At 38.9% G+C, this 61,066-nt stretch overlaps 6 protein-coding genes across 6 annotated transcripts in view; 2 read left to right on the plus strand and 4 right to left on the minus strand.

The window, feature by feature from the left end:
- Nucleotides 1-2,023, minus strand: part of LOC131936215 (zinc finger protein 493-like) — an 11,865-nt gene extending 9,842 nt beyond the window's left edge. Inside the window, exon 1 of the mRNA XM_059293126.1 lies at nt 2,015-2,023. The gene's annotated coding sequence lies outside the window, so the exon portion shown is untranslated. The remainder of the gene's footprint in view (nt 1-2,014) is intronic.
- Nucleotides 2,024-11,819: 9,796 nt separating this feature from the next.
- LOC131936216 (zinc finger protein 62) lies at nt 11,820-17,060 on the minus strand. Its single transcript, XM_059293128.1, has 2 exons — nt 17,006-17,060; nt 11,820-14,918 (listed from the first exon to the last, which is right to left on the minus strand). Exon 2 carries the CDS (start codon nt 14,907-14,909, stop codon nt 13,620-13,622), a length of 1,290 nt encoding a protein of 429 aa, XP_059149111.1. The 5' UTR covers nt 14,910-14,918; nt 17,006-17,060; the 3' UTR covers nt 11,820-13,619.
- A 3,512-nt stretch (nt 17,061-20,572) lies between these two features.
- Nucleotides 20,573-34,504, plus strand: LOC131936183 (uncharacterized). Its single transcript, XM_059293096.1, has 11 exons — nt 20,573-20,660; nt 21,505-21,695; nt 24,540-24,587; nt 25,204-25,291; nt 27,778-28,027; nt 28,468-28,663; nt 29,390-29,681; nt 30,161-30,192; nt 31,226-31,286; nt 32,397-32,525; nt 34,174-34,504. The coding sequence occupies exons 2-11, from the start codon at nt 21,555-21,557 to the stop codon at nt 34,248-34,250; spliced, it is 1,314 nt and encodes a 437-aa protein (XP_059149079.1). The 5' UTR covers nt 20,573-20,660; nt 21,505-21,554; the 3' UTR covers nt 34,251-34,504.
- Nucleotides 34,505-37,555: 3,051 nt separating this feature from the next.
- Nucleotides 37,556-45,699, minus strand: LOC131936219 (uncharacterized). Its single transcript, XM_059293134.1, has 7 exons — nt 45,594-45,699; nt 44,892-44,995; nt 44,014-44,167; nt 41,719-41,795; nt 40,991-41,080; nt 38,683-38,780; nt 37,556-37,920 (listed from the first exon to the last, which is right to left on the minus strand). The coding sequence occupies exons 2-7, from the start codon at nt 44,967-44,969 to the stop codon at nt 37,854-37,856; spliced, it is 564 nt and encodes a 187-aa protein (XP_059149117.1). The 5' UTR covers nt 44,970-44,995; nt 45,594-45,699; the 3' UTR covers nt 37,556-37,853.
- Nucleotides 45,700-46,373: 674 nt separating this feature from the next.
- On the minus strand, nt 46,374-50,798 carry LOC131936185 (collagen alpha-1(IV) chain-like). Its single transcript, XM_059293099.1, has 2 exons — nt 50,684-50,798; nt 46,374-47,641 (listed from the first exon to the last, which is right to left on the minus strand). Exons 1-2 carry the CDS (start codon nt 50,796-50,798, stop codon nt 46,374-46,376), a joined length of 1,383 nt encoding a protein of 460 aa, XP_059149082.1.
- Nucleotides 50,799-51,277: 479 nt separating this feature from the next.
- LOC131936212 (uncharacterized) lies at nt 51,278-57,580 on the plus strand. The gene is made up of 3 exons (XM_059293125.1): nt 51,278-51,411; nt 51,608-51,813; nt 57,136-57,580. Exons 1-3 carry the CDS (start codon nt 51,330-51,332, stop codon nt 57,421-57,423), a joined length of 576 nt encoding a protein of 191 aa, XP_059149108.1. The 5' UTR covers nt 51,278-51,329; the 3' UTR covers nt 57,424-57,580.
- Nucleotides 57,581-61,066: the final 3,486 nt, after the last annotated feature.

The following is a 61,066-nucleotide window of genomic DNA, read 5'->3' on the forward strand; positions in this document are numbered from 1 at the left end:
TTTGGATTTGTTTATAGATCTAGGCCCTAATAAAATACGCTCAACCGGAGGTGAACGTGAAGCGGCGAATAAAATACGCTAAAATGGAGTTTTACCTCTAGAACTATTTAACTATTTTCACTTAGGCGCCACTTGCGAGACAAAGAAATTAGGTTAAAAGTACATGTGACAATTCTTAAATATTCCAAGGGATACAACAAAGTAAAATACCTTTACCGGTAATCCCTTAGTTTAGCGTTGGAAATTATCGGGTAATGTTTGTTGAGTCTCGGTAACTAGAGTTATGGTAAACCTCATCATGGTTTATTTGACCATTGAAATATAAATAAATTGAAAGTCGCTTGTAGTAAATTAATGTTTTAATTTTTTAAGTTTAATCGACAAAAGGAAACAAGAATAAATATAATAGTAGATTTAAATTAGTAGATCTAAAAATAAAAAAAAACAACATATATTTATATAAATATAAATAATGAAGTCAAATGTAGGCTAATAATTTAATGTTTTTTGCTTGCAGCGGATTTGCTACCATTAATTAATTAGATCTAGATCTAGCTAGATATCTAGCTGCTAGGCCAAGTAGGCCGTTCGAATTCACAGCTTCCGGGTTTGTTGTTTTGAAGCCATCTCACGGCTCATGCGCTTACCAAAAATGGCGACCAGTTTCGCTTTCACTAATGGGTAGAGCGATAAAACTAATGATTACGAAGCCATCGTTAATTTAAGAAATCGGAACTATCCGTTTCTATTTAAGTCTGTTATTTAAGAATTGTCGGATCTACTTTTGGCCTAATTTCTATGTTTGTCTCGCAAGCGGCGCCTTAGTGAAAGTAGCTCTATATAATTCTTATCTTTCGAATCAAATAACTATAAAATACCGCAGGTATTTTTAACCAGACTATTGCTATTTTTTACTTGAAAGCATTAATTTTACACACGTTACAATAAACTGGTAATAATTTATGGTAGGCATGAGATATGCTCTGTAAGAATAATAATGCCATTTTATTATAATCTTTTTTGGTGAACACGAAGCGCGGGAAAATGTGTGACGCGCAAGAATCCAATCATTCGGCTAGATTTATGACTGTTTTTTATGTCACACCTAAAAATAGAATGTTTACGCTTTCTTCATTGATGATCGTTTTCATTATTTTTTTAAACTGAAAGTATGAATTATTAGTTAGATTTCAGGTTTTGTAACTTGGTATACTTACCCTTTATCAAAATTAAAAGCATAGCATGCTGATTGTGAACAAATATAGTCATAAAACACAAATATAAAGTTACAAACAATGCGATGTCGGGATGTGCCACACCCCCTCAAGAAAACACGTGTTTATTAAGCTGTTTATCTCACTTTACAACAGTAATTAAAATTAATTTTCAAATTTTTATCACTTATTGGGTAAGATTAAGCACATATTTACTAAAAATGAAAAAAAAACAAAAGCAAATTCTGTTTTAATGAAGGTCACGGGTCAAGTTTTTTTTTCCTTCTGTCATGTTCAGTGGAGGGTGCCACAGGCTGACCTGACTTTGGAATTTTTTTCAGTAATAATGACTTTGCACAGAAAGTTAAAATATGCTAAATTGGCTTAGTTTACTAGTGTGCAAGCTATTATTGATACATTTTTAATAAAAAAATCATTCTGTAATTCTCATCAAAAAGCCTAGGCCAAGTAAAAAAATCTAGATTACGAAAATAGTAAAAATAATTACAAAATGTAAATATGATTACAAAAATAAATCTATCTAAATTTTAAACATTCTATTCTGTATAAAAATAAAAGATGACACCAAATAAAGTATAGTTTACAGTACTTCCGGTGAATTCCGGAAGTGTGTGACAGACTTTGGCATTGTTTTACTGTTTTTTACTGCTATACGATTCCGGAATAATAACCGACGCTAAACTAAGGGATTACCCCTTTACCACCTAACCCAACAGCCAGGGTCAAGTATAAATAAACCTTATCACTGGCTTAACACAAGCCCATGCAAGTACACTCACACAGCGAGTGACATCCAAAAATGTCCAGTCAGCAACATCTGCCGGAAACTGATTTCCACACACCTCGGACACTACCCGTAAACAAATAGTCCATAATTCACAGATAACAAGCAACACGCCACGAAACATAAGACAGAAATATACAAAAAAGACACTTAATATAAACATTAACAACAATATAAACAAAATATATACAAACTAGCCGTAGACAGTGATAAAACAATTATTCAGCTGCGCCATAGTACAGAACTACATAAGTAAAAAGCACGAACAGTTTACGACATAATTCAAAAGGATACATTCGCCTTTTTAAGTTACAGATAAAATAATAATAACAACACTTCAGCCGCTCACACATATTTACATAACTGGTCTTGACTATGTATATACACCCTACTCCCATACATACAATACAGTGACCCATGCTCTATTTATATTATATATAATATAATATAAAAGGCCTTCGTGCCTACAATTGTTACCGTTTTTTAATACATTTGAATAAATTTGAATAAATTTAAATTAAATTTAAATAAATTTAAATTAAATTTGAATAAATTTGAAATTTATATTAGTGGCGTGCAGAGCTATTATGATGCCCAAAAACAAGCGAAGATGCCCCCATTCAGAGGCGTAGCGAGAAGGGGGGCGGGGGTGCGGACCGCACCTGGTGACACCATTTAGGGGGGTGACACAAAGGCAAAAAGTAGTAAAATATATAGAGAGAAATTTGAGAGGGGTAGAGGGTGCAAATCGAAAGTTTGAGTGGGGGTGCAAATCGAAAATTGAGCCATCCCACCCCCACCCCACCAACCTTAAGCCTGGTATGTAAATTTGGGAAAACACGTAATGTGATACCCTACTGTATTCGGAACAATGTAGAAGTTTTTATTTTTTTTGATACCTGTACTAGTTACGGACCTCAAAAATGCTAGTCTTGTCTCGTACGTCGAAGTTGTCGGATACGTAGGAATAAAGCGTCTCGTCTTGGTAACAGGAAAACAAAACTCGATACATTGAGAAAATATCGATGCTAGTCATAGAAAACAACGATTTCTGCTTGTGCGCTTTGTCGATGTTTAACCTTGTGATTTTTAACCTGTGAAATATTTTATTGAACTTTTGTACCGCTAAAGACACAACAGGCAAAGATATTTATGTAAGCCCTGCTAGGGGGGGATACCTTAAAATCTATCTAACTGTCCGGGTCAGTGCAACCGTGGTGAAACCCACGGTGATTATATCGTATCCTTAGTCTAAATAAAAAAAAAACTAGTAAAATAAAACAAAACTTTAACAGTTAATAAAATTTATTTATCAAAAATATGGAACCAATAAAAAAATCATAGAAAAAGAATAGATAAAAACTGACACAAACAGACAAAACAAAACCAAACAAAACAGTTTATATACAACAAAACATTACGTTCGACCACTTGCTGGTGTTGCACCGACTTATGGTGTCTAGGATGGTCCAGGCCCTGACACACAGAAACCTCCCTTCATCCATTCTCGACATCCAAAAGTCCACACCAAACAAAACACTACGTAAAACCACTAAGTACAATACGTTACGTACAATACATTACGTAGAAAACAATACGTACACAACAAACTTTTTACACCAAACAAAACAATTCATATATAACAAAACACCCAGCCAAGTTGCACAAGCAACCTCACTGGAAGGGGGGGGGGAAGAGAAAAAGAAAAGGAAAACATAAGAAAAATGCATGGTAATGGCAGATATATACATAAATATATACACAAGTTCAAAATGCTACCTACTACTTCTATCTAGCTAAAGCCTCGAGTAAAACTAATCGATGCTAGTCATAGAAAACAACGATTTCTGCTTGTGCGCTTTGTCGATGTTTAACCTTGTGATTTTTAACCTGTGAAATATTTTATTGAACTTTTGTACCGCTAAAGACACAACAGGCAAAGATATTTATGTAAGCCCTGCTAGGGGGGGATACCTTAAAATCTATCTAACTGTCCGGGTCAGTGCAACCGTGGTGAAACCCACGGTGATTATATCGTATCCTTAGTCTAAATAAAAAAAAAACTAGTAAAATAAAACAAAACTTTAACAGTTAATAAAATTTATTTATCAAAAATATGGAACCAATAAAAAAATCATAGAAAAAGAATAGATAAAAACTGACACAAACAGACAAAACAAAACCAAACAAAACAGTTTATATACAACAAAACATTACGTTCGACCACTTGCTGGTGTTGCACCGACTTATGGTGTCTAGGATGGTCCAGGCCCTGACACACAGAAACCTCCCTTCATCCATTCTCGACATCCAAAAGTCCACACCAAACAAAACACTACGTAAAACCACTAAGTACAATACGTTACGTACAATACATTACGTAGAAAACAATACGTACACAACAAACTTTTTACACCAAACAAAACAATTCATATATAACAAAACACCCAGCCAAGTTGCACAAGCAACCTCACTGGAAGGGGGGGGGGAAGAGAAAAAGAAAAGGAAAACATAAGAAAAATGCATGGTAATGGCAGATATATACATAAATATATACACAAGTTCAAAATGCTACCTACTACTTCTATCTAGCTAAAGCCTCGAGTAAAACTAATCCTTACTATACAATTCTAAAAGCAATTCTCAAAAACACAACTAATCACTGTCTAACCATGAACTAGCAACTTAAAAATAACGTGTAAACAAATTCATCGTAGAACCAATCTTTCCTACACAAGGAAGCCCGAAGCCATTGATCTACCTAAACAACATCCATATTGATAACATTAAGTTAACACACTCAGCTAAGGCCCCAATGAAGGCATACACAAAGCAAGCGATACTCAACATGACGTTGCACGAAACAGCACACACATTAATTTTAAACAACCTAAAACTCGAGGCAACTAAAATATGCTAATCTAATTACTGTCTAAAACAACTGACTATTGACTAAGCCAATCCTAGTCAATAACAACACATCATAAAACAATCAAGTAAATGCACACACGCATTCACACCAGTTTAGGAAACACTCCTAAACACACTGACCTAAACCACGTGGTCCGAAACACACGCCACGGGTTTAGAAAATAAAAAATACATTTTAAATCTTTCAAAATAACACACCACGTGCATACCAGACATGCCGATGCTCACTATCTCGTTTTAGACGAAAATGAAAGAAAACGAAAAACATCGGCAGTCGCATTCATACAAATCACATAAAGATAAAGTAAAAAAAAGCAAATACCTCCACACGTGAGGTGCGCCACGCAAAAACACAGAAACCTGACCCGACCTACATCTCGCCGCGGGTCAAAAAGGAAGAAAATCCTCCGAGCGGTCAATTTATACTGACCGCTTCGGACGGAAGGGGGGGACCCCGTGGCCGTTCCCCATTGGACCACCATGCACTCACAGATTCGCACCAAATAAATTAATACAAAATAATCCATTCACCCGCTCACATTTAGCTTGACTGCCAGCAGTACTCTAGAAATATGGCTTAGAAATTGGTAAATGTCGAGGTCAGATATATGATAATGAAGCTAATATGTAAGGAAAACGATATGATTATATCGTCGTCATAAAATTAATTCGCTTTGAGAAGAAGAAAAAACACTACTTTTCCCAATTGGAGATAAAGGTTTCGAACACTTAGGATACTAAATTCGTACACTATTCCCATGAATTGATACAGCCTTACTGTACCTACATGTTGAAGACATCAATGGTAAACCTTGGTACCCGCGCTATGGTCGGCCCTAGGCTCCTCGTATAACGGTTACCAGGGCCATTATAACTTCCACAATTTATTAAGGCCAGACACAACACATGTTTCGACAGTTTAAATTTTTTTCTACTAGTATGGGTTTAACGCTAATTCTGACAGTAACATCATTTAGCTATCTAACCTGAACGTTTCCAACCTCTACAGCCAACGGTAATCCGTTTATTGCAATGTGAAACATGGTACCCCCCATCAAATTTTCACACTACTACGCGGACAGCGGCTATCTTCGAGCGTATGTTACGTGTACTGTTGCCCACGAGGCAACGTAAAGTATACGTAAAGTATTTTGTTTTACAAATAAGTGGGATAAACGTTGTTTTCTACCAAGTAAAATTTGATATCAAACTCCTTATAAGGGCTTGCGCGTAAAAATAATGACTGGGAAGAGATTCATTGATACGTTTGACAAATCATACAATAGTACAGTAAATCAAAATAATCTACGATAGGTTACAACTAACCACGTGTGCTAAGCAGCCATCTTGTTTCTAGACAAAACAGCCTGTCACGTTTGTTTACTTCATTTGCGTATACTCTTCTATTTGTTGTTTTAAAGTTATACAACAACATTAAGTTTAATAATTGAAACTTTGCCTGGAAATGTACTGTTGATATTGATTGTCAATGGAACACTATTAAACACTGTTTTGCGTTTGGATTTGGTTTGTTTTCGTTTGCTTTTTCGTTTGTGTTTTTTTCTTTGGGTTTGTGTTTGTGGTTGGTTTTGCGTTTGGATTTGGTTTGTTTTCGTTTGCTTTTTCGTTTTTTTTTCTTTATGTTCGTATTGGTGTTTGTGGTTGTGGTTGGGTTTGTTGTTAGGTTTTTGTTTTCGTTTGCTTTTTTGTTTGTTTTTTCTTTGTGTTTGTATTGGTGTTTGTGATTGTGGTTGGGTTTGTTGTTAGGTTTTTGTTTTCGTTTGTTTTTGTAATTGTGTTAGCGTTATGTTTGCGTTTTGTTGTTTTGGTTGATTGTGGTTTGGGTGGGCAATGCCGGGTTTATGATGATTACTAAACACACAGGTAACGGTCTTTAACAGAAAGGTTTTTCACAGAAGCCAGAGCAGGGCCTGGCCGGGACGGCTAGTTAATAAAAATATTTCTAAAAAGATTTTGGTGACTTTTTTTCTGTGACTTTATTTCTGTGACTGTTTTTCCGATAAAATTTTTCCACTGTGACTTTTTTTTCTGTGATTTTTTTTCTAGCAAAAACTGACTTTTTTTCTGTGTTTTTTTTTTCCTGTGACTTTTTTTCCGTTCACCTTATAATCTTGTTACGGCATACTTTGATAGGCTTGAACGCGTTGATCAGACTTTACATCGGACTGTAAACAACACATGTGTTAATGTGTATGCCCATCTCTCCGTGTAGGGTTTGCAAGCAAGAAATGTAAATACTAGATGGGATAGCTGATAAGCATTCACTTAGACCCTGTACTTGACCCTATCTACACAGATGTGTTATTCACGGTTGAATGAACATTGTTAATCTATGGCTCATCGGTTCTTCACGCACTATCCAGCGGTGGGGTGGGATGGAGGGGCGTGTCTAGCCTCAAACGTTGTACCCAGTGTTGTATAGTAGGCTATTATCATAAGGCAATAAACTTGTATAAGCTACACTTTAAGTAGGGAAAGACATTGCATTGAAGTGAGAAGACCGGCTAACAAACGAAACTTGATCTGGTTTGATGATAGTTGTTGATGATAGGATGTGTAAGAGTTAATAGTCATTAATTCATTACCTGTTGCAGTGGCGTAGCGAGGTCGGGTGTCACCCGGTGTGGCATTTAATGGTAGCGATCCTTCCCGGGGCGTAGCGATCCTTCCCGGGGACAAACTTTCAATTTTCGATTTGCACCCCCCCCCCCCCTCAAACTTTCGATTTGCACCCCCCCTCAAATTTTTCTCTATATATTTTGCTATTTTTTGCCTTGGTGTCACCCCCTAAATGGTGTCACCCGTTTAGGTCCGCACCCCCGCCCCTCCCCCCCCCCCCCCGCTACGCCTCTGACCTGTTGTATACATACACATTTACAACATAAATCAACGCGTATTTTATTAGCCAAATGGTTCTTCCACACAAAAAAAGAAGTCCTTTTCTTTTTTGTATAAGAGGAAACGCACAGTGCCCTTTTCCGCCTTTCTTTTCACGTTTTCTCAACATTGCATTTTTACTCAAAATTCAACATTCAAATCGCTAAGGTTTTGGAACCCTTTGTCATACAAGACTGAAATATTCCACACGCATTGAGATCAGTGTTTCTTCCAGACTTTTTTCTCCGGGGGGACACTTGAAATTTTCGGGGGAAGGGGGGCGATAGACAGAGCCGGCGTTAGGAATACGCGGGGCCTAGGGCCAACCATCCGCGCAGGGCCTTTCCATTATATATATATATATATATATATATATATATATATATATATATATATATATATATATATATATATATGTGTGTGTGTGTGTATGTATAAAGGCCTATATAATGTGATGTACACATAATAACACAAATGTTTTGGAGTTTATAAGCTAATGTCAAACTTTCCACTATAATAACAGATTTTTATCTCTCCCATGTATTAACCCAATGTTCGTAGTTTTTTTTTCCTTTGCTAAGATATTAAATCACTTTTAACAGTTATGTAATTCATACCAAATCACTTAAGAAAATTTAATCACGTGCCGAATAATTAGGAAAATAAAGTTTACAATACAGCGAACTCGGCCTGATGTATCAAAACAGTATAGACTTCAAAATTTGTTTAGAATTCATACAATTTTTTAAAACCAAAATCAATATTGTCTTAATTATTGAACGGGAGAATCCTTAAGGTGACACAACATAACAACAGTTTTAACTTTCTTCCAAAAAATAATAATAAATCACTCTGTTTAATGCCGCCTGATATAGATCCTAAGGCCCCCCCCTTCTCGTCGCCCTCCTCCCACCCCTCTGCACGAAACTGAATGTTAATTTTGTTATACCAAGACAAGTAGGCCTACATATAGAGTTTCTTCCAGGCATCTCTATGGGGGGGGGGGGGCAAGCTCCCCCCCGAAAACGAAATGAAATTTATATAATTTATAGAGAAAATATATACTTTTAGCAGTGTCTATGGTTTAACAACTACTTGCTATATATCTATAATATAAGCGGCTAGGTAGTATGTCAGTCCGTCAATGCCAAGATTTTCGAACCATCGTACCAAGTAAACATCGTAAACATCGTACCATGCTCTACTTTTAAACTGCACCACAGTGTCTTATTATAAACATTAGAGAAATGTTTTTTTTTGTGTATAGGTGACAGTTTTTACTCTTTCGCATAACGTACAGAAAATATTAAATAAAAGCACATTGCTAAAATATATTAAACGAATCAATGTAAAATACTATTTTCGTTTAGTTTCATTGAAAAATCGGATACATTTTAATAACATTGGGTCGAAAAAACTAATGAATTAAAATATTTTATAATTTTGACAGGGGAGGTAATTTAAAAAAATCAACTCTTAATGATTTAAGGTAGTTTTTAGCGCAATTTCCATTCTGGAGAATTGCGTTTATGTCCGCAGCTTTAAGTCGTATCTCCTCCTCAACGAAGCAATATCGAGGACTAGTTCCAAAGCAAAAATGTTAAGCAAGTTCCGAGGATGATTGTGGGCCAAAAAAATTCCTGGAATTTCTTCCTGAATTTCACGGAAAAGCCAAAAAACCTCGAAAAAATACAGTTTTTGGCCCATATTTCGGCAACCAGACCACTTAGCGACTTAAAACATTTACCAATCGATTCCTGCCATAATTTAAAACAATATTGCCGAAGAAAGTTTTCAAAAATATCCTTTCGTTCGGTCACTATTTTTTTTTAAATTACATTATACATCATACATTACAGTACTATATAGCAAAATCGGCAGTGGAAGGCGAAGGAGGACGAGGGTAAATCATGTGACCTGGCTGGCTTATCACTAGCAGCTAACTGCGCGGGCTGGCTTAGCAGCGAACTGCGCGAGACGAAGGCGAAGGAGGAGGATTCATGTGACCTGGCTTTGTCACCGTGTGTGCTTTACGCTACGACAGAGCTGTTTTTAGATAACATAAGAAAATTGCGCTTAAATTTTCACTAGACCTTTTAATAACTTGTTTTAATACTACCGCCTTAATTATTTTATGTTACGGTTCATAATTAAAACAGAAAAATGTTAGGATTGTTTATTTTATTTTCTAATTAGTCTGTGATCTCTCAAAATCACTATTTTTTATTTTGCGGTGTTATCTATCTATTATACTACTAAAACTCAACTTTGTTTACATGTTTGAATATTTATTTCTTTGATTCGGTACTGCAAGGAAACTGCTCTATATGGGGAGGTGTAAAATAGTATGTAGGTAGAGAACAATTTTTGATTGCAGACAGACTGTTAATCACACATTTATTTAAAGACGTTAATTAATTTATTGATTTATTCATAGGTAGATTAACCACATTAATTTTAAAGTTTTAAAACAATGGCTTAACTTTGACTGAATAGTGACGTTTGATAACTCATTTTTTGTTTGTCTGTTTTTTTTAAATTTGTTATTGGGGAGAATCTGCATTATGTGTAGAGCTGTAAAATAGGATTTTGGGTGGTAAATATTTTTCTTTCTTAAACACACTGTTAATTACAAACTAATTTAAAGCCGTTAATTTATTAATATATTCATTGGTATATTAACCACATTAATTATAAAAGTTTAGAACAATAGGTATAGTAATAGTAAACAGATTTTTTCTTACAACAATGTTAACAATTATTTTTTCTTACGGCTTATATGTGAATGATAAAGTTGACTATCAGGTCCTCGCGGGGCACAGGGCAGGTGAAGTAGAGTTCACCTGTTTCTATGGTCTCAGCATATGAAGGGATAGTTTGGTCAGAGCCATGCTCGGCCGGAATCGTTTTTTTTTTAAATACAAACATTTCTGAGACTTGGCGGGGCACTGGGCAGGTGAAGTAGAGTTTTTAAAATATAGAAAACGTCTTTTTGAATGTGGGGTCTGGTTATTTTGGGATGATAAGTGCTGACAGACGTGATGTCATTTATGGATGACCCCCGAAACCCACACTTATCTAACTAGATAACGGGTAGTCTAGTCAATATTAAAACAGATTGTGAAATTTTAGAGAATGCTGGAAAGCGTCTAACTGGGCGCGGACGCCTAGGAAAGCGTGATGTTTTTTGTTTTTTTTTTTGCATTTGCGTTATCTTTTGTGTTTAGTTCTGTTCCCAAGTTGATACATTTAAAAAAGATTCACCAAGGCGGAGCGCGGGTATGCAGCTAGTTTATATATAGGTCGCCCGATTGTTTTTTTTTTTTACAATAATGGATCCTATGTTAAAGGCCTATAGGTTAAGAAAACAAATAAGATATTGTTAAAATATGTGGTAGTGGTCTTGGAAAATGTAATAGCCTATAGGCTGAGGAAAAGTAAAAATATCCAATTTCTCTGTTAATACATCTGCATATTTTCAACAATGGTATTAAATCAAAATTTAATTGTGTTGAAGTAATATGAACATGTGTATGTCACTATGTAGGGTGTGACAAGGTAGTGTAAAATGTGATATTGGATATATTCATATAAGTTTTTTCAAATTGTTTACAGTACCCATGATTAGAAAGACACTACATTTCTTTTGCAGTTGAATTAGTATAACAATTAACATATTTTAAAATAAATGTACTAATAATTTGCAGAAAAATATTTATAAATTTATACTGTTAGAAAAGTCAAATGTTAACTTTACATCACATGCCAAGCAAGCCTTTGTTGTCTGACACTGACCTCAACTACCTGGCATGTTAAGGCATTCAATAATCAGAAGAGGGTCAAATAAACCCCAGCATTCAACACACAGAGGTCTTATTGGAATTAATAATGTTAGAATACAGACATTGGTAGTAAAACACTAAAACTAGAAAGAATTCGATAGATTTAGTTAGCAATTTTTATTTCATGAAACAACCCATAGCAATTTACTACAGTAACATTTTCATTAAAATGTTTTAAAAAATAAAGAAAATAAAATTAAACACAACACAGCGTAAAATATGCTAAAAATAGGATACCAAAAATATCTATAACTATTACAGTCTTTATTGCCTTTTAGTTTGTAACTTGTATGTGGTGTGACTGTTTGCAAATAGAAAAGAAAGTGGGATAGTGTCAAGCATTAGAAACTGATAGTTGTTTTAAGGAATGAACCCACTTACACTTCTCAGGCTGACACTAAAGAAAAAATTGAACTATAAATGTTTAGCTGCAAGGATGGTCTAAATTGGCTAGTTCTACTATTATAATTTATAAGAAAAGTCAGCTATTACCTTTTAATTCCAATCAAACGTATGCAATGAACTTTAATTTAGCAGTTTTTGCATAAATACCAAAATACAGACAAGTGACCTAGAAGTAGAACTAAAACATGCTATCCTATAATTAATATATACAGATTATGAATGAATTGAAGATTAAAATGTTTTCTATTTGTGTTTCAATATTTGAACAATTGAACACAACAAAGCATAAATTATACTAAAAATACAATACAAAAATGTCAAAACATAACCACTGCAGGTTTTGTCTTCTTGACTTTTAATTTATAACTTGTATGTGGTGTTAATGTTTCAAGCATTAGAATCTGACAAAGATCAACTATAAATGTATAGCTGTAGGAATGGTAAAAAATGGGTAATTTTACTATTATAATTTACTAGCCATCGGTACCCGTGAATTATAGGCCTAAATATTTTTAATATTATACATGTTTGAGAAAAATAGCGTATAAAATAGTTATTGGTCAAAATGCAATGTACTTTACTACACGTTGAACAATATTAGTGACCATGCAAATAAATAACTAAATAGCTAAAACTCCAATACATTTAAAATAACATAGGCTACCAATACCTTTTAGAAAAATAAAAGCAAATTAAAGGCTATACATTATTAGTCAACAGAACACCATATTAAATCCATACACTGATTAGGAGACTTAATGATTCCATTAAACACAAATGATCATTATGTTGTTTAAAATAATGTGTTTTAGTTTGACCAAGAAATTTTGATATATTTCACAGCGTACATCTTGAAAAGTAGATTTAAGAATCTAGATCTAAATCAAGTTTGAATGAAGTAGTTCATTTCTTTATATTCTAAAATCAGAAGATGATATCATTAGTGTTGTGTTCTTTCCATAGTGTAAACATGTAGCATGTGACTCATTGTTTATTGCGTTCTTGTCACAACTATAAAGACTTTTCCAGTTGTATAATTAAATTTTAAAATTGCGTTTCTACATTCAAAAGAGAAGTGTGCTTTTAAATATAAGGATTAAGAACAATCTGCTTTTACCTTTTAACTACATTAAAATTTATGCAATGAACATTTTGCAATATTTGCATATATATATATATATATATATATATAAATATATATAAGTGACCAAGAAGTAGAACTTACAGATTATCCTATTATTAATATATATTAATTAAAATAATGTTAACATATGATTAATCGCTATTTTCCGTAAAGTTTTCATGACAAACATCAGATTTATATAATTTATCTCTAGCATGATTATCTTTGTGCATACTTAAACTAGAACTGGATGAAACATTTTTATGACAAACATCACATTCATATGGTTTATCTCCTGAATGATTTCTTTTGTGTGTATATAAACTAGAACTGAGAAAACTTTTAATAACAAACATCACATTCATATCGTTTAACACCAGAATGAACAATTTTATTGTGGCTTAGACCAGAACTTTTTTATGTTTACTTAAACTAGAACTGTCTGAGAACTTTTTATGACAAACACCACATTCAAATGGTTTATCTTCTGAATGAACTATTTTATGGTGGCTTAGACCAGATTTGTGTGAAAACCTTTTATGACAAACATCACATTCAAATGGTTTATCTCCTGAATGAAGTCTTTTGTGTTCCGTTAAATACGAATTCATAGAAAACTTTTTATGACAAACATCACATTCATAATGTTTAACTAGTAAATGTATTTTTTTGTGGCTGCTTAGAGCAGAACTATTAGAAAACTTTTTATGACAATCATCACATTCATATGGCTTATCTCCTGAATGAACTCTTTTGTGTATTGTTAAATGAGAATTGCTAGAAAACTTTTTTTGACAAACATCACATTCAAATGGTTTATCTCCTGAATGAACTCTTTTATGTGTATATAAATGAGAAGTGTAATAAAACTTTTTATGACAAACATCACATTCATGTGGCTTATTTCTAGAATGAACTTTTTTATGTTCATTTAACCTAGAACTATCTGAAAACCTTTTATGGCAAGCATCACATTCAAGTGGCTTCTCCCCTACTTGAGCTTGTTTATTCAAGTTAGATCTTTGAAAAAACTGTTCATGATGATCATGAGGATCAACAGACAGATATGTTTTGTCTTCAGAGAGTTTTAGCTTTTCTTCAAGTTCATTTTGTTGTTTGTCCTTAAAATCTAAACATTTTGTCCATAAATCTGGTTTTATATCTTTGTCGGTTGATAAAGTTTCTAATTCTGGATTTATATCTTCAGTAGATGATAAAGTTTCAAATTGTGGTTTTATATTTTCACTAGTTGATAAAGTTGTTAATTCTGGTTTTATATTTTTGTTGGTTGATAAAGTTCCTAGTTTTAGTTTCATATCTTCACTAGTTGATAACATTGCTAATTCTGGTTTTACATCTTCAGATCTTGTACACACTGCTGATAAAGCAGGTTTCGTATGTTCATGAATTAAAAATCCGGCTTTTACACCTTGAGAAGTTAGAAATGTCATATTGTGTTTTCCATCATAAAAAAATGAAAATGGTGTACATTCTTGCTTTGTGTCTTTAGAAGATGAAAATTCTTGCATAACAGTGTTTTTAACATCCTCTGAAGTTAAAAATGATAATTCTGTTTTTATGTCAAAAGAAGATGAAAATACTGTAGATAGAAGTGGCTTCACATCTTCAGAATTTGAAAATTCTTTTAACTCATCAGACGGTATATCTAAATCAGCAGATGCCTCACCCATGCTGCATTGCTGAGGATTAAATATTTAAATGTTAAAGTGGTGATTATATATCCAAAACAAAGTATATGATATATAAACATAAAAAGTTGTGCTGGCTGGTGTACGTATGGGCAGTCTTTTATTATATTTATCTAAACGACACTGGAAGAAATATAACAGAAAAAGGATGGCCACACATTGTCTTTTATAATATAATAAAGGTATACAAGAGGCCCATTAAATATTTTAAAAATCATACATGGCATAGTTACAATTATTATAGTTATAAAATCTATCCTGTTTGGTTTTTTTTGGACTTTACTAAAGATTGGATGTATTTGATGTTTTTAATATTTTTGGTAACTAAATGAAAATTTAAAAAGAAAACAAAAAAAAATATTTGGTTTTCATGTGTAATGGTGACATAAACAATGGCATCCTGCTATTGGATAGGCTAGCAGACATTTTATTGTACACATTGTACGCGAAAAAAAAAGGAAAACTAGGTCATGGGGTTTAAATTTGCATTGTTATTTAAAAACTTGGTAGAATATTTATACCGGTGTCTGATAATGGAATCTTCTTTAAAAAAGAGGTGTTATGTTACTGGTAGTTACACACATGGCTGGCTAATGTAGTCAATGCTAGCCCTGTCCCTAACCCCATCCCTGGTCCTACCATACGCCTAACCCTAATTTTTTACCATAAAAATAGTTGAGATTATAATGCTACTAACAACCCAACACACCTATTTTAATTTTATGGAAGAGTCTATTATCGGACATCGGTATCTATGATCATCCAAAATCTTTATCTGCAAAGTTTTGTAAACAAAAAACTATCGATCACAAGAGTTCCTGTATACAGCCAATCAATGTTTGTCTTACGAAAGTGAAACATCGGGTTATAACTTAGGCTTGATGAAAATAAATAGAAATGATGTTAATGTAGCCATAAACTCACCAAATTATTTTACAGTTCTCTGGATTTGCAACTTTTATAGGCCATAATAGGCTAACATTAATTCTAAAAATATTAGGCATACTTTATTAGATTAGGCCTACATTTCTGAATTATTTTTAGACTTAGGCCTAAGTTTTTATTTCTTATTTTTCCCATCACTTTAATTGCAAAATTTAAAAAAAGCATGCTTTTAATCCATGTCAACAATATGATTATGATGGAAGGATTCTCGTCAACTCGTTCGTCCCCATTAATGAAAACGAAACCGTGCCGACATCTTTGAATCTAGATCTAGATATCTAGCTGACCTAGATCTAGTATTTTAAGATTAGATCAAAAGATTCAAAACTCTAACAGTTTGAGTTAGAGTCTAACTAAATCGCTTCAACTTAGTGACTTAGTTAGACTTAGATCTACTTAGAATCCCCGGTAATCTATCGTTTTGGGTACGTAAAATCGCCCGCGGCTATTAATGTACGAAAAAGTTACCTCATTGTCAAGGCTTTAGTAGAAGTATATTGTGATATATTTGTGTCCAATATTATAGATAAATGAATAATAAACCTAAATCAATGGCTAAATATATCAATATATGCCAGAAATTAACTTTAAACAGCAGTGTTTGCGAGCAAGATTTGCTATATAAACAGCAGCCATTTGTAAAATAGAGTGGCTTCCCCCTGTCTCGCGCTATATCCGCTATAAAAAAAACTTAAACAAGATGGCTGCTATAGTAAATGAGCATGGTTGCATCTGTTGGAAACATCGCGTCTTCATTAATTACTGAAAAGTTTTAATTCAATTGTTTAAAAACAGGTACATAAATGAAACAAAGAAACATTTTTGTATTTTAAAAAACATAAATCCTCCTCAAAGTGTGAAATAATTATTAAAATTTAAGGAGTCACCTGTTTTTCACATTACTAGACTCTAGATCTAGTCGCGGGCGATTTTACGTACCCAAAACGATAGATTACCGAATCCCCCCTTAGATTGGGCCGTGATATAAAACAAACCCGCAAGCTGTGAACCGAACGGCCTTGGCATAGGCCAGTGCGGGATGGTTTTTTCTCGGATGATAATAATAATTAAGGATTTTAAAAAATATTCTAGATCTAGACTCTAGATCTAATCTAGATTCTAGATCAACTTACTCGTATATCTGTTTTGTTGCTAGACTCAAGATGGTAAAGAAAGTTTTTAAATACACTTCAGTACTCTTCAGCCAATTAAGAATAAAAATATGTAGATCTAGACTAGGCCTATTCACCTTTTATTAAGTCGCATTATAACTCTTTTATATATATATCTATGTATGGTGATATATATATATATATATATATATATCTATATATATCTATAATATATAGGCCTATATATATATATATATATATATATATATACACACACATATATATATATAGCTCTTGTTTGTATAGCATTCTATATGCAAGGCGACATGGATCAAAAGGGCTGTCAGACCATGAGACAGACATAGCAGATGGCTTTCAAAAGAAAAAAATGTAAATCAATGTTAGTTTCCATATATGGGCTCTCGATAAAATAGTTACTGAGGAAGATCTTGAGAACATTGAACAAGAAATGGAGGTTGCAATAAATGCAACGTCATCCTCAGCTAACACATCTACTGCCGTGGCGGAACGTCCAGACCAGCTGCGTGACAATAATGTGGCCAACAGATTCTGTATAGTTTGTGAAAAACGTTGTAGTGCAGCTCATTCTTTTGGATCCTGTGGCAACGATGTCCATGCTATTTGTGGAATACCCAATGAAGCAGACGAAGGGTACGGAGGGAACATTACCTGCAGATTGTGTCACAACAAACAAGCCATCATGGAACACAGATTAGCAGCTCATACTGGCTTGCAAACTCAAGGTGCTAAGATGCTTAAAACATCAAATACAAAATTTAAAGATGGTGAAGTGGGTGACAATGTACGCATCCGTATTCCAGATGTTGACAGAGGTCACGGTGATCCCCGAAGCGTGATTGCAGTTGTCATGAGCGTCGAGGGCGGTTTCTACAAATTAGGAACGGAACATGGTGTTCTAAAACAACTGTATGCAAGAAGTGAGTTTTCAATTCTTCACGAAAAACTGCTCTTATTGTCGTCAGTTGGCACTAAGGAAAAATCACTACGAACCATTGCATCTTCTCAATCATTGACTGGGGGCCAAGGCTACACTCGCTGCAATTGCACAACTAAGTGCACAATAAATCGCTGCAAGTGTAAAAATAACAAGCTACTATGTAATTCTAAATGCCATAAAAGTTCAACTTGTTATAACAAATGATGATATTGATAGATTGAGACTATAGTACAATAAAAAATTTGAATGTTTCTGTCATTTACTTTAATTAATAATCAATAAAGACTTAATTTCATGATCCTTACGGCATTAAAAAAAAACAACAAAATCTGCTCATGATCTACTAATTCGGACTTTGGCCGGTTGTCCCTAGCCAGATGATCTTCTAATTAAGACTTTGGCCGGTCCACTATGGCCAGTCCGCGGACTGGCCGGCCAAAGGCCGAAATCAAGTGCTATTTCAGACTTTGGCCGGTACATCCTGGCCAGTCTGCGGATTGGCCGGCCAAAGGCCGAAATCAAGCAAAGTTTCGGACTTTGACCGACCTATGGAAGGCGATATTGGCCAATGCGCGGATTGGCCGGCCAATCCTAGCATTGGCCGACTTCGGGCTTTGACCGTAACATATATATATATATATATGTATATATATATATATGTTACGGTCAAAGCCCGAAGTCGGCCAAAGCACGCATTGTCCAATGTCGCCTCCCATTGACCGGTCAAATTCGGAAAGTTTATTTGATTTCGGTCTTTGGTCGGCCAAATCCGCGGACTGGCCATGGTGGACCAAAGTCTGAAATGGCTCTTGATTTCGGCCTTAGGCCGGCCAGTCCGAATTAGAAGATTATCTGGCTAGGGACGACAGGCCAAAGTCCGAATTAGAAGATCATGAGCTGATTTTGGATTTTCATACCGTAAGGATCATGAAATTAAGTCTTTATTGATTATTAATTAAAGTAAATGACAGAAACATTCAAATTATATTATTGTACTATAGTCTCAATCAATATTATCACTTTTTACAACGAGTTGAACTTTTATGGCATTTAGAATTACATAGTAGGAGAGGTATAGCGAGATGGGGGGGGGGGGGCGGGGGGGGGAGACGACACATTTCCCCGGGCGCCGACCTTAGAAGGCGCCAAAATGGGTTGTAAAAAATAAATTGAAAGGTTGAGAGGTGGTGCAAATCGAAAGTTATGGGGGGGGGGGGGGGGGGCTGCAAATTGAAAGTGAGGGGGGAGCAAATCGAAATCATGAGGGGGGGGGATGGGCTTAGGAGTTAGCCCCTAAGCCTTTAGGCTTAAGGGTAAGAGATAGTCCAAGAAAATAGGTAAAGCAAGGCACTAAGAGCAGTGTATCTTATTAGGTGCCAAGTCAGCAGAAAATAAACAGAAAACAGTTTATTTCCCCTCAAAAGGAAGAGAACATTTATAATCTCATGTGAGATGATCAAAGCATGTTGCGTATTTGCTGAAATTATATTCCCTGTGACCTAAAATGGATAAAATAAATAAAAATTAGTAAATAATATAGCTCTGTTGGGCTATTAAATTAAAATGTAAAACCTGATTTATAGGCCTAATTATAGCAATATTTTAAATTATAAAGATATCTACTTATTTTTAATTTATTTCAGAGGGTTAGATAATAACATAGTAAAGGTAGAGCATATTGATTGACTGTTGCGCATCTTAAACCACCTGTAAAGACTAAATGAAGTAAAAAAATTGCAAAGGAGAACGCTTATTATAAGGCCTATTTAAATATTTGAAAAATTGAAAGCAACTTGAATTGTTCCCTTAATTTAGCCAGACAATGTGTGGCCTTCCTCTTTTTGTTAAAAGTCCTCCAGTGTCGTGAAGATGGATTGCATTTAGATACATATAATAAATGACGAAATCATGACTACCCATCCGTACACCAGCCAGCACAATTTTTTATGTTTATATATTATATACTTTGTTTTGGATATATATTTTTCGTGGTACTTTAGTGCATAGGTCTAATTGTCTCTAGTCATGCAACTCTCTGGTATTAAAGTTTTAAAGTACCAGAAAAAAGCATATAGACAGTTTTAATAACAATTTTATGTAATAATGCACTAAAAGGAGAAAATAAATGATTTACTGTAAATATATAACAATGAACTGCTATTTAAATATCTAAAAATTAAAGCTATATTAGATTTTATATACCTTTACTAGATGAGAAGCGATACACGCTTTTGGTTTTAGTTCTTTGAATAGTTGTTCATTATCAATATTTATTGAAGGAGATTTATTTTCTTATTTTTAGTGCATTATCACATTAAAGCTTGTTATTATGAGAAGTTGGTCCGTTAGAAGTGGTCGAAATTTCGCTCTACACTTTCGATCTGTATCGAACAAAGACAGACACAAGAACGACATACAGACAGAGGCAAGTTAAGTAAAAGCATGTAACAACAAAGTTTAATTTATTAAACAGCACTATTATACACGTCATACAACTATAACTTAGCATTGCGCACGTTAATAAAACACGGTTTTCACACTCAAACACAACTGAGGTTTTAAAACTTTCGTTCAGTTTGGTGCGCACTAAAAAACATTGCCACGCCGTCTCCCCTAGATAAACATGGTAATATGAAGCACATCTCAAACCATCTGACATAGATCTAGATCAAAGATACCATCGAAAAATAATATAAGGTCAATTTGTTGTTCTTACCTATATTAAGTTAGATATTCTAATATAAAGATTTTTGAATAAAGGTAGCGTAGAGATAAACAAATCTAAATCGATTCTTGAATCTAGAACTAGATTCTAACAGCTATTCGAAGATAACAGCAAACCGGAACAATACGTAAAATGATAAAATCCGTATAATCTAGATCTAGGCTTAGAATGGCAGTGTTGTTGATTAAATGAATCTTCTTTAGACCTAGCGATCCAATGGGCTGATGAAGAGTTCTTGAACTCGGAAGAGGATGTGTGGTCAGCACTTTGCTCAGCCGACTATACTTTCCCTAACAAGAGCTAGGTACCCATCAGAGCTGGGAGGTCTCAGGGACGGTCTACTGACTTGGACGCAGATACGAGCTCAACACTTTCGGATAAGCAGCCAAGCTCTCTACCACTTAGGCCATGCCGTCCTTAGTAGACATAGTAGGAAACTTTCGGTTATGTTGGTGCCTTAGTTAGTCTAGTAGCATGGCCAAGTCTAGAATCTTTCGGTTATCATACCGGGTAGCAAAGATGAAAACAGATTTAAAATTTAAAGCGAAAACGGGGCTTCTCCAATTGAATATATTAATCCTTCTTAAACTCTTCACTGAACGCTTGCAAGGTATTTCGTCGCCTAGAAACAGGCATTGAGGCATGTACCAAGGCACATCCGACATAGTGACGCATCTATCTTTAGACCAAACTTTAACCCAAAGTCCACAATAAACACAGGGCTTACATTCGATACGACTTTGGTATCGCCCAGGTGGTATAGCTAATCGAGTACCGTAATTACTAATTTAAATTAATGCTTGGATGACTTGACAGGACCAGATTGTAAGAGCCAGACGTACGTAGGGTGGAATAAAGAGGTCAACATGCAGCAGACGGTGAATCAGCTTCGCGCGCCCGAGCTCGCTCCCTGCCCTAACATGAACGACATGACCCCTAGGGGTGGGGCGTGTGCTGGGGTCAGGCAACAGAACCCCTCTGGGGCGAAGAACTGTCAGTACTGGACGGTGAGACGCAGGGTTGATGTAGCTTTGTTGTTGTCTGGTGTGTTGTTGTCTGGTGTGTTGTTGTTGTCTGGTGGTGTGTTGTTGTCTGGTGGTGTGTTGTTGTCTAGTGGTGTGTTGTTGTCTGGTGGTGTGTTGTTGTCTAGTGGTGTGTTGTTGTCTGGTGGTGTGTTGTTGTCTGGTGGTGTGTTGTTATCTGGTGGTGTGTTGTTGTCTGGTGTGGTGTTGTTGTCTGGTGTATTGTTGTCTGGCGTTGTTGTCTGGTGGTGTTGTCTGGTGGTGTTGTCTGGTGGTGTGTTGTTGTCTGGTGGTGTTGTTGTTTATTGGTGTGTTGTTGTCTGGTGGTGTGTTGTTGTCTGGTGTTGTTGTCTGGTGGTGTTGTCTGGTGTTGTTGTCTGGTGGTGTGTTGTTGTCTGGTGGTGTTGTCTGGTGGTGTGTTGTTGTCTGCTGGTGTGTTGTTGTCTGGTGGTGTGTTGTTGTCTGGTGGTGTGCTGTTGTCTGGTCGTGTGTTGTTGTCTGGTGGTGTGTTGTTGTCTGGTGGTGTTGTCTGGTGGTGTGTTGTTGTCTGGTGTTGTTGTCTGGTGGTCTGTTGTTGTTGTCTGTTGGTGTTGTCTGGTGGTGTTGTCTGGTGGTGTGTTGTTGTCTGGTGGTGTGTTGTTGTCTGATGTTGTTGTCTGGTGGTGTTGTCTGGTGGTGTTGTCTGGTGGTGTGTTGTTGTCTGGTGGTGTGTTGTTGTCTGGTGTTGTTGTCTGGTGTTGTTGTCTGGTGGTGTGTTGTTGTTGTCTGGTGGTGTGTTGTTGTTGTCTGGTGGTGTGTTGTTGTCTAGTGGTGTTGTCTGGTGGTGTTGTCTGGTGGTGTGTTGTTGTCTGGTGGTGTGTTGTTGTTGTCTGGTGGTGTGTTGTTGTTGTCTGGTGGTGTGTTGTTGTCTGGTGTTGTTGTCTGGTGGTGTTGTCTGGTGGTGTGTTGTCTGGTGGTGTGTTGTCTGGTGGTGTGTTGTTGTCTGGTGGTGTGTTGTTGTCTGGTGGTGTGTTGTTGTCTGGTGGTGTGTAGTTGTCTGGTGTGTTGTTGTCTGGTGGTGTGTTGTTGTCTGGTGTGTTGTTGTTGTCTGGTGGTGTGTTGTTGTCTGGTGGTGTGTTGTTGTCTGGTGTATTGTTGTCTGGTGGTGTATTGTTGTCTGGTGGTGTGTTGTTGTCTGGTGATGTGTTGTTGTTGTCTGGTTGTGTGTTGTTGTCTTGTGTGTTGTTGTCTGGTGGTGTATTGTTGTCTGGTGGTGTGTTGTTGTCTGTTGGTGTGTTGTTGTTGTCTGGTGGTGTGTTGTTGTTGTCTGGTGGTGTGTTGTTGTCTGGTGTGTTGTTGTTGTCTGGTGGTGTGTTGTTGTCTGGTGTATTGTTGTCTGGTGGTGTATTGTTGTCTGGTGGTGTGTTGTTGTCTGGTGATGTGTTGTTGTTGTCTGGTTGTGTGTTGTTGTCTTGTGTGTTGTTGTCTGGTGGTGTATTGTTGTCTGGTGGTGTGTTGTTGTCTGTTGGTGTGTTGTTGTTGTCTGGTGGTGTGTTGTTGTTGTCTGGTGGTGTGTTGTTGTCTGGTGTGTTGTTGTTGTCTGGTGGTGTGTTGTTGTCTGGTGTATTGTTGTCTGGTGGTGTGTTGTTGTCTGGTGGTGTGTTGTTGTCTAGTGGTGTGTTGTTGTCTAGTGGTGTGTTGTTGTCGGGTGGTGTGTTGTCTGGTGGTGTGTTGTTGTCTGGTGTGTTGTTGTTGTCTGGTGGTGTGTTGTTGTCTGGTGGTGTGTTGTTATCTGGTGGTGTTGTCTGGTGGTGTGTTGTTGTCTAGTGGTGTTGTCGTTGTCTCTTGGTGTGTTGTTGTTGTGTGGTGTGTTGTTGTTGTCTGGTGGTGGTGGTGTTGTCTGGTGGTGTGTTGTTGTCTAGTGGTGTTGTCGTTGTCTCTTGGTGTGTTGTTGTTGTCTGGTGTGTTGTTGTTGTCTGGTGGTGGTGTTGTTGTCTGGTGGTGTGTTGTTGTCTGGTGTGTTGTTGTTGTCTAGTGGTGTGTTGTCTCTGACTTTTGTGTGTACTTACGTTTAGTTTTTTTTGTTATGCTTAGAGTAAACTTATTTTTAGTATGTTTTTAATTTTTAGTGTGTCTTTATGCCTACCTTTTTTACTTATGTTTAGAGTCTCTATGGGGAACATGACATTACCCCATCCCCGGTTAATTACCCCCGGACATCCCCCCCCTCGATTTAGACATGGTATATTGCTCCGGAAGTAATGTGGGAGGGGGGGGGGGGGGGTAACTGACAGGGTATGATTAATAACCTAGACCCGTCTCTATGATAATATGTTAATAAGTCCGATGGGTTTAGTGTCTCTATGTTGACTGTGTCCTTATGTTTGGTGTGTCTTTAAATTTTTTTGCCGTTGGGTTTAGTGTCTCTATGTTGACTGTGTCCTTATGTTTGGCGTGTCTTTAAATTTTTTTGCCGTTGGGTTTAGTGTCTCTATGTTGACTGTGTCCTTATGTTTGGTGTGTCGTTAAATTGGTTTGCCGTTGGGTTTAGTGTCTCTATGTTGACTGTCCTTATGTTTGGTGTGTATTTAAATTGGTTTGCCGTTGGGTTTAGTGTCTATATGTTGACTTTGTCCTTATGTTGGGTGTATCCATATATATTACCATATCTCGCAATAGTGAACGACTATAATATAAATTTTGTTAGTCTGTGCGTGCATGAACTGTCAAGTCCACAAAATGAATTTCTTATAATAGAAAAAAAAATAGAAGTGATAATTTTTCAAGCAGTTGTAATTTTGTTTTCTTACAAAACTTCACAAAATTCTTCTTTCCTTGTGTTAATGTTAGAGTACTCCCGGGTGGGAGCAAGACACGATCCCAATGGACTCCGTGAATGTGAGTTGTCATCCATCACATGTCATTTGAATGTCATTTGTCGCTTGAAATATGATCTCCATTGTCAGTTCACCTGCTATCATGTGACATTTCACCCGTCTGTCACACACAGGTCCCTCAACTGCCACTTTAATGTCACACACAGGTCCCTCAACTGTCACTTTAATGTCACACACAGATCCCTCAACTGTCACTTTAATGTCACACACAGGTCCCTCAACTGTCACTTTAATGTAACACACAGGTCCCTCAACTGTCACTTTAATGTCACACACAGGTCCCTCAACTGTCACTTTAATGTCACACACAGATCCCTCAACTGTCACTTTAATGTCACACACCTGGCTTTAAAGTGTCACCCATTTGTCACTCAAATGTCACTAGTATCATCTACATTCTAGTTATGAATCTCGTTTACATGTCTCAGTTATTTCCTGTAAATGTCATATGATAACTTTGTTTTTCACGTACAAACATGATGACTTTATCAACTCTTCGAACACACGACTCTTTATATACTACATTTATAAAGTTTGTTTATAAGTTACCTTCATAATCGAAGTTTGATTTCAGAAATCGAATACACTTATTAACACACTTTTATTATAAACTTCAGCTGGAAGATCTCAATTATAACCAGTATCGATACCAAGTCTATGCCAAGCCAACCGACTACCAATGCCATACTCATCTGAGCACCAAAGGTATCGATTCCAAATATTTCTTTCATTGGTCATTACCTGCTTATTTCAGTCGTGTCGTCCTATGGTTGCTTGTTTGATCAGGCTTAAACTACATCAAAACGACCGTCATTCTGTTGTCAGATAACTGTCTTAGTCACAACATTCATTGGTCATTACCTGCTTATTTCAGTCGTGTCGTCCTATGGTTGCTTGTTTGATCAGGCTTAAACCACATCAACACAACCGTCATTCTGTTGTCAGATAACTGTCTTAGTCACAACATTCATTGGTCATTACCTGCTTATTTCAGTCGTGTCGTCCTATGGTTGCTTGTTTGATCAGGCTTAAACTACATCAACACAACCGTCATTCTGTTGTCAGATAACTGTCTTAGTCACAACATTCATTGGTCATTACCTGCTTATTTCAGTCGTGTCGTCCTATGGTTGCTTGTTTGACCAGGCTTAAACTACATCAACACAACCGTCATTCTGTTGTCAGATAACTGTCTTAGTCACAACATTCATTGGTCATTACCTGCTTATTTCAGTCGTGTCGTCCTATGGTTGCTTGTTTGATCAGGCGTAAACTACATCAACACAACCGTCATTCTGTTGTCAGATAACTGTCTTAGTCACAACATTCATTGGTCATTACCTGCTTATTTCAGTCGTGTCGTCCTATTGTTGCTTGTTTGATCAGGCTTAAACTACATCAACACGACCGTCATTCTGTTGTCAGATAACTGTCTTAGTCACAACATTCATTGGTCATTACCTGCTTATTTCAGTCGTGTCGTCCTATGGTTGCTTGTTTGATCAGGCTTAAACTACATCAACACAACCGTCATTCTGTTGTCAGATAACTGTCTTAGTCACAACATTCATGGGTCATTACCTGCTTATTTCAGTCGTGTCGTCCTATGGTTGCTTGTTTGATCAGGCTTAAACTACAACAACACAACCGTCATTCTGTTGTCAGATAACTGTCTTAGTCACAACATTCATTGGTCATTACCTGCTTATTTCAGTCGTGTCGTCCTATGGTTGCTTGTTTGATCAGGCGTAAACTACATCAACACAACCGTCATTCTGTTGTCAGATAACTGTCTTAGTCACAACATTCATTGGTCATTACCTGCTTATTTCAGTCGTGTCGTCCTATGGTTGCTTGTTTGATCAGGCGTAAACTACAACAACACAACCGTCATTGTTGTCAGATAACTGTCTTAGTCACACCATTCTATTTTACTTACACTTTGACAACCATTGAAACAGTTTTCTGAATTGGATCCGATAAGGCTCTACGACTCAGTATTGAAGTTATTGGTTCGTTAACTAGGCGTGGCCCAGCGTGGCCCAGGGCAGTAGCGTAGCAAGGGGGGGGGGGGGCGGGGGGCCCTGGCGCCGACCTTAGGGGGCGCCAAAATGGGTTGGTAAAATAAATTGAAATGTTGATGGGGGGGGGGGTGGGGGTGGAAATCGAAAGTTTGAGGGGGGGTGCAAATCGAAATCTTGAGGGGGGGGGGGTGCAAATCGAAAAGTTTGTCCCCGGGAAGGGTCGCTACGCCTCTGGCCCAGCGTGACCCAGCGCTAGAATCCATGCTGGTCCCAAAGATCGCGAAATCGTAACCCGTTCATTTCCCCACCAAACCCGCCCTACCCCTACCCACACTTTCCAACATCCTAACTTAGTAAGGCATAACGCAGGGCGACGACGTCAATTAGCCTGTCAACTTTCACCAGTTCAGCAGCCGGAATTTTTCGTGAAGGAAACAATCGATTTTTCACTCGGTTGAGTTATGAGCATTCGAGTCGGTTATACGCTATATTGAACAACAGACGGGTAATTAATTAATAACAACAGTGTAAATAAGCAATCCAATCCACATCTCTGTGGTTTGGGGGTCATTAAACGACAATATTTTGTTTACAACACCCATTTTGTGCACTTCCTACCCCTGCATAATCCTGTGTGATTAAATAAGCGATCTGACATAGCTCCTAGCGCCTCTCGTTATCTCACCACCCCCACCCCCAACCGATCAATTAATCCAACCATCTGCCCCCACCCCAACCGATGGATTAGTTCAACCATCTACCCCCATCCCCACCCCCAACCGATAGATTAATCCAACCATCTACCCCCACCCCCACCCCCAACCGATAGATTAATCCAACCATCTTCCCCCACCCCCAACCGATCAATTAATCCAACCATCTTCCCCCACCCCCAATCGATGAATTAATCCAACCATCTGCCCCCACCCCCAACCGATCAATTAATCCAACCATCTTCCCCCACCCCCAATCGATGAATTAATCCAACCATCTACCCCCACCCCCACCCCCAACCGATAGATTAATCCAACCATCTTCCCCCACCCCCAACCGATCAATTAATCCAACCATCTTCCCCCACCCCCAATCGATGAATTAATCCAACCATCTACCCCCACCCCCACCCCCAACCGATCGATTAATCCAACCATCTGTCCCCACCCCCAGCGCCTGAAAGAGTCTACGTGCCGCCCAACACGGACATCCGGGCCCTCCGCCAGACGACATACATCCCCCTCCTGCCGACCAAGCCCGGGGGTGAGAGGGAGGTCACATTCCCCATGACGCCCCAGACCCTTGGGCAACCGGATGTGACGACAGCCTGCTGTGTGCCTGTCATCCCCTGCAACCCGGGTTTCATGAACCTGACCCCTCACGTTCTGCCCGACCCCCGCTGCTACTGTGATTCTCATCTCAAGTAAGTTTAATTAACCCCCGGCTACGAACTTTAATAAATCAAATTGACCCCCCACCCAGCCTACTTCAAATAGTTATAATTGACCTACTTCAAGTAAGATTGCCTGACCGCCTGCTCTTTAACTCGACTATTTACTTGAGTGCAAGCCCCCACCTTATACACAACACGACCTGTTCCGCTAAATACAAGCCCCCACCCTATACACAACTCAACCTCTACACCTAGGTGCAAACCCCCACCCTATACACAACTCAACCTCTACACCTAGGTGCAATCCCCCACCCTATACACAACTCAACCTCTACACCTAGGTGCAAGCCCCCACCCTATACACAACTCAACCTCTACACCTAGGTGTAAGCCCCCACCCTATACACAACTCAACCTCTACACCTAGGTGCAAGCCCCCACCCTATACACCACTCAACCTCCACCCCTAGGTGCAAGCCCCCACCCCAGCTGGTGCCCCGGAGGATCGACATAGTGGCAGAGATGGAGACCCTGAAGACGCCCCGAACCTCCCCCTTCTGTGGCTATAACGCCCTCCCGCCCGCCCAGCAGTTCATGATGCCCCCCTCCAACCACCCAGGGAACGCCTGCTCTGGCTTCTATGCCACCTTCCCACCCCCCAACCAGGTACGAGCTTTCAGTTTTGTACCGTAATTATTGATTAGCCGTACCCACATACGGGTCGAATGTACACGGAGGCACACACTTGTAAAGTAAGGGTCTGGCTATTTGTAAATATGTGTGAAGGTGAAAAATAAAGGGGATGGCTTACATAATGATAAATAGTGACGTCGTTGCCTAGCGGTAGAGCGCTAGACTGCTAACCCGAAAGCCTCGAGTTCTGATGGGCACCTAACTCAAGTTAGGGAGAAATAAAGGCGGCTGGGCATAAAGCTGACCACACTGTCCCGACGTCACTGAAACAGATGTACTCTTCTGTATCTACCTCACGAAAAGGAAAAAAACGATGAGATATCAATATTTAAACTACCAGCGATGGTGATTCTCTGTATGCTTCTACAATATGGCTTGTAAGTCTACGGTCTCCAAATCTGCTAGCTGCATAGTACGAGAACTAGAAGTTGTGACCTACTTACACGCCCTATTATTAGGGTCAGGGTTAGAAATCAGGGCCAGGGAGAGTGGTATCAGTTACGTGGCTAGGGAACTTGTTATGTTTAGGGAAAGGGGCCATGGCTAAGTTTAACCAGCATTTCTTGCTGATTTAAACTAGTGTAGTTTATTAACCAGTAACCTTCCCGAGCGACGTCATGTATTTTATTGTAAACCCTAATCTTACCCTAACCTGATGTAACCGAGTGTACGTTGTTAACCAGTAACCCTTGTGATTAGCTCTACGGGCAACAAGGCATGCAGTCATCCGGCCCACCGGTCATGCAGTCATATAACCAACAAGCCATGCAGTCATATAACCAACAAGTCATGCAGTCATATAACCCGCAAGCCATGCAGTTGACCCCGATGCACCCTGACCCCAATACCGCTTCCATGAGTACGTGCGCCAACGTGTCGTCCAATACTCAGCTGAATGAACCATCCCAACAAGCCGTGGGTTCGGGCCCAGGGCAGACTGAGCCTGGGCAGTGCTTTAATGGCGGAAATGAATACGTCAGTAACATCAACGGTGAGGAAAATAATGTTTACTACAAGTTTAGGGTTATTTCTGGGTTATGGTTAGTATAGCTTTAACCATGAAATTACAATTTGCTATTTTAAAAAAAAATTTAAGAACTAAAACAAACATATTTGTTGACTAGCATCGTTATAAAGTTATAATATGCAGGGAGAAATGTAATTACCCTTTCACATTATTGGTAAATAAGGTGAAGTAGAGCTCTTCTGTATTTCTAATATAAAGTTTATGAAAACATGTGATTGTGTGATCAGCATTACGGCCAGTTGTCTCCTCTTAATTTGATAACCACCCAGACGGGTTAGTGATGAAATGCTCTTTTACGCGACCACATTCTCCCATCTTTTGTTTGACAATAATTTTCTGAATTTTTTTTCATTGAAAATATGTTTCTGTTTTTTTGTTTTAAGTATATTTATTTATATACGTTTGATTGAAGATAATTTTCTGATTTTTGTTCCTCTCAATAGATGGATTAAATCCTAGAGGAGGTCCGGACTCGGTGAGTTTCATAACATCACCTGCTGACATCATTGTAACAAACATCACCTGCATACATCACTGTAACAAACATCACCTGTATACATCACTGTAACAAACATCACCTGCATACATCAGTGTAACAAACATCACCTGTAGACATCACTGTAACAAACATCACCTGTATACATCACTGTAACAAACATCACCTGCATACATCAGTGTAACAAACATCACCTGCATACATCAGTGTAACAAACATCACCTGCATACATCAGTGTAACAAACATCACCTGCATACATCAGTGTAACAAACATCACCTGCAGACATCATTGTAACAAACATCACCTGCATACATCACTGTAACAAACATCACCTGTATACATCACTGTAACAAACATCACCTGCATACATCAGTGTAACAAACATCACCTGTATACATCACTGTAACAAACATCACCTGCATACATCAGTGTAACAAACATCACCTGCATACATCAGTGTAACAAACATCACCTGCATACATCAGTGTAACAAACATCACCTGCATACATCAGTGTAACAAACATCACCTGCAGACATCATTGTAACAAACATCACCTGCGGACATCACTGTAACAATCATCACCTGTATACATCACTGTAACAAACATCACCTGTAGACATCAGTGTAACAAACATCACCTGTATACATCACTGTAACAATCATCACCTGTATACATCACTGTAACAAACATCACCTGTAGACATCACTGTAACAAACATCACCTGTAGACATCAGTGTAACAAACATCACCTGCGGACTTCACTGTAACAAACATCACCTGTAGATATCACTCTAACAAACATCACCTGCATACATCACTAACAAACATCACCTGCAGACATCATTGTAACAAACATCACCTGTAGACTTTAGCAAACATCACCTGCAGACATCATTGTAACAAACATCACCTGCATACATCACTGTATCAAACCTCACATGATTTGATAACTCAGCTCTTTGACTTTTGATTTGATGACTTAACTCTTTGACTTGATTCCATCACAGAAATGCCTGGTGCCAGAAACGTTTAGATTTGCCGACCGCGTTCAGAGGTTGACAGAAAGCAGTAAGTGCTAACTAGACTCGCTTGTCTATCTCAAGTGCTTAAAGCATACTCGACTATTCTAAACACATAATTTACATTGTCTAAAACATAATCAGCCCTTTCCTTAACATTAACAGCCCGTTCTGCAATAATCTGCTTTGTCGTATTATCTGCCATATGTTAGTAACGTCTGCCTTTTTCGAACAGTCAGCCCTGTGATAAGCTGCTCTGCCCTGTCAAATATAATATGTCCTGTGATAAGCTTCTCTGCCCTGTCAAATATAATATGCCCTGTGATAACCTTTTCTGCCCTGTCAAATAAAATATGCCCAGTGATAACATTCTCTGCCCTGTCAAATATTTGTCTTGTAATAACATTCTTTGCCCTGTCAAATATAATATGCCACGTAATAACATTATCTGCACTGTCAAATATAATATGCCCTGTGATAACATTCTCTGCCTTGTCAAATATAATATGCCCTGTGATAACATTCTCTGCCTTGTCAAATATAATATGCCCTGTGATAACATTCTCTGCCTTGTCAAATATAATATACCCTGTGATAACCTTTTCTGCCCTGTCAAATAAAATATGCCCAGTGATAACATTCTCTGCCCTGTCAAATATTTGTCCTGTAATAACATTCTTTGCCCTGTCAAATATAATATGCCATGTAATAACATTATCTGCCCTGTCAAATATAATATGCCCTGTGATAACATTCTCTGCCTTGTCAAATAAAATATGCCCAGTGATAACATTCTCTGCCCTGTCAAATATTTGTCCTGCAATAACATTCTTTGCCCTGTCAAATATAATATGCCATATAATAACATTATCTGCCCTGTCAAATATAATATGCCCAGTGATAACATTCTCTGCCTTGTCAAATATAATATGCCCTGTGATAACATTCTCTGCCTTGTCAAATATAATATGCCCTGTGATAACATTCTCTGCCCCATACACATATAATGTATCCACTCTTATATATAATATAAGCTACCCAGTGATCTGCCGTGCCTTAACACAATCTTTAAACACAATCTGCCCTGCCTTAACACTTTAAACACAATCTGCCCTACCTTAACACTTTAAACACATTCTGCCCCCCCCCCACCTGACAGAGATGGAGACGCAGGAACAACGCGATATCCGGCTCCGAACGATGTACGGCTCCTACGGCTCCTACCTGCTAGCGAGGGTCACACCTAGGCGCAACTTGCTCGGCCCACCCAACAACATCTTCCTTCAGGGTAGGTCTCACTCGTGGGCAGTAGGTCAATAGGTCCATGAGGGTAGGTCTCACTCGTGGGCAGTAGGTCAATAGGTCCATCAGGTTAGGTCTCACTTGTGGGCAGTAGGTCAATAGGTCCAGCAGGGTAGGTCTCACTTGTGGGCAGTAGGTCAATAGGTCCATCAGGGTAGGTCTCACTTGTGGGCAGTAGGTCAATAGGTCCATCAGGTTAGGTCTCACTTGTGGGCAGTAGGTCAATAGGTCCAGCAGGGTAGGTCTCACTTGTGGGCAGTAGGTCAATAGGTCCATCAGGGTAGGTCTCACTTGTGGGCAGTAGGTCAATAGGTCCATCAGGGTAGGTCTCACTCGTGGGCAGTAGGTCAATAGGTCCATCAGGGTAGGTCTCACTCGTGGGCAGTAGGTCAATAGGTCCATCAGGGTATGTCTCACTCGTGGGCAGTAGGTCAATAGGTCCATCAGGGTAGGTCTCACTCGTGAGCAGTAGGTCAATAGGTCAATCAGGGTAGGTCTCACACGTGGATAGTAGGTCAACAGGTCAATCAGTGTAGGTCTCACACGTGGATAGTAGGTCAACAGGTCAATCAGGGTTGGTCTCACTCAGGGGCACTGGGTAGGTCAATAGGTCAATCAGGGGAGGCCTCCCTCGTGGATATTAGGTCAAGAGGTCATTCAGGGTAGGTCTCCCTCGTTGGTAGTTGTTAGGTCAAGAGATCGTCAGGGTAGGTCCCACTCGTGAATAGTAGGTCAAGAGGTCCAGCAGGGTAGATCCTTACACAAGGAGTAAGCTAAGTAGGACCTTTAGAAAGGTCTTACTCGTTCCCTGCGGTTAGTAGTTTGGTCAAGGGGTAAGTTAAGTTGGTTCTTCTATGAAAGATATAACTGGTTCCCCAAGGCTAGTACTTGGATCAGTTAGATGGTTAGGTGGTTAGGTGGTTAGACGTTGCCTTGTTGTCATCTGTTTTCATTCTCGCATTATTTTTACTGTCTTCTGTCATCTTTGTTGTCATCTGTCATCTTTGTTGTCATCTGTCATTATTGTCACCTGTCAACTCTGTAGTTATTACTGTTAACATCAGTCATTGCTGTTGCCATCTGTCATCTTTGTTGCCATCTGTCATCATTAATTACTGCTATTGCCTGTCATCTCTGTTGTTATTTTTAGTCACTGTCCCCCGCCCCCCGTCTTCACCGTTGTCATAGTGTAATCTCTGTGCTTCATCAATTACGTTAACAATCTTCACGTATGTCACCTGCTATCATCAATGTCTCCTGTCATCATCAATGTCACTTGTCATGTTCAATGTCACATGTCATCAGGAATGTCACATGTCATCACCAATGTCACATGTCATCATTTATGTCACCTGTCATCTTAAATGTCACATGTAATCTTAAATGTCAGGTGTTATTATCAATGTCGCCTGTCATCATCAATGTCACCTGTCCTCCCCAATGTCACCTTTCATCAACAATGTCACCTGCCATTAGCAATGTCACCCGTAATCACCAATGTCACCTGTCATCAGCAATGTCACGACTTGTCATCAGCAATGTCGCCTGTCCTCCCCAATGTCACCTGTCCTCCCCAATGTCGCCTGTTATCAGCATTGTCACCTGTCATCACAAATGTCACCTGTCATCTACAGGTAACGGCTTCCAGTGGAGCCACCCCCAAAACGTCAATCAGATGTGTTACGTGCTATCAAGAAACACGCGGTGTTAACAACAAAAAACAAATATCCAATGTTTTACAATCCCTAGGCTCAATGAGATCGATATGTCCATCTTGACATAATAGTAGATCAACCAAAACTCTTAGTGTAAACTATCAGTGTATTCTAAATCTTAAAACTTCAACATACAAATTATATGACTGTTTGACTTGATGGGGAAAAAAATAAAAGAAAAAATATGTTTTGTTGAAGAGAAACTCGTCTTTTGTGCTGTGCCATCAACTCATGACAAAATAAAAACTAACTTAACAAAAATAATGTTTATTTTTCTTTCCTTGAGACGTTGACTATAGATTCATATCATATGGCGTCGCTAGGCCGGGTGTTACCAAGTGCGGCACCTCATGGTGTCATTCCCCCTTTTTTTTCACATTAAATTTTGCAGCTTGTGTCACCCCCCCCCCCCCCCCCCCCCAACCCGGCAAAAGCTTTCTTGTTAACATTTAATACATTTAATACTAATGATGTTTATCTATAATAGTTTGTTAATACAGCTGGGTATTATGGTGCCCTCACACCCCCCACCCTCGTTGTTGGGATCGTCATATTGTACTTAAAATACTTTTTACCCATTCAACGAACTGACAAAGACATATTTTTTCAATATTTCTCGCAATTATTTGTCTTGGTGTCACCCCCCCCCCCAAATGGTGTCACCCCTGCCCCAGCCCCCACCTCGCGACGCCTCTGTGTGTGTTCATGTTTCCAGTTGACGAAATGTTTTTTTTTTCGGTCAAACAATTCCAGTGTAAGACAAAAAATGAACACCACAATTATGCTAGACTGCCAACCCAAGAGTCTCGAGTTCGAATCCGGGTTCAAATCAGTGGGGCGTCCCTGAGTCCACGCGAGCTGGGCATAGTGCTGACCACACTATCCCTTCATATGCCGAGGTCAATGAATCGGATGAACTCTACTTCATCTGCCCCATGTGTCTTGGGCACGAACGGGATTAAGAAGAGAAGATTTTCAAATTTAGTAGCTTTTCAAATATCATCCATAGCTTCCTAACTGCTACAACTGTTTACAGTTACAATTTCTATTTTCTTTTTAAGCCGATACATTTGTCCAGGGTTTCTAGAATTATAATTTAACGAGCGTATCATACGCCGCTATTTAGTTGTTTTATTTTCTACTTTTCAGTAATTCATAATTTGTGAATTCGACAGTACCAATGCTGCCACTGAAAATATTTGCTTTAAAACACTATCAGTAAATCGTTAAGAAAGTTACTACCCCCACCCTCCTTTCCCCCAACCCCTATCCTACACCCCCCCCCCCCCCGTGAAAGCAGCCTACTCTTAGTTACCTTCCTTAAGTTTAAAATCATTTGAAACTAAATTATCTGCCCCTAATAGCCGTCACTAAACCCGGCTCTACGATTGTAAAGATTTAGCGTGAACCACAGCTCACCAGACCATGTAGGCGCGGGGTGGTAGGGAGCAAGCTTACAGCTCTCCAAGAAGAGAATTATATTTATAGATATGAGTGAGGAACGACGAGGCCGAATGGTAGAGCGTTTTGATGCTAGCCCCATGGTCTCGAGTTCGGATCTCGGTTCGGACTGGTGAACTTCGGACGTCCCTTCGGAGTCTAGCAAGCTATGGTGGGTACAGTGCTGGACAAAGTACTGACCAAACCATCCATTTATATGCCCAAGTCAAGCAAAATATAAAATTTACTTAATCTGGCCACGGATTTCTAGATTTATAGAGGAGCATTACTTTTTTACCTACTTTTATATACGAGTTGCTGTAGTTAGAGCGTGATTACATTGTGTACAAGTTTAAATCAATATTTTTCCTATTTGTAACAGCTACAAGACAAATACATTAGCCAGAAAACAAGTTGCTGAATCAGTAGATTTGTGTGGTATTTTTTTTTTACTATATAAAGCTTTATATTACAAATATAGCGCCACCTTAACCACATTCTTCGGGGGAGTGTGTGTGTGTGTGGGGATGGGGGGGGGGGTGGGGGTGGAGGGAGGGTTTTTAAAGCATTGAATGAAAAAATATATAGTATCAAAATACATTTTAAGTGCGTCCCCAACCCCTCTCCCAAATTTCAAGTTCTTCTCCCCCCCCCCCACGGAGAAAACAAATGTCTGAGAGAAACCCTGTAGTCAAGTACACCTTATCACGTGTTAGTTGACTCCACTAGTTCGCCTCTGTTATAGATCAACCCGATTTCTCACAACCCACCCGTCACCCACATAATACACAACAAGATTATGGAAAAATGTGCAATGAAAATTTAAAGTCCGTCAAAAATCTCCCTAGAGATTAGGCACCAGCTTTTGTTATTCAAAGACTCCACAACTACACGTTCTGGTTCTACAACTACCCACACAACTACCCACACAACTACCCACACACAACTACCCACACACAACTACCCACACACAACTACCGACACACTACAACCGACACACAACTACCCACACACAACTACCCACACACAACTACCCACACACAACTACCCACACACAACTACCCACACAACTACCCACACAACTACCCACACACAACTACCCACACACAACTACCCACACACAACTACCCACACACAACTACCCACACACAACTACCCACACACAACTACCCACACAACTACCCACACAACTACCCACACACAACTACCCACACAACTACCCACACACAACTACCGACACACAACTACCCACACACAACTACCGACACACTACAACCGACACACAACTACCCACACAACTACCCACACAACTACCCACACAACTACCCACACAACTACCCACACACAACTACCCACACACTACAACCCACACATCCTGGTTCTACAACTACCCACACAACTACCGACACACAATTACCCACACACAGCTACCCACACAACAGCTACCCACACAATCATACATCTAGCTCCTACAACTACCCACACAACCACACATTCTGGTTCTACAACTACCCACACACTACAACCCACACAACCACACATCCTAGTCCTACAACTACCCACACAACTACCCACACAACTACCCTTTACAACAACTACCCACACAACCACACATCCTGGTTCTACAACTACCCACACACAACTACCCACACACAACTACCCACACACAACTACACACACAACAACTACCCACACAATCATACATCCAGCCCCTACAACTACCCACACACTACAACCCACACAATCACACATCCTGGTTCTACAACTACCCACACAACTACCGACACACAACTAGCCAACCAACAACTCACCAACAACTAAATCCTGATTTAACAAATACATACACAGCCCCAAGAAGGTAACAGATTTCTAAACAATTTTATTCATTAACTTGTTTTTATTTAATTATTTGCGGAAGTGAAAATTTCACGAAGTTCATTTTTAATTCCTAAAAAGTTTTAAACCAGATCGGCCAAACTCGTATATCTTGTTTTTATTTATTTCTACAACAGACATACATTGGTCATAAACCTTAAGGGTACAGATGTAGATTTTCCATATAGTGTGCGGACATACAAGAAGTGTGGTCTTCGTGTTGCAGGGCATTGGTCAGTGGGAGAATCTTAGGAGATAATGACAGACACAATCTGATGCCAGACCTAGCGCTTGGAGACATCCGTTGGCCCCTCGTCTTCCGGAGTGTCCCGGAAGTGGAACTTCACACACCTGGAATGTTGACGTTCAAACTTTAGCGGCGTACGGAACGGTGTGGTCGGGTTGTAGAGTGCACGACTGCTACCCCAAAAGTCTCGAGTTCGGATCCCGGGCTAGAGTCAGTAGGACGTACCAGAACTCATGCAGGTTCTATCGGTACCTGACTTATGTTAGGGAAAGTAAAACCGGCTGGACATAATGCTGACCATTCATATATCGAGGTCACATAAAAAGACGAACTCTACTTTATCTGCAACATGGATTGCATGGTGTAAGGTAACATCATCCGCCCAAATTTCATTAGACTGAACTGTTAAGTTTACAAAAATACAACTTTTTTTGGGATCTGTTTCAATAATTACTCGACCTGCTTTATTTGTGTCGAAACCCTATCACACTTACGTTATGAACTTACGTTTACATTTCTAATCATTATCCTTGAAGATTGCATTTATTAATTATCACGCAACGGCCCTCTCCAGGGACTAACCCTATCCTTACAACAAAGAGTGTCCTCATATACAAGCTATAGCATAACCCCCTCCCAGGACTTACCCTAACCTTACAAGAACAAAGGTTACTTTTATACAAGAGGTCATCACAAAACGACCCACCCCTGGGCTAACCCTAAACTTACAACAAAGATTACCGCTTATACAAGGGGGTCATCACAAAACAACCCACCCCGGGGCTAAACCTAACCTTACAACAAAGATTACCTCTTATACAAGGGGTCATCACATCATGACCCCCTCCCCTTACAACAAAGATTACCTCTTATACAAGGGGTCATCACGCCAACCAGGATGGAGCGTGTCAATGATGTATTTGTCAAACTTAGAGGATGATTTGAATGGGACGTACAGCGGTTCCTAGAGAGATCGTGATTAAACACATAGAACATATAGCAGTTGGAGAGGTTAGCACATACAATCAGTGTTTCTTCCAGCCTTTTTCTCCGGGGGGGGGGGGGGGGGGGGTGGCGGACACTGTTAAAAGTATATATTTTCTATATAAATTATATAAATTTCATTTCGTTCGGGGGGGGGGGGGGGCGGTAAAAAAGAGATGCCTGGAAGAAACTCTGCATACAATATATAGAAGAGAGTGAAGTTATCACATACAACATATAGATTGGGGAGAGATGAACCACATATAACATGGAAGAGAGTGAGGTTAACACATACTACACATAACAGATGGAGAGGTAAAACACATACACCATATAGAAGAGAGTGAGGTTAAACACATATAACATCCAAAAGAGAAAGAGAGAGAGAGAGAGAGAGAGAGATAGAGAGAGAGAGAGAGCTTAAACAAATACAACGTACATAGCAGAGGGAAAGATGAAACACATAGAGGTAGAGCTCAATCACATACAATATAAGGCATAGGGAGAGATCAATCACATACAACATATAGAAAATAGCGAGGTTAACACATACAACATATAAAAGAGAGGAATTCAAACACCTACAATGTATAACAGAGGGATAGATAAAATATGTACAACAGAGGGAGAGCTTGAACACAAACAACATATAGCAGACAGAAAAATGAAACACATATAACATCTAACAGACTCAAAGATCAACCACATACAACAACTAACAGAGGGAAATATTACACAAAACCTTGACCAACCAAACCTTGACCAAACCCAACCTTGTCTAAAACAAACCTTGACCGAACCCAACCCTGACTAAACCAAACCTTGACCGAACCCAACCTTGACCAAACCCAAACTTGACTAAACCAAACCTTGCCGAACCAAACCTTGAACGAACCCAATTTTGACCAAACCAAACCTTGACTAAACCAAACCTTGACCAAATCCAACCTTGACCAAACTCAACCTTGACCAAATCCAACCTTGACCAAACTCAACCTTGACTAAACCCAACCTCGACCAAGCTCAACCTTGACCAAACCAACCTTGACCAAGCTCAACCTTGACTAAACCCAAACTTGACCAAAACCTACCTTAACCTAACATTGACCAAACCAAAACTTGACCAAACCCAATATTGACTAAACCAAACAAGACCAAACCCAACCTTGACCAAACCTTGACCAAACCAATCCAAACCAAACCTTGACCAAACCCATCCTCGACCAAACTCAGCCTTGACCAAACCCAACCTTGACCAAACTCAACCTTGACTAAACCCAAACTTGACCAAACCCAAACTTGTCCAAACCAAACCTTGACCAGACCAAACCTTGACCAGACCAAACCTTGACAAACCCCAACTTGACCAAACCTTGACCAAACCCAAACCTTGACCAAACCAAACCTTGACCAAATCCAACCTTGACCAAACCCAAACATTGACAAAACCAACCCTTGACCGAACCTAAGATTGACAAACCCCACCTTGACCAAACCTTGACCAGACCAAACCTTGACCAGACCAAACCTTGACCAAACCAAACCTTGACCAAACCAAACCTTGACCAGACCAAACCTTGACCAAACCAAACCTTGACCAAACCAAACCTTGACCAAACCAAACCTTGACCAGACCAAACCTTGACCAAACCAAACCTTGACCAAACCAAACCTTGACAAACCCCACCTTGACCAAACCTTGACCAGACCAAACCTTGACCAGACCAAACCTTGACCAAACCAAACCTTGACCAGACCAAACCTTGACCAAACCAAACCTTGACCAAACCATACCTTGACAACCCCACCTTGACCAAACCTTGATCAGACCAAAGCTTGACAACCCCACCTTGACCAAACCTTGACCAGACCAAACCTTGACCAAACCAAACCTTGACCAGACCAAACCTTGACCAAACCAAACCTTGACCAAACCAAACCTTGACAACCCCACCTTGACCAAACCTTGACCAGACCAAACCTTGACAAAACCAAACCTTGACCAAACCAAACCTTGACAAACCCGACCTTGACTAAACCTTGACCAGACCAAACCTTGACCAGACCAAACCTTGACCAGACCAAACCTTGACCAAACCAAACCTTGACCAAACCAAACCTTGACCAAACCAAACCTTGACCAAACCTTGACCAGACCAAACCTTGACCAGACCAAACCTATTGACTTACATTGAGACCTGGAGCAATACCTCGACCAATGACAATCGAATCGTCGACAACCGTTTTGATGAAGGGGGCCATAGAAGCCGTCATGCTCGTCTGTAAGTAAAGTCAGGAGTTTGTGTTAAAGTCAGGAGTTTGTGTTTGTGTTAAAGTCAAGAGTTTGTGTTTGGGTTAAAGTCTGGAGTTTGTGTTTGTGTTAAAGTCAGGAGATGGTGTTTGAGTTAAAGTCAGGAGTTTGTGTTTGAGTTAAAGTCAGGAGTTTGTGTTTGAGTTAGAGTGTGTCTTAGTGTTTGAGTTAAAATGTGGGTTAGTATTTGAGTTAAAGTGTGTGTTAGTGTTTGATTTAGAGTGAGGGTTAGTGTTTGAGTTAAAGTGTGGGTTAGTGTTTGAGTTAGAGTGTGGGTTAGTGTTTGAGTTAGAGTGAGGGTTAGTGCTGGATTTTTCTCAATTAAATGTGTTACGTTTTTAAACTTACCAAAAATAAATAAACATATACTGAAACATTATCCAACACGTAAACCTCGTGTCAAAACACAGACTAACAAAAACTTAAACCTCCTGTATAGACAGGTTGCCTAAAACTTAAAGCTGCTAAATTATACAACCAAAATTTAAACCTGTTATTTTAAACTACACAAAACTTAAACTTGTTGAATTACACTATCCACAACTTAAACCTGTTCAGTTAAACTACCCAATACCTAAACCTCCTACTGAATAAACTTTGAACTCACCGTCTCATAACCTTTGACCTGAGTGACCATGTGAAGATCCAGCTTGTCCTCCCCAATTACTTTTGGTTTGATCCGAACTGCGAAGAAACTTGTCTCATTACTACGTCACATCGGGTTATACCAAAACAGTCAAATAGGGTGAACAGGTTGAACAGAAGATTATTTAAGATAGACTTTAGAGCATTGCGAACACAAAATTTGATGCACTTTTTCAGGCGCCGAGAATGGAAGCTTCCAATACAAGGGAGTGTTGGGTTATTAGTAGGCGATTAAAATTTGATTGTTAGTGACGTCGTTAGGGTTAAAGCTAAGGTCAGGGAGGCAGAGGCGTAGCGGGGGGGGGGGGGGGGGGGGGGTTGCGGACCGCACCATTTAGGGGGGTGACACCAAGGCAAATAATAGTAAAATATATAGAGAAAAATGGTAATTCCACTTAATTAATTGTTAAATAGTGTTTTAAGAGGTGCAAATCGAAAGTTTGAAGGGGGGGGGGGGGGGGGGTGCAAATCGAAAATTGAAAGTTTGTGTACACGGTAAGGGTCGCTACGCCTCTGGGGGGGGGGGGGGTGGTGACACCATTAAGTGTCGCAGCGGGTGACACCCGACCTCGCTACGCCACTGCAGGGAGGGGATTATCTTTAATCATAGCAGCTAGTTAAAGTATACAGCTAACTAATACAAGTCTAAAACCTACTACCTGGTGAGTCAATCTTTTGAAGAATAAATTGCGTTCGTACAAAATTTTTTTATCACCGTAACGTTGAGAGCAGAGGCGTAGCGACCCTTCCCGGCGCCCGGGGACAAACTTTCAATTTGGCGCCCCCCTCGGGATCAACTTTTCAATTTTCGATGTGCACCCCCTCCCCTCTCGAACTTTCGACAACCCCCCCCCCCCCCCCCCCCCATATATTTTTTATATTTATAAAGCAAAAATGCAGCAAAAATGAGATTTTAATAAAATTTGTTTTTCCAACCCATTTTGGCGCCCCCTAAGATCGGCGCCCGGGGACATATGTACCCCTGCCCCCCTTTCGCTACGCCTCTGGTTGAGAGGGGCGGTGGAGGTATAAAACTAGCTAACTAGAGGACACAAGGTAAATACATGTAACCTTAACTTCAGTGCCAATATCCACAAGGATAAACAGCAAAACATAATCCAAATACGTTGCGTGTTACATGAAGCCTAAATCTTAACCCTAGGCCTAAATTCGTGTTAAATTAATATTTTTCTTAACACCTAATCTGGTCAATCCTCCTTACCTTAAGAGAGTCTGATAATCCCACATAAAGGATTTAAAACAATTGCAGGTGACAGGAGTTTAGATATAAACTAATAAGACATGATTAGGATAGCGCCATCACTATCCGTAACTTAAATCCCAAACCAATTCCTAACATACCCTTTTTATAAAGTCTGAATCTAATATTACTAACAATAACCCGATCAGTGTTTCTTCCAGACTTTTTTCTCCGGGGGGGGGGGGGGGGTACGGACACTGTTAAAAGTATATATTTTCTATATAAATTCCATTTCGTTCGGGGAAAGGGGGGGGGGGGCGGTAGACATTCTTCGGGGTGGGGGGGGGGGGGGGAACTCTGATCCCCCTCCCCCCTAAGAGATGCCTGGGAGAAACTCTAAACCCGATACTACAATACAACGAACAAACCAGAAGACACATCAGTAGACGCCAACAAGAGTAATAGACCCTACTCCCCTAATCTAAGTTAGTGTCGAGTTGGGTATGTATGTGTTATACCTATGAACGATGATTCCGCAATAATGGAACATTCTTAACAAAAGGGTGTTAACTTACTGGTTGTTAACTAAATAAAACAATGATTATGCAATGTTAACGCTAATCTTATTCCTAACTCAATCCTAACCCAAGTCCTATATTAACCCTAGCCCTAAATTCTGAATCTAACATTAACTAAACCAGTGGCGTAGCGAGGTCGGGTGTCACCCGGTGCGGCACTTAATGGTGTCATCCCCCCCCCCCAGAGGCATAGAGACCCTTCCCAGGGACAAACTTTCAAATTTTCAATTTGCACCCCCCCTCAAACTTTCAATTTGCACCCCCCCTCAAACTTTCGATTTTCACCCCCCCCTCGAGTTTTTCTCTATATATTTTGCAATTTTTTGCCTTGGTGTCACCCCCCTAAATGGTGTCACCCGGTGCGGTCCGCACCCCCCCGCCGCCCCCCCCCCCCCTCGCTACGCCCCTGAACTAAACCTGTCATTACAACTCGACAAACAACCTTACACCCCTATTTTCAGAATAGTCTGTTACTTACATAGAGTTTTGTGGATGTCCATCTCCTTCTTTGTTCTGCCTATGGTGCTGGGACCCGCCGAGGTGTACCTGTAGGGGTAGATTTCAGGTAGCTTTGGGATAGGTAACTCATCCCTTCTGATGGTGGTAATCTTTTTACGTTTACCTTTGGTATCCTGAAACGTGGATACTGGCGTTAACAGTGTGTGTGTGTGTGTGGGGGGGGTGAAGGGGGGGGGGCTTGTGATAGGAGAAAGGAACTAGTGATACAGACAGCAGAAGGTGATAAACACAGGAAAAGGTGATACATATAGCAGAAGGTGATACATACAGCAGAAGGTGATACATACAGCAGAAGGTGATACATACAGCAGAAGGTGATACATACAGCAGAAGGTGATACATACAGCAGAAGGTGATACATACAGCAGAAGGTGATACATACAGCAGAAGGTGATACATACAGCAGAAGGTGATACATACAGCAGAAGGTGATACATACAGCAGAAGGTGATACATACAGCAGAAGGTGATACATACAGCAGAAGGTGATACATACAGCAGAAGGTGATACATACAGCAGAAGGTGATACATACAGCAGAAGGTGATACATACATCAGAAGGTGATACATACATCAGAAGGTGATACATACATCAGAAGGTGATACAAACACCAGAAGATGATACCTACATCAGAAGGTGATACATACAGCAGAAGGTGATATATACAGCATAAAGTGGATACCCACAACAACGTAATACCTGCTTTAGAAGTGGACACATACAGCAGAAAGTGAAACCTACAGCAGAAGTTGACACATTCAGCAGAAGGTGATACCTACAATAGAAGGTGATACCTACATCAGAAGGTGACACATACAGCAGAAGATGATACCTACATTCCACCACTTAAAGGGTGGGAACATCTTCTTGTTGTAGTCATCAGGGGTGCAGGTGACGATCAAGTTTTTCTGCATGGCTGCAAGTCTGGGGTCACCTTCAACTGAAACAGTTTAGGTTGAAGCTAGAGTTAACGTTAGGGCATGTTCTCTTTAGATAAAGTACACACAGGTTTAAGCGAAGGCTAGAATTAGCATTAGGGCATAGTGTGTTTAGATAAATTACACACATGTTTATCCTAAGGTAAGAGTTAGGATTAGAGAATGATGTTTTTAGATATCGTACAGGCAAGAGTTAGCATTAGGGCATGGTGTGTTTAGATAAAGTACACACAGGTTTAAGCTAAGGCTAAAGTTAGTATGAGGGCATGGTGTGTTTAGATAATGTACACACAGGTTTAAGCTAAGGCTAGTGTTAGCATTAGGGCATGATATGTTTAGAAACCGTACGGGCTAGAGATAGCATTAGGGCATGGTGTGTTTAGATAAAGTACACTCATTTTAATTTTTAAGCTAAGGCTAGTGTTAGCATTAGGGCATGGTGTGTTTGACATATTGTGATCTTAAACATACCGATCATTCAAAAACAAACATAATAATCGAATTATATCTCTTACGACAAATTAAATATAATTTAATTATATGTCACTTATAAAATATAAAATGCATACAATAATTTTATAAAAAAATGTTCCAGTCTACCTGTGAAAGTCTATTAGCGCGACCAAATTCCCACCGGGATGGTGCCTAAAATGACAGACGCTGTTCAGAGGAAGCGCAGAAAAAAACGCGTTTGTGTGAAAATGTTTTGGTTTGGAACTTCCTGCGCTTGTGGTGCGAATGTTCAGCAGGACTATTTGATGGTTAAAATGGACACAGCCGTGTAGTCTCGGATTTTAGATTTTAGAAATCTGGTGCGAGTTTATTAAAATAAAGTTATAAAAACATAACAGTTTTGATTTTTGACGGACTTTACTTAAGATTCGATGTTTTTGATGTTTTTTGATGTTTTAGTATTTTTTGTAAGTTTACAAAAAGTAATTTGGTTGTTTACAATTTGTCACGGAAAATTTAAATAAACTTGCTCACCTGACGCCTGGCTCACCTATCTCACCTGGTTCACCTGACTCACCTGACTTACCTGCTTCACCCAAATTACCTGACTCACCTGAATTACCTGACTCACCTGAATAACCTGACTCACCTATCTCACCTTACACACCTGGCTCAACTTACTTACCTGACTTACATGGCTCAACTATCTCACCTATCTCACCTAAGTCATCTGACTCACCTAACTCACCTGGCTCGCCTGGCTCACCTGACTCACCTGGCTCATCTGGCTCACCCGGCTCACCTGACTCACCCGGCTCCTCTGGCTCATCTGGCTCACCCGGCTCACCTGACTCACCTGGCTCACCTGGCTCACCTGGCTTACCCGGCTCACCTGACTCAATGGATTCACTTGCCCGACTGACTCACCTAATTCACCTCACTCACCTTGCTCATCTGGCTAACCCGGCTCACCTCACTCACCTGGCTCATCTGGCTCACCTTGCTCACCTGGCTAACCCGGCTCACCCGGCTCACCTGACTTAATGGATTCACTTGCCCGACTGACTCACCTAATTCACCTGGCTCACCTGGCTCACCTGGCTCACCTGGCTCACCTAACTCACCTAATTCACCTGGCTCACCTGGCTCACCTGGCTCACCTGGCTCACCTAACTCACCTAATTCACCTAATTCACCTGGCTCACCTGGCTCACCTGGCTCACATGGCTCACCTGACTCACCTGGCTCACCTGGCTCACCTGGCTCACCTAACTCACCTAATTCACCTGGCTCACCTGGCTCACCTAACTCACCTGGCTCACATGGCTCACCTGACTCACCTGGCTCACCTGGCTCACCTAACTCACCTAATTCACCTGGCTCACCTAACTCACCTAATTCACCTAATTCACCTGGCTCACATGGCTCACCTGGCTCACCTGGCTCACCTGGCTCACCTGACTCACCTGGCTCACATGGCTCACCTGACTCACCTGGCTCACCTGGCTCACCTAACTCACCTAATTCACCTGGCTCACCTGACTCACCTGGCTCACATGGCTCACCTGGCTCACCTGGCTCACCTAACTCACCTAATTCACCTGGCTCACCTGACTCACCTGGCTCACATGGCTCACCTGGCTCACCTGGCTCACCTAACTCACCTAATTCACCTGGCTCACCTGGCTCACCTAATTTACCTAATTCACCTGGCTCACCTAACTCACCTGGTTCACATGGCTCACCTGACTCACCTGGCTCACCTGGCTCACCTAACTCACCTAATTCACCTGGCTCACCTAACTCACCTAATTCACCTGGCTCACCTGGCTCACCTAACTCACCTAATTCACCTGGCTCACCTGGCTCACCTAACTCACCTAATTCACCTGGCTCACCTGACTCACCTGGCTCACCTGGCTCACCTAACTCACCTAATTCACCTGGCTCACATGGCTCACCTGGCTCACCTGGCTCACCTAACTCACCTAATTCACCTGGCTCACCTGGCTCACCTAACTCACCTAATTCACCTGGCTCACCTGACTCACCTGACTCACCTGGCTCACCTGACTCACCTGACTCACCTGGCTCACCTGACTCACCTGGCTCACATGGCTCACCTGGCTCACCTGGCTCACCTAACTCACCTAATTCACCTGGCTCACCTGGCTCACCTGACTCACCTGGCTCACCTGACTCAATGGATTCACTTGCCCGACTGACTTACCTAATTCAGCTGACTGACCTGACTCACCTAACTCACCTAATTCACCTATTATCTATGGTTAGGAATTAATATTTTATAAATATGTATTCGGTCTTTTATTGTTGTCCAAATCTAATTTTATCATTTCTAAATTTAACTAGACTTACCCGGTCATCCCTTGGATAACTGTGGGTTTCGTCGGTCATCCATAAATGACATCACGCCGGTCACTAATCATTACAAAAAAACCAGACCCCACATTCAAAAAGACGTTTTTTACCTTTTAAAAACACCGATTTCGGCTGAGCATGGGTCTGACCACACTATCCCTTAATATACTGACGTCACAGGTGACCTTCTCAACTCTACTTCACCTGCCCAGTGTCCCGCCAAGTCTCAGACAATATGTTTTTATCGTTTAAAAAAACTATAACGGCCTAGCATGTCTCTGACCACACTATCCCTTCATATGCTTAGGACAAAGAAACAGATGAGCTCTACTTCATCTGCCCTGTATCCCGCCAAGTTCAGATAGGCAACTTTATCATTCACATCTAAAGAAAAAAGCAAATTGTATTTTTTTTAACATTGACGTGATGTGTCTTGAGCCCGTGCCACTCGCATGATAGCCTATTACACTAACAATTTAGCTATCTAGACTCTTAACGTTACTGATGTCTTTTTGTGCTATATAATAACACTTTGATTCTCCTTATGCAAATTGATTTACGCGTAAATCAAGTTGCATACAGCTTCCCAAGTTTTCATGGCGATTGGGTGAATGATGCAGCAATGCATGATAGACAGAAAAATGTTTTTCGCATGTACAACTGTATGTGGCCAGATCATGCGTCGGATAAACTTTTGATTTAGGGGGGGGGGGGGGGAATCCACAAATGACGTCACATTTTTAACGACTAACAAAAAAACCAGACCCCCACACACACCCACCTCAATGACGTCATTTATAAATAGTAATTGACTATTAATAATGTTCAATTAATTCTAAACGTTCTAATTTATTTCTAAATAAGTATATAAAATAATCTTACCTTCCCTGTTTTGTGAATTGGATGTGCCTAATACTATGCAAGTAAATTAATATCTGCTGACTTGTGCTGTCTAGTTTCTGGCTAAATGTGCTGAAGTGGTGAATGTACGGTTAGGAAGTAGTTCATAAACGATACATTTATCTACTCGATACTTGCGAGGCTAAGAAAGAGGGGTGGGATGGGGGTCGGCTCGGGAAAAAAACTTGAAAGAGACAACAAAACGCTTATGTACGTCAGCATCGCCCATTGTGAAACTTACGCAGGGGAGATAATTCCAAGTATAGGCCCTAAAAGTTTACTATGATATTTCTTGTAAAAGCAAAAACAAGTAAACGTATTTAAAACCGAAGTTTCTAGTATAATATTATTTTTTATTATTTGTAGGATACAATATAGTACAGGATACAAATTCTACCACTATCACAAACACATATTTACGTTGAAAAATGTACAATAGATTTTGGGTCCCTAATCAATACCGCAAAGAAGAAGTGCGCATCATGAAAGCCCACATCATATGTAGCGGCTTCTCAAGCAATGGACTGTTATTTTTTAAAAAAGATTTTGCCCGCGACAGTGTGTGTTTGATTGTAGGGGAATAGAACTCGGCCTTAACCATAGTTTAAAAAATACAATTATAAATAACTTTTTAAAATATTTAAATACATTTGACGACAATTTTCGAGCCCCCTATTTGGTCCCTATCCCCTGCCCCATCCGCAACAGTACACTTTGGAGGATCGGTCACAGTTGCGTGTCCCCTATGTGGCTATCAAAGGGGAGCAACGACTCACAGAAGTCATTCAAATTTGAAGAGTTGCCTATATTTTACACTGCAGTTTGGGTAATGTATTTTAATTTTTGCGAAAGAGCGTGGTATAATGACTGTAAAATAAAGATAATCGTACCGCAGCTACAGTATTTTTCTTTTAAAAACCAAATATCAAGGTAAAAATGCACGAAAATTAAATTAAATGTTTATAAAAATATTAATTATGGTCAGCCGTGGGACCCTAAACAGCCTGGACCCCCCCCCCCGGCATTGCGGGGTCTGGCGGCACTATAGTTCCGCCCCTGATACGAAATCTTGTATTGGAGCCACCATTTATTGTACTAAAAAGTAAACAAATCATGTGACGTCACTATTCACTCAAAGTAAAGTCGTTTTTCTAATTTTTAAAATCCACCAATGAATAAATCAATAAATTAATTAACCTCTTTAAATAAATTTGAGATTAACAGTCTGTCTGAAGTCTGAAAACAAAAATTGTTCTCTACCTACATACTATTTTATAGCTCTATGCATATAGCAGATTCTCTCCAGTAGTCAATCAGACAAACACAAAAAAAAAAAAAAAAAAAAAAAAAAAAACACAAATAAATATTCAAAAAATGTAAACAAACTAGAGTTTTAGTAGTATAGAGAAATATTTTAGTTTCTACTTCATAGTTGCGTAGCGGAATACTATAAAAATGGACCCGTATTGTCTGATAAGTCCCATGGCTATGTTGTGATGTACCAGAATGTTGGTTAAGCTGTGATAAGGAACCCCACATTCAATATATAATATCGTTTGATCTTCATCTCAACACTTTACAAAACAACTATGCCTGTATCGTTAGCTCAAAAACATGTAGGATTTGGCTGCTTGAAAGCTGTTGTTTAATCCGTTGTTAGGCCTATAATCTTTTAAACCACCCACATGGATGTGTACTCAGACAGAGATTTGTTTCTTGTGGATAAAATGTGGTGACGTGGCAAGTATAGAGCTCTAGTGGTGAAACAGTGGCGTAGGTACAGAGATGTTAGGGCTAGGGTTTGGATTTTGTAATAATAAGTAGCACCTTACTGGCGACTTCTTGGCGTTGATAAAACACAAACCTTCAAACATATGAGGCTGTTAGGTATTATGTCCATGTTATTTCATAATAAACAGAGTGCCCAAGACCTAAGGGGCAGATAAAGTAGAGCTCACCTGTTTCAATGACCTCGTCATACACGGTGATAGTGCGGGTTGCACAATGCCCAGCCGATTTTGTTTCCCTAAAGTGAATCAGCTGACCATCTGGCCTGAGTGGACTCAGTTGCATCCTACAACATCGAGCCCGAAATCTGAACTCGAGACTTTTGAGTTAGCAGTCGCAAGCTCTACCAGTGAGCCAAGCTGCACAAGAAAAGTGAGTTTTTGAAAATAACGGTACCAGTTAAAGTAGAGCTCACATGTTTCAGTTATCCCGACATATGAAAGAAAAGTGTGATCGTCACTATGCCCAGCCGTCTTTTATTTCACTAAAGTGAGTCAGGCATCTATCAGAGCTGGGTAGACAGAGACAAAAATTCAAACACTAGAATTTCGAGTAAGCAGTTGTATTCTCTATCATCCGACCACACCGTTAACACCCTACCTCTAATGATGATTGCTATCTCATTACTGACAACTAGAGTTAACTTATTTTTTCTCGATTAAATCTATCCAAATCTCCCCCTGCATTCCTACTAGCATCACCTCTGCCTTCCAAAGCCACGTCTATTGTAACACAGACTAGACTCCATTTAAAACAAAAAGACTGGTTAACTCACATTTTATATTTAGCTACGCCATTTGGTAAAATTAATGTTTCATGACGACAATAGTCCTGCATTTCAAAATGAACTACCGCATTTTATACGGGTTGGAGATGGTAATACTGTGTTGGTCAAAAGGTTGTATTTTTTCTTTTCCCATACATTTTTGTTTGAAAATTTCATTAAATAAAAAAGTAAATATTTTGTATAACTGTTAAAATTGTGTTAAATTTAGTTGCAATTGTCTAATAAAAGAGTAGATGGATTACTTTAATTGAAAAATATTTTAAAAATAAATTTTTATTTAGCAATTAATGACAGATTATCGTTTTAGTGAACGGTCAAAGTAGTAGAGATGATATCGTCAGCCCAAGTGTAGTTGAGGCTAGAGGAACGTTTACTGTGACATGTGACGCGTCACGTGCTGGTGTACCAACAAATGCTACAACAGTTGCTCATTTATTTATTACACACAGACGTGGGACAATATATCGAGATTTAGCAATATACAGCATATATATATATCCATACGAGATAAAAGTAAGTATTTTAATTAAAAACTGCAACTGTAACATCTTTTAAAGGGTAATGTCTCACGTAAACCTACGAGTACACGCACACAAATACATTTCTTGACATATATATCCTAACGTGAGCTAATTTTTTAAAAACTTGTTTATTTTGTCTCTCACTATGACCGTGACCATAAAAAAATTCATAAAAAAAAGTTTTAATAACAAACTTTTATGTACTAATACACTAAAAAGATAAACTAAATAGGTTTCTCTAAATATATTGTAATATAATACACTACTATGTATATAACTATAAAGAAAAGCGTGGGTCGCTTCCTAAATATTAGTAAAAGTATCCAATAAATAATATAAGAACCCACGCTGTTCTTTATAAACCATTTAAAAATATTGCATGATGAAGTACAGTTTTTTATTATATGCATGTTTTCCACACTTACTCAGAATCTATACATCTTTATATTTTAGACATGCCGTTCCAGCCAAAAAAAAAAATAAAATAAAAAAAATAAAACCCAAACGCAAACATAACAAAAACGCAATCATTGACTCAAAAGCAAACACAAACCCAAAAACAAACACAATCACTAACATCAATCCAAACGCAAACACTAAAGCAAACGCAATATCATACGCAAACAAAATAGCAAACACCAACGCAAACACAAAAAAACAAACACAACCAAAACTCAAACACTAACGCAATTAAAAATGCAAACATAAACACAAACAGAAACGAAAACACAAACACAAATACGAACGAGCACAAAAACGTAAACGCAAGCCTAAACTTAAACAATAATACAAACGTAAATGCAAACATAAACACATAGTGCTCACAGTGTAGCACGGGGTGCCAAATCACACTTTGACGGGGCGCCGTCGGAACCACCCGGTATTCGATATAGTGAAAGAATATAGAAACCCTTCTTATCAATAGTCAATCGCACTGTTTAAAACAAACGTATACGCTATGAAGCTAACTTGAAGGCCCTGGGGGTGGGGCAAAATAGAACCCTGTTGGGGCCAGAGGACGCCCTGGATTCGATTTTCGTGAAGGACTGTAGTAACCCTTTTTTAAAAATTCATTTTCCTAATTTATCAAGGGGTGTAATAAGTGCTAAATGTTCAGACATAATTATAATTTTTGAGAGCGCCCCTATACGTCTTTGACACATGGGCGGTCACCAAAGTGTTCTACCATATTATTTTGGTGAGTGATTAATGTATACTCAAGGTTTTCATGCGGTAGTGTAGGCAAACACGTGTCCTGATATTTATGTTCCAAGCGCAGGCATTGTTTACATTTAAATAACTTAATTTTAGAAAACAACTTCACGATTCTAAGAATATATGATTGGTAACGCATGGATGAAACCCTTCTAATATATTTCGCCGGACTTTCTTCTATTCCCGCGGCAACGCGCGGGGACGGGTACGCTAGTATAAATGGTTCCCAGAAAGAACCGCAACGGAAAAAAGCGCAACGGAAAAAAGCGCAAAACAAAAAGCGCAACGGAAAAAAGCGCAAAGAGAAAAGAGCGCAACGGAAAAAAGCGCAAACGGAAAAAAGCGCAAACGGAAAAAAGCGCAAACAGAAAAAAAGCGCAAACAGAAAAATTCGCAACCAGAAAAAACACAACGAAAAATGTGCAAAAGAGAAATTTAGCACAAAGACCATATGGACTAGATGACACATTTACGCGTGGGGACGGGTACGCTAGTATAAATGATTCCCAGAAAGAACCGCAACGGAAAAAAGCGCAAAGAGAAAAAAGCGCACACAGAAAAAAGCGCAAACAAAAAAAGCACAAACGGAAAAAAGCGCAAACAGAAAAAAGAGCAAACGGAAAAAAACGCAAAGAGAAAAAAGCGCAAACAGAAAATAACGCAAAGAGAAAAAAGCGCAAACGGAAAAAAACGCAAAGAGAAAAAAGCGCACACAGAAAAAAGCGCAAACGGAAAAAAGCGCAAACGGAAAAAAGCGCAAACAGAAAAAAGAGCAAACGGAAAAAAACGCAAAGAGAAAAAAGCGCACACAGAAAAAAACGCACACAGAAAAAAGCGCAAACGGAAAAAAGCGCAAACGGAAAAAAGCGCAAACAGAAAAATTCGCAACCAGAAAGCGTACCACTACCATGTTCATTCCCATCACCACGATACAGGCGATAATCACTTTACACAATGCCTATTATTTTCTTGGTCAATAATTATTCAACTACTATTCTCTTATAAATAAACATAAAACTATCCTTGAAATCGACATTACACGAAGTATCTCTCACATTATTCTCCCTAGTCCGAACTACCTAGCTTGCATACCATAACAACCCGTTCCTATGGCAAAACTTCACTCTCTTTCATCAGCGTCATCAAACATGCATTCGTTATATTTCTCGCAACAACATTCATTCGCACCAAAATACCTGATAAAACACACATCATAGCAATGATGTATTTACTATTATTTCATAATGACGCACCTACCTACCTACCAACCTACCTCACTCACAACCTACCTACCTACCTACCTACCTACCAACCTACCTACCTACCTGTCTACATGCAAACCTGCCTATATACCTACCTACCTACCTGCCTGCCTACCTGCCTGCCTAACTGCCTGCCTACCTACTTATCTACTTGCCTACCTGCCTGCCTGCCAACTACCTACCTACCTGCCTACTTACCTACCTACCTGCCATGCAAACCTGCCTAACTACCTGCTGGCCTGCCTGCCTGCCTACCTGCCTGCCTACCTAACTACCTGCCTACCTACCTGCCTGCCTGCCTACCCACCTACCTAATTACCTCATATATATATATATATATATATATATATATATATATATATATATATATATATATATATATATATATATATATATATATAGTTTTGATGTATGTTTAAACATGGAATGGTGTGAACGAATATTAGTGCGAAAGTTAATGACGCATTGAATAGTTACGCGGTTCGAAAGAATGTGACGTTTTAGTGTAGGTTCGTTGTTGTCGGGGAAAGAAGTTAAAAAGTACACTTGTTCTTGTTGTGTTAGAGTGATGTCGTAATGTAGTCCAGTCTTAGTATAGTTCGTTCAAGTCGTCCTTTGTAATGCAATAAATAGTCAAATTAATGTCATCCTGTCGAATCATTTGTATACCTTGATGTCGTCGTGCTTTGGGATGAACTACTGAATGGCTAGACAGAATATAATGGTAGTGTTGACCCTCTCATGTAGAGCCCTACATTACATAGTTATTCAGTTTAACATATATATATATATATATATATATATATATATATATATATATATATATATATATATATATATATACTGAGGGGTCCAAGGGGGGGGGGGGGGTTATAACCCCCCTAACCCCCCCCCCCCCCCACCGTGCCTACGCCACTGCAAATAAGTATTCGCATAGCTTTAGAGTAGCGTCCCTTTTGTTTACATGTTTTCATTACCCTTCAAACAAAAGTCTATTTTAGTTATATTGAGATTAAAGAATGTAGATAAATAGTACACACAATTCTGTAGAATAGGAACGATTGGGAGGGAAGTGACATTTAGCGCAGGAAATTTAGAGGATAGGTAGGGTATAATAAATGGTGGAGTTAGGAAAGTTAAGGGGTCCATTCTCTAATAGGCAGTCTATGTCTCTTTCGTACTTTCGTGTTGGTTTATTGTCGAACCTGTCCTCACCTCACATCACAACAGTTGGCTGACGCTTACCGTGTAATGTTAAAATAAATAGCATGTAATTGAGTTAGTTCGAAGTGAGTTTTCAAACAAGCCCAACACACTAATTAAGGTTGTCGCAAAATGTAACATATTTGTAACATATGTCAATAATATCAATGAATTTTCATTAAAAAAAAGATGTCTAGTAATGTTTACGAAACTTACGAACTTCGCCGATACTTTTTTGGTGGGTAGGTGGGTAAGTGAGTAGGCGGGTAGGTGGGTAAGTGGGTAGGTGGGTAGGTGGGTAGTAGGTAAGTAGGTAGGTGCGTCATGGTGTGAAAAAAATATTAAATACATAATTGTTATTTTGGTGCGAATGAATGTTGTTACGAGAGATATGACGAATGCATGTTCGATGACGCGGATGAAAGAGAGTGTAGTTTTGCCATAGGAACGGGTTGTTATGGTATGCAAGCTAGGTAGTTCGAACTAGGGAGAATGTGAAAGATACTACGTGTAATGTCGATAGTTTTATGTTTATTTATACGAGAATAGTAGTTGAATAATTATTGACCAAGAAAATAATAGGCATTGTGTAAAGCGATTATCGCCTGTATCATGGTGATAGAAATGCACATGGTAGTGGTATGCTTTAAATGGTAGTAGATCACGTGATCAAACACGACACTCTCACAGCAGCCTTAACAGTCATGTATACATGTGCAATCTAGTCCATATAGGTCTCTGTGCTAAATTTCTCTTTTGCACATTTTTAGTTGTTTTTTTTCTGGTTGCGCTTTTTTCCGTGTGCGCTTTTTTCTGTTTGCGCTTTTTTCTGTTTGCGCTCTTTTCTCTTTGCGCTTTTTTCCGTTTGCGCTTTCTTCCGTTTGCGCTTTTTTCCGTTTTCGCTTTTTTCCGTGTGCGCTTTTTTCTCTTTGCGCTTTTTACCGTTTGCGCTTTTTTCTCTTTGCGCTTTTTTCCGTATGCGCTTTTTTCTGTTTGCGCTTTTTTCCGTTTGCGCTTTTTTCTGTTTGCGCTTTTTTCCGTTTGCGCTTTTTTCTGTTTGCGCTTTTTTCCGTTTGCGCTTTTTTCTGTTTGCGCTTTTTTCCGTTTGCGCTTTTTTCTCTTTGCGCTTTTTACCGTTTGCGCTTTTTTCTCTTTGCACTTTTTTCCGTATGCGCTTTTTTCTGTTTGCGCTTTTTTCCGTTTGCGCTTTTTTCTGTTTGCGCTTTTTTCCGTTTGCGCTTTTTTCTGTTTGCGTTTTTTTCCGTTGCGCTTTTTGTTTTGCGCTTTTTTCCGTTGCGCTTTTTTCCGTTGCGGTTCATTCCGGCCCCACCAGTATATATATATATATATATATATATATATATATATATATATATATATATATATATATATATATATATATACATACACATATACACATATATATATATATATATATTGTATATATATATATATATATATATATATATATATATATATATATATATATATATATATATATATATATATATATATATAATGTATATATATATATGTATATATATATATATTGTATATATATATGTATATATATACATATATCTATATATAAAATTTAAAACGGACTATCTCAGCTTCTTTCTTTTTGTTTTTAGGTTGAACCATTCACAATTCCGCCAAGATACTGGACTTATAATTTTGAAGGAAGCCTAAGAAGAGGTACAGCGGACCAGCCAAAAAACAGGAACACGATGAAAATCAAATTAGTTATCCGTGATGCCAGATGTTCAGATGACGGCACTTACATTTGTCGAGGGATGTATATTAGCTCTAACGGTCAACAAACAAACGTAAAAGGCTTGTACCAGAATCTCAGCATCGCCCATTGTGAAACTTACGCAGGGGAGATAATTCCAAGTATAGGCCCTAAAAGTTTACTATGATATTTCTTGTAAAAGCAAAAACAAGTAAACGTATTTAAAACCGAAGTTTCTAGTATAATATTATTTTTTATTATTTGTAGGATACAATATAGTACAGGATACAAATTCTACCACTATCACAAACACATATTTACGTTGAAAAATGTACAATAGATTTTGGGTCCCTAATCAATACCGCAAAGAAGAAGTGCGCATCATGAAAGCCCACATCATATGTAGCGGCTTCTCAAGCAATGGACTGTTATTTTTTAAAAAAGATTTTGCCCGCGACAGTGTGTGTTTGATTGTAGGGGAATAGAACTCGGCCTTAACCATAGTTTAAAAAATACAATTATAAATAACTTTTTAAAATATTTAAATACATTTGACGACAATTTTCGAGCCCCCTATTTGGTCCCTATCCCCTGCCCCATCCGCAACAGTACACTTTGGAGGATCGGTCACAGTTGCGTGTCCCCTATGTGGCTGTCAAAGGGGAGCAACGACTCACAGAAGTCATTCAAATTTGAAGAGTTGCCTATATTTTACACTGCAGTTTGGGTAATGTATTTTAATTTTTGCGAAAGAGCGTGGTATAATGACTGTAAAATAAAGATAATCGTACCGCAGCTACAGTATTTTTCTTTTAAAAACCAAATATCAAGGTAAAAATGCACGAAAATTAAATTAAATGTTTATAAAAATATTAATTATGGTCAGCCGTGGGACCCTAAACAGCCTGGACCCCCCCCCCGGCATTGCGGGGTCTGGCGGCACTATAGTTCCGCCCCTGATACGAAATCTTGTATTGGAGCCACCATTTATTGTACTAAAAAGTAAACAAATCATGTGACGTCACTATTCACTCAAAGTAAAGTCGTTTTTCTAATTTTTAAAATCCACCAATGAATAAATCAATAAATTAATTAACCTCTTTAAATAAATTTGAGATTAACAGTCTGTCTGAAGTCTGAAAACAAAAATTGTTCTCTACCTACATACTATTTTATAGCTCTATGCATATAGCAGATTCTCTCCAGTAGTCAATCAGACAAACACAAAAAAAAAAAAAAAAAAAAAAAAAAAAAAAAAAAAAAAAAAAAAAAAAAAAAAAAAAAAAAAACCACAAATAAATATTCAAAAATGTAAACAAACTAGAGTTTTAGTAGTATAGAGAAATATTTTAGTTTCTACTTCATAGTTGCGTAGCGGAATACTATAAAAATGGACCCGTATTGTCTGATAAGTCCCATGGCTATGTTGTGATGTACCAGAATGTTGGTTAAGCTGTGATAAGGAACCCCACATTCAATATATAATATCGTTTGATCTTCATCTCAACACTTTACAAAACAACTATGCCTGTATCGTTAGCTCAAAAAACATGTAGGATTTGGCTGCTTGAAAGCTGTTGTTTAATCCGTTGTTAGGCCTATAATCTTTTAAACCACCCACATGGATGTGTACTCAGACAGAGATTTGTTTCTTGTGGATAAAATGTTGTGACGTGGCAAGTATAGAGCTCTAGTGGTGAAACAGTGGCGTAGGTACAGCGATGTTAGGGCTAGGGTTTGGATTTTGTAATAATAAGTAGCACCTTACTGGCGACTTCTTGGCGTTGATAAAACACAAACCTTCAAACATATGAGGCTGTTAGGTATTATGTCCATGTTATTTCATAATAAACAGAGTGCCCAAGACCTAAGGGGCAGATAAAGTAGAGCTCACCTGTTTCAATGACCTCGTCATACACGGTGATAGTGCGGGTTGCACAATGCCCAGCCGATTTTGTTTCCCTAAAGTGAATCAGCTGACCATCTGGCCTGAGTGGACTCAGTTGCATCCTACAACATCGAGCCCGAAATCTGAACTCGAGACTTTTGAGTTAGCAGTCGCAAGCTCTACCAGTGAACCAAGCTGCACAAGAAAAGTGAGTTTTTGAAAATAACGGTACCAGTTAAAGTAGAGTTCACATGTTTCAGTTATCCCGACATATGAAAGAAAAGTGTGATCGTCACTATGCCCAGCCGTCTTTTATTTCACTAAAGTGAGTCAGGCATCTATCAGAGCTGGGTAGACAGAGACAAAAATTCAAACACTAGAATTTCGAGTAAGCAGTTGTATTCTCTATCATCCGACCACACCGTTAACACCTTACCTCTAATGATGATTGCTATCTCATTACTGACAACTAGAGTTAACTTATTTTTTCTCGATTAAATCTATCCAAATCTCCCCCTGCATTCCTACTAGCATCACCTCTGCCTTCCAAAGCCACGTCTATTGTAACACAGACTAGACTCCATTTAAAACAAAAAGACTGGTTAACTCACATTTTATATTTAGCTACGCCATTTGGTAAAATTAATGTTTCATGACGACAATAGTCCTGCATTTCAAAATGAACTACCGCATTTTATACGGGTTGGAGATGGTAATACTGTGTTGGTCAAAAGGTTGTATTTTTTCTTTTCCCATACATTTTTGTTTGAAAATTTCATTAAATAAAAAAGTAAATATTTTGTATAACTGTTAAAATTGTGTTAAATTTAGTTGCAATTGTCTAATAAAAGAGTAGATGGATTACTTTAATTGAAAAATATTTTAAAAATAAATTTTTATTTAGCAATTAATGACAGATTATCGTTTTAGTGAACGGTCAAAGTAGTAGAGATGATATCGTCAGCCCAAGTGTAGTTGAGGCTAGAGGAACGTTTACTGTGACATGTGACGCGTCACGTGCTGGTGTACCAACAAATGCTACAACAGTTGCTCATTTATTTATTACACACAGACGTGGGACAATATATCGAGATTTAGCAATATACAGCATATATGTATATCCATACGAGATAAAAGTAAGTATTTTAATTAAAAACTGCAACTGTAACATCTTTTAAAGGGTAATGTCTCACGTAAACCTACGAGTACACGCACACAAATACATTTCTTGACATATATATCCTAACGTGAGCTAATTTTTTAAAAACTTGTTTATTTTGTCTCTCACTATGACCGTGACCATAAAAAAATTCATAAAAAAAGTTTTAATAACAAACTTTTATGTACTAATACACTAAAAAGATAAACTAAATAGGTTTCTATAAATATATTGTAATATAATACACTACTATGTATATAACTATAAAGAAAAGCGTGGGTCGCTTCCTAAATATTAGTAAAAGTATCCAATAAATAATATAAGAACCCACGCTGTTCTTTATAAACCATTTAAAAATATTGCATGATGAAGTACAGTTTTTTTATTATATGCATGTTTTCCACACTTACTCAGAATCTATACATCTTTATATTTTAGACATGCCGTTCCAGCCAAAAAAAATAAAAAATAAAAAAAATAAAACCCAAACGCAAACATAACAAAAACGCAATCATTGACTCAAAAGCAAACACAAACCCAAAAACAAACACAATCACTAACATCAATCCAAACGCAAACACTAAAGCAAACGCAATATCATACGCAAACAAAATAGCAAACACCAACGCAAACACAAAAAAACAAACACAACCAAAACTCAAACACTAACGCAATTAAAAATGCAAACATAAACACAAACAGAAACGAAAACACAAACACAAATACGAACGAGCACAAAAACGTAAACGCAAGCCTAAACTTAAACAATAATACAAACATAAA

This window comes from Physella acuta, unplaced genomic scaffold (assembly GCF_028476545.2).
Source record: "Physella acuta isolate Inbredline_101_S28 unplaced genomic scaffold, ASM2847654v3 ptg000171l, whole genome shotgun sequence".
NCBI classification, from domain to species: domain Eukaryota; kingdom Metazoa; phylum Mollusca; class Gastropoda; family Physidae; genus Physella; species Physella acuta.

Coding starts and splice junctions, on each gene's coding strand:
- LOC131936216 (XM_059293128.1), bottom strand. CDS start 14,909: ATGGGTGAGGCATCTGCTGATTTAGATATACCGTCTGATGAGTTAAAA.
- LOC131936183 (XM_059293096.1), top strand. CDS start 21,555: ATGCAGCAGACGGTGAATCAGCTTCGCGCGCCCGAGCTCGCTCCCTGC. Junction 21,696..24,539: donor AGAACTGTCAGTACTGGACG/GTGAGACGCAGG, acceptor TGTTAATGTTAG/AGTACTCCCGGGTGGGAGCA. Junction 31,287..32,396: donor TCAGAGGTTGACAGAAAGCA/GTAAGTGCTAAC, acceptor CCCACCTGACAG/AGATGGAGACGCAGGAACAA.
- LOC131936219 (XM_059293134.1), bottom strand. CDS start 44,969: ATGCAGAAAAACTTGATCGTCACCTGCACCCCTGATGACTACAACAAG. Junction 41,081..41,718: donor AGGTCAAAGGTTATGAGACG/GTGAGTTCAAAG, acceptor CTTTACTTACAG/ACGAGCATGACGGCTTCTAT. Junction 38,781..40,990: donor GTATTGCTCCAGGTCTCAAT/GTAAGTCAATAG, acceptor CGATCTCTCTAG/GAACCGCTGTACGTCCCATT.
- LOC131936185 (XM_059293099.1), bottom strand. CDS start 50,798: ATGCAACTGAGTCCACTCAGGCCAGATGGTCAGCTGATTCACTTTAGG. Junction 47,642..50,683: donor TGACGAGGTCATTGAAACAG/GTGAGCTCTACT, acceptor CCATTGAGTCAG/GTGAGCCAGGTGAGTCAGGT.
- LOC131936212 (XM_059293125.1), top strand. CDS start 51,330: ATGACGACAATAGTCCTGCATTTCAAAATGAACTACCGCATTTTATAC. Junction 51,412..51,607: donor AATACTGTGTTGGTCAAAAG/GTTGTATTTTTT, acceptor TTATCGTTTTAG/TGAACGGTCAAAGTAGTAGA. Junction 51,814..57,135: donor TATATCCATACGAGATAAAA/GTAAGTATTTTA, acceptor TTTTGTTTTTAG/GTTGAACCATTCACAATTCC.